Here is a 72,089-nt window from a genome sequence, read left to right as displayed (position 1 = left end):
GATAAACACTTAGAGAAACTGTGTGCAAGCACTTACCTCGCCTTTCAACCCTCTCCTTGAATTAGAGATCTACACCAGCTCTTAAACACAAACTCCTCTGGAAGAAGACATGATGAAGCCACAGTGACTCACTGAGAACAAGAAAGGATGAATATGTGCCCAGTCTTGGGAGATGTGTCTTTGAATTTTGCTTGGATGCAGAGGGTCTGTCGTGGTCTTTCCATCCACTTTTGAGAATAGCCTAAGCTGCTAAATAAAGCAGAAGGAGTGGGTGGGCTCCATTTTCCATTTTAAATCTGAAACCATACCAACGTCACTACGTGAAGTTGCATCTTTCCAATATGCTAGTAGTGCCTTTGGATTGGACTTCACACATTCTACCTGTGTGTACCTCTGTGGCTCCAAAACAGAAATATTCCTTGACTTCCATTCTGTCTCCTACCAGAGTGATGATTTATGGCAGAAATCTGAGGGCACATGATGCATAGCCTGAACAGAGTTATGAAGAGGATGTGGACATGCGTAAGGGTGCAAATCCTGCAGAGGCAGTGCTGAGGGAGACAGTGCTTTGTCTTGTGTGGGTTGGAGGTCTCTTCCAACCTAAATGATTCTGTGATTCTGTGAAATCTGGTGCAGTCTTGCCTGTAACACTGTTTGAGTGTGCAGACTGACATGGAAATGTATGCAGGCTTTGCCTGGTAGAGTGGTCCAAAGCAGAGGCAGGCAGCAAGCTACCAATAAAGCTGTGAGGGCTACACACAGCCATTCCTTCATTCTCTTAGCCAGAAGTGCAGACGTACCTCAGAAGATTTAACTGGCAAACACCAAGTTTCTAGATGCCAGTTAGGCATAAGCAGGAGCCAAGACTAAGTTCAAAATGGAGGTATATCACAGCCACAGAGACAGAAGCTGTATGTTTCCTGCAGAAACTTTCAAGGAAAGAATGTTGCTTGGATGTGATTAGTGCCTGCCAGGTCAGGTGGCAGCTTAATGGAGATTTCCAGCATTACATTTTGGCATGGAGACATATATTTTTTTTCTTAATTCCTGCTAGAGATTTTCCTAATTCCTACATGTCTTTCTGGATGTGGTCTTACATATCTAGAGAACATTATTAGCAGAAATTTGGGTGCCATGGGAAGAAAATTATCTTCCTCTGGTGTGAAACAGCAGCTCAGCTGGGGTTTTGAAGATCTACATTTTGGACTTAGATGTTTACAGTAGCTGTTAGACCTCTAATTCTTTTAGTGGATTTAGGCCATAACATGTAGGCAAAGCTTGGTAGAGTCAGCTGAATTTTTTCTTAGAAGTTTTGAGTTTCTTTGAAGCTGAAACTCACAATGGAACTAATTATAACTTAGCTGTAGTTGTCTGCCTAATGCCCTATAATATTCTTGTGTAAGAGATACAGTACAATTATTTTTATACTTTTAAAAATGTGGTATCATGTTCTATATATAAATTAAGAGTTTTTGTGATGAATATGAGTTCTAAATGTTGAATGACAGGTGCATTATAAAACTAGATTTTTTTTTTCCTGATGAAAAACTTGAATTTATGCTGTTCATTAAATAAATTAAAAAGCAAGCAACAAAACCAGCAACAGTGTTTCAATTAGTCCATGTTGGTCATAATGAATTTGTGAAACACATAAGTTAGTGAGTATAAATAGTGATGCAAAGTTCTGTACAGTAACCTTATTATCTTAGGAATCTGCTAAAGTCATAGGTTTCTGATCTAATCATTCAAAAACTGGGACCGAATTATATGTACATTTTAAGATCAGTTAGGAACTGGTACAATCATGCAGTCTGACCTTAGGTACCCAAATAGCCATCTGGCAGAAACTAAGGGAGATATTCCCATTTTATGACTGTACTTGCTATAAAAAGTGTGCATCCAAGAGATTGCAGGAGAACCACTTCATCAGAGAAAGCAACTTAAACATTAGCAGACTTCCAAGTTGCCCCTAATGATTATCCTAAAACCACTGTATTGCAATAAATGGGAAACTTCCTAACAAGATACAATATGATGGTAATGTGATATATGTAACACAGTATTAACCTTTATACTAATCCTCTTTTTCAAAAGACAATAAAAAAGTGAATCTACTGGTATAATATTAAGGAATTAATTGGGGCTGCCCCATTTCATAAGACTTGATTAAAAATAAAAAAGAATGGTGTGATGAGAAGCAAAGAAGATACAAAACAGGAGACCTCAGTAATAAGAAAATGAAACAAGGGCTTGAAAATACAAGTTCCAAAATCCCAAATCATCCAAAAAAGTAGTAAGTGAAATCCCCAAAATACAGGATCAAAAAAACATCAAAGCAAGCACGTATACACTGCTAACAATTAGAACAGTATTAATTAGCAACAATGTTCTTTAATCTATAAATAATAAAGTGATCAAACGGTCCCACAGAGAGGTGTATAACAATACATATAATTTTACAGTCGTAGGTCAAAAAGTCTATTTAAAATCCCTGTGGCTAATTCATATGTTCAGATTTAAAGCCCTGTTTATTGTTCAGTTGAGAGATCACTCTGAGGTGGAAGAGATATGTCAAAATCAGACCCAGATTCTCAGATAAGCTACAAAGTATACAATGAAGAAAATGCATTCAATCTCTGCTTCTTTCTAATGAAGGAAAAAAGGTAAAACAATACAATAAGAATGAACCTATATTTTAGAAGAAACTTAAAACAGACACTAAGTCAAGGAATTTACACTGCGTATCAGCAGTGAGCTACGCCATCAAACAGAGTTATGACAAGTGATCACAGAACAATAAAAATACATCATGTGTATATATACATACATGTATATATACTAGAGTGTATAGTAAGGCAAAATACTTAGCAAACTTCATGATCAAATTATGTCAAAAGATTTATGTAATTAAACCACATGATCTTCTGAAGACTTAAGCTAATGCTATCCCCATTTCATTAACGAGTGAACTGAAGTAGATAGATTAAAATAATAAGTTTAATTTTTGTCTTGTTGCATCTGGGAAACCATTTTAGAACCTGATTACACAAGTAGTTAGGATTCTTTTTAAGACTCAACCAAATTTTCTAAGGTTTATTATATCTAAACATCACATGATCATTAGTCTGTCCTTAGTTTTATATCACTTTTGACCACTTCAGGGTCATTTCTGGCAATATTATTAGCACCCACATGAATGAGCAGCATGTAACAGTACCAAGAAAGCTGTCTGGATGTCAGTGACTTTTCCATAATGCTGGGCATCACACAGGGAGTACTGTAGGTTCCCAGTATCTTGCTAAAATGTCTCTTTATCCTCTTCTTGAAAGAGATATCAGTCCATTGTTTTCTTTCTGGAGTAATCTCAAAATTCAGATCTGATGCAGCAAGGGGTTTCTACTTCTTTGCTACTGGAGTTTAGGTCTGCACTCATGGCCTGCCAACAGCCTTGTTGTGGACTCTGTGGTGTGGGGCAGCAACAGCACTATTTTAGAAGAAAATTGGAAGTGCTCCATGACTAACTACACACTCCACAGCACTTTTGGGCCAGGCATGCAAAGCTGTTCAGCATCTTCATTTTTATCCCCAAGCAGCCTATGGGGCACTTTGCTCATTTGGACAGGTCCAGGTCTGCCCTGCAGTAATGACTTTGGGTAAATCCTTTCTGTCTTTGCCTGGGATTTCCATCTCAGTGTCTGAAGCAGGACACTGATCCTACTCCTCCACTCTATTGAAACTGTGTGAGTCCTTGTATTGGGCTTACCTTGCAAGCTTTTGGTAGTGGGTAAACTGAAGGAGAGCTGCAAGAAGAGCCTAGCAACTACCCCATGTCAAACCAGAGGCAGCTCCAGTCAGCTTCAAAAGGGACCCGCTGCTGGCCAGCGCCAAGCCAATAACAATATTATTTGCACCTCTGTGAGAGCAGATTTAAGAAAAGGAAAAAACTGCTGCACAAGAGCAGCTGGGAGAGAAACTGTGAGACAAGCAGCCCTGCAGCCCCCAAGGTGAGTGCAGCAGGAGGGCAGGAGGTGCTCCAGGCAGGCAGCAGCAGTTCCCCTGCGGCCTGTGGAGAGGCCCCTGGTGGAGCAGGCTGTCCCCCTGCAGCCCACGGGTCCCACACGGAGCAGATCTCCACGCTGCAGCCCGTGGAGGAGCCCCCGGTGGAGCAGGTGGATGTGGCCTGGAGGAGGCTGCGGCCCATGGAGAGCCCCCGCAGGAGCAGGCCCCGGGCCGGAGCTGCAGCCCGTGGAGAGGAGCCCACGCAGGAGCAGGGGGTCTGGGGGGAGCTGCCGCCCGTGGGGGACCCGTGCTGGAGCAGTTTGCTCCTGGGGGATGGATGGACCCCATGGTACGGAGCCATGTGGGAGCAGTTCTGGAAGATCTGTGGGCAGCCCCCGCAGGCTCAGTTCGGGCAGGACGGCATCCCGTGGGAGGGACCCCACGTGGAGCAGGGGCAGGGAGTGGCCGTGAAGGAGCAGCGGAGACGAAACGTTAGACACTGACCGCAGCCCCCATTTCCCATTCCCCTGTGCCTCTCAGGGGGAGGATGTAGAAGAGGGTAGATAAGGGGGTGAAGGTGTTTTTCTCTCACTGCACTGTAGACTAAGCCCAGGATCCTTCAGTCTTTCGTCTCTCCCTGACACTGTGAAATGCTACTGAATTGCTGCTACATCGACTCCGCTTCTCTGCATTCCTTCCCTCATGTGATACCACTTTTTTACCACTTCTCTTCTGGGATATAAGCACAGGAGTAATGATCCAATGAGGCAAGGTTGATCTGAGTTACATTCCACTATCCTTGTTGTGGTTGTGACTGAGGAATTGTGTCCCATGGAACTTCTACAGGGGAGTCAGTGAGCACATGGGTAAAAAGAAGCCAGGCCAGGTGATGTATTTAATTTTCAGAAAGACTTCAATGAGGTTCCGTATTAAGATCATTAAAAAAACTGAGTTCCCTTGGGACTGCAAGAAAAGTTATTTTATAGACTGAAATCTCAACAAATGCCTAGACTTAATGGTCCTTTTTCAGGACTTAGAAATATTACTGGTAGGCTCCAATGGGGATCAGTGTTGGTGCTGATTTTATTCAACAAGGACCAAGGAGACTTCTCAAAGGTGAACAGTGGCTAAAAAGGGGACAGAGGAACTTCAGTATGTAAGGTATACTGTAGTAGTGAATTTGGAAACACTAATTTACTCTGTGCCTGCAGGTGCTGAACTCAGAGCTGGTAGTTATAGCTCAGGAAGGAGACCTTGGAATCATAGCTGGCTTATTTCTAAAGGCATCTTCTCTGTGCAGTGACAGACAAAAGAGCAACAGCACAGGGAATCATCAGAAAGAGCTCTAAAGCAAGGCAGATGACATCATTTGTCAGTGGTTAATTCATCTTTAACCATGATAATGAAGTTTAACATTCAATGACTTCATGCTAAGGCAATGTTTGTGACAGAGCTTTATCATCAATATCTTCTGGAAATTTTACCATTGTTTTACTGCTGGTTGCATGAATCCTTCAGCATCTACCTCCAAAACTCAAAAACACTTTAGCAACCCACTTTTTCTCTTCACATATTGCAGAGCAACTCATTCTGTATTCTGGTTTTATTGGTCATCAGGAGGCTCACAGAGCCTTCTACTCCTGAGCTTGCTTTCTCTGCTGAGCCCATACACATCCAAAAGATTGTAATTCTCTGTTGGGAATAACTTAAAGAGAAGAGAATTTATTATTATCTTTTTTTTTTTTTTTTTTTCAAGATAGACCTCTACCCTTGCACCCCTATTATTTGCAGTGCATGTCTCCTCAGCAAGGAGAACTTCAGACTCTGGCTTGTGAACAAATATTGCAATGTAGCAACTAAAAACTTTCTTCTCTTTACCCTTGTTTTTCTAGTATCTTTCCTTTTTTGTGATTTGCAGCATTGGAATATATATTGCATTTGTCATCATAGCTTCTTTCATTGTTTTGTTTGAACACCCAACAACAACAACAAAAACAACAAAAGGGTGATTTGATTGTTAGTCTTAGGTCAGAGGTTGGACTAGGTGATCTTGGAAGTCTCTTCCAACCTGGATGATTCTGTGTGATTGTGTGTGTGATTTTTTGGTTGATTTAAGCTCTGGGAATTCTCTTAGCTGTCTGTAACCAGAGAGAAGGGGCTCTTTTCCTATCCATTTCCTAAAAGCTTGTTTACCAGTGGAGTAGAGTGCAACAAATGAATCTCCTTGTACACAAAGATTTAATTTGCTTAGTTGTTAGGTATTTTGGGGATTTGTGGTTTTATGTTCTCAACTTTCTCAGCAGTAAACTGTATGCAAGCTGTAAGTCTTGCTGCTTAGCACCACTCACTTGTACTCAAAACTGCTAGATACTGCATCTGAACAGGGATTTCAGAATTAGGCAGACACACAAGAAAAAATAATTTAGCTATGCTTTAAGCTACAAATGTTTTAAGTTTGCCAGTACCATGCACTGGAAAGAGTACTAAGCATCTTTTAGCTATAGCCTTTTCTTTTTACATTGCCTACAACTCATCACTGAAGGTGAGTATAACTCCATCTTACTTGTGTCCTGGGCTGTTCTAGGCTGTTCTAGGCTAACAGCACATTGAAAAGGTACTTATATCTTTTCCTCTTGAAAAGCAGTATTTAAAGACAAATATATCTGGACTATATGATACATGTCCTTCCTTATGGTTAGCATTTAATTTCTGTAGAAGTGTTGGTGGTTCAGTGCTTGCAAAGAACATAATCATACGTGCTGATAGCTGTAAGTCCACAGGGTCTGCCAGCTTTTCATGAAACTGCAGGAGTTCTCTGTCACTGTTTGGTCTACAAATTTTAGCTCATGCAAAGGATATTTTTTGCATTTCTGAATTTTCCACCTGGGGACTAACTAATGATTATTTGGATCCTTTTCTGCTCTTTTTGTCTCACTGTCTGCCCCCTTCCTGAACTGTACAACTCTCTATAGCAAATCTGATATGATTCATGGTACATGAGCCAAAGAGAAAAATTATCCGTCCTCTTAAAGTGAGCAAAAAGTAGATTGTATACTGTACAGATAACACCAGAAAGATGATCAACACAAAAGTGTGTGTTTTCATTTTCTAATGACATTTAATATGAGGATATTTTCATGTCTTCATTTCAGTAAAATTTCCCATGACAATATCGTACTTGCACTGGGAGTGTCTCATAGTTAATTCCAATTTCAGAGAAGCTCATTGGCATGTTCCTCAATATTAATAGGTGAATAATCTAGGATTCTTTAAAAGTTTAAAATTAAGCATAGTTTAAAGATTGCTGCACTATGGAAACCATGGATCTACATTTTCAGATTCCTTCAAGAAAAGAAAATTCCATCCAGAAACTTGGATTTTGGATGCTTATATGAACATTGTAGAATGTCTTTGTTGGAAAATGATTCCCCTCATACTTTTCTAAGAAAGCAGGGCCAACATTTTAAAGTTATATATCAAATTGTACAAGGGTGAAATGGGATTATAATTCATTTTGCCACAGCTGGAAGTAAATCTTGAGAAGAGCACAAAAAATGCAGATGAAATTAAAAAAAAGCTTCCTGGCTGTTTTTCCTTTCTGTGGTGAAATTCTCTGTGGTGTCTTGGATCGCTGTTCACCCTCTGACTTATATAGGCTAGGCACTATCCACTTTTGAAAGGCTTTGTTTTATAATCCATAGTTCAGGTCTGCAGTAATCAAAAAAGCACAGCCTTCTGGGCTGGGGAAGGTTCAGTCAAGTCCATGCCTTTTTGTAGTCGTTCTTGGTGGTCATTCAGCAAATATATATACAGACAGGCTACAGAATATTTACAGAAGGAGAAACTGGTAATTGCAAGTATTTGCTTAAGTAAGCTGATTCTCATCTAGCCAGGACACAGGAATGTATATCACGCAACCCCAATTTCACACCTTAAAAATATATGAACACTGCATATTCTACATGCTGATCAAGAACTTTCAGAATAATGAATGCTTTTTTTTTTTTTAATAATAAATACATTTGACAAAGTCAGTTTGCTCAGAAACAATCTGTGAACAGATAGGTATGTTCAGTGAATATGATTTTTGTTATAAATTATTAACCTCTGACTAGTAATTAGCTTACAAACATGGAATTCTAACGTGAGCCTTTTGCAAGGAGTTCTGAGCGAATAGCCTCTACCTCCCAGATACTGGAAATGTCCATTAGCAGATCAGTCATTGCTGGCCAGGACTGGATTTAGTATAGGAAAATCATGATTTAATTGCAAAGGGAGCTTTGTGAAGTATTTTACATAAAGCACTTTTTACTCAGGCTACTTTCCTTTCACCCACTGTGAAATCAAGAATAACAGAGGAAGTTGGACAAGCTGATGATCAAAGTTTAAATGTTGCTCGCAGCATCTCATAGACCTCAATTTGAATTCTACCCAGTGTGATCTGTGACATTCCTATTGTCTTAAGGAAGCTTTGAAAGAAAAGGGAAAAAGAGAGCTCTTTTTATTTATTTATTTTTTTTTCAGGGGAAAAAAAAAAAGGTATTAAAATGTAAATTTTAAAAAGAAAAGAACTAAAGATTTTCTTCTTCTGCTCTGCTGCTGATTGCAACGATGTTGCTTGAAGATAAGCACTTGTATAGTTGTCCTCCTGAATTTAAGGTGTTCATGCAGTTGTTGATACTGCAGTACCTATGTGCGTCAACATTTTTCTCATAGGTATCCAGACAATTCCCCTTTGAGGTGAAGAAGTGTTATTATCTACTTTTTAGATACGAGGAACAAACAGTGAGGGAGGGAGAATTTTATGTGCCCACTAAGGTCTGAATTTATTTCACTTATTTTAGGTACTTAACTGAAGAACTGAAACTAATAATGCAACTGCCCTTCTGTAGAAATGTAAAGTTTTGGGTAGCCACTCCCCAGATGTCCCTGTGTACTTTAATTGCCTATGCTTAGGCAAAGTCACACAGACAAGCTGATGGAGCAAGGACCTTCTGAGTGTTTCTCCAGCTCTCATCTCTGATACTCCTTCCTCATTCGTCAAGTGTTTTCTTATTGTTATTTCAAAAAGGGGACTACGTGGTGGTGTTAGATGATTATGTGAGTGCACACAGACTGATATTCATTTAGACTGTGGGGTTACAACTAAAATTGCCATAACATTTCCTGTTATTGCAGGCAGCTGTGACTGAAAGGCTGTCAACCAAAGGGACAGGAAATAAATTTATTCCCCTACAGTTACTGTGTCGCACTTGTGGGCAATGTGGTGGAACGCGCATTGCTGCATCTGTATCACACCACCTCTGTGGACAGCAGGAGCACTCCGAGCACTCCCACTGCCAGACATCTCAATGCACATTTTTCTGGAGTACTCGGTTAGCTCAAACATTCCTGAAGGCACACAGTTTACACAGGAGCTGTTTTGCCTAGTTACAGCCCTCTGAGTTTTGATAATCTGTAAGATTTCATGTCTGAGCAACAAACCTTGCTCCCTGGGCTGAAATGAATAGCTCTGCTGACTTCAAGAAGAGTATTGGTTGCCATGAAGCAAGCAGAATTTGGCTCTTTCTGCTATCAGTGATAAAATATCACAGAAATTACTTAAATTTGCAGTTATATTGATGATATGTAGCTTCAATCATCCTTGAAATATTTTAATGCTAGCCCTCAGAGCACAATACAAGTATGTGTTGTTTTCCTTAAAAAAAAAAAAAGGAAAAGAAAAGAAAAGAAAAGCTCAAGCTCTCATGTTGTAAATATTGAATTATCATTAATATATTAGCACAGAGAACTTAAGCCCTAAGACCTTCAGTGTCTTTGCTGAAGTCAGCAGCTTCATCCAGAGCCTATCATTGGTGTCTCTTGTGTAAATCCTTTGAAGTTAGTACTGCTCTGAAGTGAGAAGAGAAACCAGGATTTTAAAGGGGAAAACAGTATCTATTCAACTGGCAGATGAGTTCTTCTGCTGGGAAGAGGTGGGAGCAGAATAGGTGCCTATATGGTAGACAGCACAGGACTACAGACTGCTGTCAAGGGCTGATCACCAGCTTGTATCACTGCATGCAGCTTCATGGGTGTCGGTGGAGCTACACAGGTTTCCACTGGCTGGGAGACTGCACCTTTCTAGCTCTGGTCTCATCTGAGCCACTCTCAGTACACCTTCACCAAAGATGCCAGCAATACAGAGATAAATATCTTAGTTCTCCTAACCGGGACAGAGGTGTCTGGAGCCTGGTTGTGGTCCCGGCTGGGAAGAGCCCTGTGTCTGAGAGAGGGCAGGAGAGGGGATGCATGCAAGGAGTGTTTATGTATGGCCCAAGTACCAAAAACGCGACTGCAGCTTCCAACACCACCTGCAAAAGTTCCTCCACACTGACAGTGCTAATAGCTTGAGCTGCAAGCATTGCCTTCATTGTTCATCTTCATAAAATTCTCAGTATTTTCCAAAGTAACATTGACCCAGGCTGAAAAAAAAGAAAAACAACCCTTCCCAAATAAAAATGCCAACCCAACCCAGCCAACCCCAACCCAAACAACAACAACAAACAGAAGAAACACAAACAAACAAACAAAACCAAGACAATACAAGTAATCTTACTTAATCAAGTAAGAATCCAGTGAGAAACATTCTCCTTATGAAACAATAAATAGCTCTTCACTTTTATGTACTAGTCTGGCAGTTGAAATTAGATGGTTTTTCTAGTGCTTGACGCAGATGAACATGGGAGTACGGGTAACCAGATTTCTTTCATGGATAGATTTTGCTTCTTAATCCTTCATATCCACTGTGGTTACAAAGCACAGAACAAATCTGGCATTTGAAGAGGATACCAAGGGAAATATTGTTCAGTACATTATATAAACAGACAGGATACACTAACATATTAAAGACTCTGGACAACTTACTGGAAAAAAACTCTACTCCTAATATCCTTTTCAATTTCTGTAAAAGAGACAGCAGTTTCAACTTCTTTTTCTTAAAAATTGGAGTAATTGGAATTAATATATTTTGTGCTGGCCAAAGAGTTACAAATGTCATCATTTTGCCTTTGTGTAAGTACAAATTAGGCAAATAGAGCTACAGATTTTCCTTTAAGAAATGTAGATAGTTGTGCAGCTGGAGGAAGCTATTTTGTTCCATCATCAGACTTCCTGACCTATAGTCACCTCAACTTTCTATAGGTTGTTTTGTCTAAATATCCCAAGAGTAACAGGTAGTTCACTAATGAGAGGGCTGTGGATGAAAACTAAGGTATCTGTGCATTTTTAATCTTTCTGCTTTTCAGATGTGATGGCTGTAGGATCTGGCACTGTAGCAATGGTAACACATGATCCTGCTGGTTTTATTCAGGTAAAACTGTAAATTGAGTCACTCAGTTGATCCCATGAAGAAACATGAATGAATCTCTTGCAGCCAGGGGTTCTCTTGAACCAGACTGGAAAAAAAGAGTACAGCAGACTAGACAAAACTTTTTGATGCCATTTCAGAAAGTATTATGATCAGCCAGGGATTCATTTTCATTGCTAGTTCAATTCTTTAAGCCTTGTCCAAACTATGGAAATGTACCACTCTAAGATGTGGTTGGCCCTCCTAACATGGTTGTAAAATACTTCATGTCTATGCCTATAGGCCTGGTTTGATTTGTGGAAGTGTGCAAAAAAACAAAAAATATCCCACTGGCAGGAGCCACAGGGTAGACAAGACGTCTATGAATGTAGCTATTTTTACCACCATTTTGCTTTGCTTTGCTTTTCCAATAGATTTAATGAAAACTGTGGTTGTGGCTCCCACTAGTTTTAACACATTCATCAGCACTGGAGTCAAAGCTGTGGAATTTTAACCAGTTGTAAATTTCCTCACTATTAACCAGAAATTCCTCAGTCTGTTTCCTGCCCCCCCCCCCCCCCCCCTTCCCATTTCTGTCTCCATCTCTCTGTCTCTCCTTTCTCTCTTTCCTTTCTTGGGTCTTCTGCCCCTCTTTCATTCTCCCTCACCCATCACTCTTTCCTTTCCCTTTCTCAGCTTCTTTCTTTATGTATCTATCTGTCTGTCTATCAATACAGCTTATACTACATTTGATTTGTGCTAATCAAACCATTACTGGAGACTTTAAAACTGTACGGTTTTAATGCCTGTGCAGACAGAAGTCAATCTTCACTTCATCCAGTGACTTGCCTGAAGTTTACTTCTGGCCTTTCACATACTTCAGAACTCACTGCAATGACTCAGAATTGTGAAGTGTATACAGAGAGTTACTGCCCTCGATGTAAACAGGCAGTGTGTGAGAACCATCAGTGAGATGGGTGGCAGCTTTGCTTTCCCTCTGAGGGATGTCAAATGCCTGTACAGACAGACCTGAGGGTCAGCCAAAGGGTCCTGGGAGATGTAGGGGGAGGAGCTGGGAGGTACATGGCAGTTGGTCAGTGATCTCAGAAGCAGGGCAACAGCAGAGGGTAAGACAGCTCCAGAGGTGGATCACTACCACAACGAGAACAGTCCATGCAGCCACATGAGTGTTGCTCTGCTTAAGTCATTCAGTATGCCTTGTTCAGCTAGCAATGGTCCCTTTTTCTAGTGTTTGCACATAGGGTGTTGAAAAGCTTTGTGTGGCTAAGTATTGGAGAATCAGTTTCTGGTGTAGCTCTACACTTTCCTCACATTACACAAATATTAGACACGATACCAAAGGGGATACATTTTTTAACCTTAACACTTCAATGATGGATAGTAGGACTGATAGCTATACTTTCTTTCTAAGAGTCTTTCATTTACATTTGGGGCTCTCAGATGACAGGTTACTATTCCACCCTACTTCAGCCCTCTTTCAATGAATGTTCACAATTGCAGCTTAGCTCCAAAAACAATTTTAAAGCTGAAAATAAATGTTTTCTTTTCTCTAGGAAGGAGAGAGAAATCCATATGTCTAAGAACCGCAGGCTGTGGCTGTCTCTTTAAATTTTCAAATCTTTACAACCAATTTACAAATGAGTACATTTCTATAACCCCTGTGAATAGCTATGTTTTTTTAATGCAAGAATCTGTTTTATTTGGACTATCTCTCTCTCTCTCTCTTTTCCCCCAAGAAAGTGCACCACATGAAGAAGAACGTGTGGGCGTTGTAAGAATGAATGATTTTCAAGCTGTAAGGATGTTATGGCCTCGTGTACCCTAGGAAATGTACTTGGTGCTGACGATTGGTGTCAACAGTGACTGCAGCTGAACAGCGCTGAAAACGTTTTAAGCCCTTCTGTCCCCCAGCTCACACAGTATTCAGCAATGTTTCAGGTAGTTTGATTAAAATCTGAAGAGGCACTGATTCCACTAGCCTGGTATTAACAGCAGAGTGAGCCCTAGTGTAGACAGCTGCCTGGCTCTAGAAGCCATCGGCAGTGCTCTGTGCACTCGATGTGTCCTGAAAATGGCTTCCGAGCCAGAAAGCTGTCTGCACTAAAGCACTCACTATTTGTGCTACCCCTTTTCTTGTGTTAGCATCAGAATGGGGCAAAAATTAATCAAGTGCACTTGAAAAATATAAGTATCCTTTTTGTTTGAATTTTCTCACCAAACAGTGATGCTCACATTTTTTAGCAAAGTTTTTTGGTGGTTTACTTTTTTCCTCATATTGTTTTCATGATAGTAAAAGGAAAGAAAGAAAGAGTGACTGAAAAGACAATAAAACAAATAATTTCCTTTTTTAAGATTTTCAAATAAAATAGATTTTCCAATAAAAATTGTTCTTAACAGGAATCTTTTTAATTCTTCCCAAAAGAAAACAACTTTTGAACTTGGTGTGCATCTATGAAAGGATAATATGCATTGCACTTTAATGTTATTTCCACAGGAAACAGCATGAATAATTCTCTGCTACCCAACATATACTTCTAAATGAAGCTGAAATGCAAAGCTAGCAGCTTTGGTCTCCAATAAAAACTATAGCAGTAGGTATCAGCACCTTGGTAAGAGAAGGACTTTTTAAGGGTCCTGCCCACCTACTGTATCTCAGCCCATAGACTGAGAAGGAGTGAAAAATCCCATGTTAGGAAACACACAGCAAGCTAAAACTTATTTCTTCTGAACAAAAAAATTGTGAAATTCTTTTGAAAAAATATTGAAAAAAGAATTAAAACTGAACATTTGGCATTGAACAAATGCATTGTGAGCAGAATCTAATTAATTTATATCTGCAGAATTTAACAGATTTAATTCTACTCACTGCAGAACAGATGCAGAAAAGGCGCCTGAAACATCCTAACTCCTAAAGCAGGCTACATTAGTTTATGTCATTTGGCAGAACATTGGTAAGGTTGAGAGCAGCCTATTATACACATGGAACAAGGGAGAAACTCACAGGGAGCCCCTTTGCTCATGGGAAAGCATTTTTGCTGTGAGGTGTCATACCAACCCCGAATGGACTCCAGTGCCAAATCAAGTCCATTCAGAGCAGCATGTTTAAGCTCTCACAGTGACAATTTCTGATTCCTTACTATGCATGGAGATGAGAGAGACCACTCATTTAAATTCAGTCACTGATGTGAGAGCAAATTTTTTCAGATTCCTTTACATACCTTTGCCCCTCTGGTGAAAACAAAAACAAATAAATACAGCAACAGGGGATTATATCTACTCATCTTAAAGCAAATGATGTAGCTGTTCATTATATTTTTGCATTCAGGTTCTGTAATCAGAAAACAATCACTCCCTTTTAGAGCATCCCATCAGATATAGAGTATCAAGCTTGATTCTTTGTGCAAAAGTTTTTTGTTTTTTTTTTTTTTTTGTTAGGAAGCTCTTGGAGGTCTTACTGTGCAGAGAATAGACTCCATACAGCATACTAAGCACTACACCTCTCTGTCTGGCTGAAATTGTGTGTGAACCAGGCGCAATTGAAAAGTATATGGATTGTATTCTAAAATGATGCTTCCCTTGTTCTGTTGGTTTACTGATAATCCCCCTTCACACGCATGAATATACTTGGTGCCCAACACTTCTCCTTTCACGTGTAATAAACTGAAAGGTCATTAGTGCTGTCAGTCAGCAGTACATCTTGTTCTCTAGACCTGTGAAGCACATTGGGCTTGCTGTCTGTTTCCCAGACTTGGGAGATTCAGGAAGGATAGGTTATGGAACACAACGGAAAATTTCCTTGCATTAGCTACTAGAAAAAAGACACCCTGAAGGCCTTGTCTTTTTTCATTAAATTCATAAAAAGCTGTATAATTACAAAGCTTGTGCAATGCTAATTTTCTACATAACTTTCACACTTTATCAGCCCTAAAATATATCTGAAGTGGCAGCACTGATGCACAGATCAGGTGCCAGCCAGCATATCCTGCCACAGATAATGTGACCAACAGAAGCAGAGTCTAGTCTGTAAAGAATTAGGAAGAAATACCTCTACTAAGAAGCAATGCTCTGGCCAGATTACTCAATGAGTGCTGACAGGAGAGGCATTAAACCTGGGCATTAACAGACTGCAAGCACTGCAGATTTGCCCCTGCTAGGCAGAAATGTGCCTTAATCATTAAATTAATGGTAAACAGAACCACCAAAAATCACATGCAACTATTAATAAACTATCTCACAAAATTACCTTTCATTAATAACCATAAACAAATCTATAAATGGTGCCCATTGGAAGGATAATGTTTTTCCCTCTCTCTGAGAACATGTGTTTGTAAACCATGTAACTGGGCCCCGAGTAATTTTGGAGTGAGTAATTTCCGAATGTGCAATTACAAATGGCTAAAGTGCAATAGCTCCCCGAAGCATCATCACAATTTCTGCAGTGAGTGTTTAATTGTAGCCAGACTTTGTAACCTTACCATGGCCTGTGTCCTTGCCATAACCCTAGGCCTAAGCTCCACTCTTCAACATATGGGAAAATTTTTCAAGCTGATTGCTCCAATCTGATTAGGGGAAGTTATGTAGCTGCCATTTATTCAGAGTCTTGTTACCACACTCTAACAGCTGCTTTGTAAAAGATTCCCATTAAGGCCATTTTCTGCCTACTCCAATTCCAGCATGCCTGTCAAAGTAATTGTGATTGCACTGATTGCTCTGATGGTGCCAGCAATGAAAAAATTAAAAACCTCTTTGATATCAGGTTGGCAAAAAGCAACTTCAAGATAATAGTAAATCGGTTAGGAGAAAGTACTTCCTGCCTTAGCCAACTTTCCTGCTCTGAACCCCTTGGTGTGTCACAGTAAATTCCTCCATGGGTGCAGGCACAGGTGATTCTGAGACCATCCGAGAGGAGGAACTTGCAGGTGACCACTAAAACAAAAACAAAAACAAAAAACAGTACAATTCCATCGTATGGCAAAAGTCTTTTTCTCAAGTTGTGGCTGTTGCAACCTAAAAATCTTTGTTGGGTTTTTCATTCCCAACTGTGTTAATGTTGAGATTGATGAGCTGTGCACAGCTGAAATGTCATGCCAGTACTGCAAAGCTAGCAGAGAATAGAGGGCTTTCCTTCATGATGATCTTTTCCAAATTGAAAGAAAATGGAAGGGGAGGGGAGGGGAGGGGAGGGAAGGGAAGGGAAGGGAAGGGAAGGGAAGGGAAGGGAAGGGAAGGGAAGGGAATGTTATCTGTTCTGACATGGGGGTGTCTAAAAGATGAGAAGGGACCCCAGAATTGTTGCCAGTGATTTAAACCTGTCTAGAAAGCCATCATCCATACTGGATAAAGGAATAAATTTTCTCTTATTTATTCAGATACTTTGTTAAGTTCAGATGTTTTAAATAAACACACGGAGGGAACTGATCTCATTTTCTGATATGAATATGAAAATGATTTGGTGAGTAAGACTTTTAAAAGTCCAGGCTTTTGGTTTGAAAGAGAACTTATGTAAGTTTTGAACTCCTTGGAGTTACTTACACTTAGTTGAACACAAATCCTTTTGTCCTTTTACATTTCAATAGTGTTTCTACACTTACTGAAGCCAATGAAGATCTTATCATAGCTTGATACTGAGATGCAAGATTATCAAATTTTTTACATTCTTTCTTCTAGCTAAATGGGAACGAACATTAACATGATTAATGTTTGTCATATGTTTCAGTGCTTGCTACTCCATGTAGAAACTATAAGATTCAAAAGCAAATGAAATAAAAAAAGACAACTCTTCTTTAGAGTCATACCAGCCTTAAGAAGCTTTTGGCTGATAATGGGCCATCATTAAAATTACTTTGTATTACATATAATCCATGGATTATGGATTTTGGAATTTTGGTTTATATTACACCACTGGTTATAATGGTTTGACTGAGATGGTTTTAACAGGTTTCTCCTAAAGTGAGAAAGTATTTTGGTCTTACTTTGTTTTGGACCAAAACTAAATGAATATAATGAATGAAAATTCTCCAATCTGAATTTTACCATCAGCAAAGTGTGTTTAAGATTGGAATAGGCTTATTGAGCACCTTTGCCTGGATTGTGCTAAACATTTAAAACTTAATCCCTTAATTCAATTTAGCTTAACCACAGTCTAAGCAGGTTAACTCTGCCCGCTATGTTAACTACATTGTTTTAAACCTAAGGTCCTCAGATTTTACAGGAGTTAAAACGAACCTCACATAACATTTCTCCCACAGGTGAGGAAGAAAGATTTGACTCCTGAGTTATTCTAGGCAGTGAAAACTTTTGAGAAATTGACAAGTGGAAAAGTTTCACTCTAAGTTGTGAAAACAGTGAAGGTAGGTGATTTTTTTCTGTCTAGGTGGTGAATCCAAATTCTGGGTATAGATCAGATGAATAGATAAGAGCTAAGACATCTGAATGTTTGGTCCTGTGTTAAGCTTCAAACCTAAACAAAATAACTAAAAAAACTCTAAGCGGGGTTTCTAAATCTTTACCCAGGACTTAGTCTACTGTAAAAGGCATCCTTGAACAAGAGAATTTTGCTCTTTGGTTAGTTATGAAAATTGTCTTCAGTATCCATGAGAAGGGATCACATATGTTCTCTATTACTTCTGGCTTTCCAGGGGTCAGCAGCACAGAAGTTTATTTGGTGAGTTGTCCATGTTCCATGTTCCATGACAACTTGTCTGAAGGGGTCATGTTCTTGGGCAGAGAGTATTATACTTTCAGACTATATTTGATTTGTTCCTGGTGGCTAATAAGACTTCTCAGATGTGGCTGATCCTCACTGTGTAACATAAAATGGTTAGTTATTCCAGCAATAGATGCTGGCAGGCTGAACACAGGATCTTTCTGACATCAGTGCAAATGAGTCGTGCTCTCCAGAATCCCATGTGTCTCATCAGCTTATCACAGCAGGTCTCTCACAGATTTACTTCTAGCTTCTTTTTGATGATGTATAATATAGAAAAGGACAGTTTGGCGTTGAAGAGGCAAGAGGAGAAGACAGGCAAAGAATTTAATGGCATTAATATTACCTCATGATCTCTTGGCAGAAAACACTTAAATGAAGTAATTTTTGGAGTTGAGGCAGAGTCTAAATATTTTTAGCTTGAAAATGGTAGTGGATAGATTTTTATTTCCATCCAGAGGCAGAAATAGTTTAACCAAGGCAACATGTTCAACATTTATGCCCACCAATAACCTAAGGGCTCAGTCCAAAGGACAGCTAGCTGTGTATATTCAGACATTAACTGTGAGAAATTTAAAGTTTGCAATTCAACTACTAAGCTTTAGATCACTGTATTGAAAGGTTTCTTTCTAAAGACATTGACATACCCCACTACTGCAACTCTTTTGAATTTTATAAGAATGTCTCCCTCAGTTTCTATGAAAATGTTAATTTTATGATGGCTTCTTGTAGGTCTCAGTGTTTATTTTGAGTCCATTTGAGTTAACTGTTGGTTAGACTTCCCTGGGCACCTTTGTTTTTCCTAGAATTCTGTTGATGGGATTTTTTCAAATACTTGCTTTTTCTGGGACAAGAGAGTGGGTGGCCAGGCTTCTCAATGGTGGTGAAGTAGTGGTGTAACACCTTCTGAGAGAGTGACAAAATTGTTCAAATCCCCACTGCTTTATAAGGATTAATTTAATGGGAGCTGTCAGTGAACATCGGAGGTGTGAGAGAAGACTAGGGTGTTACAAGTGCTCTTGAAACCATGCTCTGGCTGCATACCTGCCAACATTTCAAATGTTCAAAGTGGTAGACTTGGCAGATAGGCTGAGTCTGGTTCCTAAGGCTGCCTGCTGCTGCAGAGCCTCCTGCCCCCTCATTCCATGCTTCGATGTGGACAGAAGCTTCTTACTCTTACAGGCTGGCTTTTCTCCCTCTCTTCTCTCCTGGATCCAAACTGGGAGTCAGCCACACCCCATTTGGATCCTCCTTCTGCTGTTCAAAGAAGCAAGTCACCACTGATCCCCTGAGCCAGGGACCTTGCTTCAGTGACTGTGTGCCTGTCATTTTAGCAACAGCAGAAATTTTGCAATTACCAAAGAAGATGTTGGTAATGTATTTGTCCAAAGGTCTGGAGTTGGCAGGCATATTTCTAGGGCACCAACAGGTGCAATTTAGAGAAACACATCACAGCAGTGGTAAAAGGGATTACAGAGGGAATTAACTAACAAATCTATTATTAAGTTATTTAGCAAAGAGAAGCAGTGGATATGGTAGACATTGCATGAAAAGCTCTTCTAGGTATGCAACAGAGTAGGATAAAAGGCAGAATTGATTTCAGAGATGAGCTCTCAGATGGAGGAAGGTCTCATAAAAGAGTCCTGCTTTGTTTTAAGTAGATAGGTTTATCTCTGATGGACAGAGATTCTTGTGAATCTATAGATGCTGTATGAAATACAAAACTATTAGGCTTGTTCACTATGTCCAATTATCTAGTCAGGATTTATACATAAGTTTATATACAGAAATTCCAAGTACGTCCTGGATGCACCTGATTTCCTATGTTTTCATGTTAAATGTATCTCTGCATACTCAGTAAATTCACTGTATCCAGCATGAATGTGAAATGTTAAGCACTTTTACACAGGCACATGAACACTCGTCTGGGATTTGCAAATACCCAGAAACTCGGTAGATTCAGAAAACCTGAGCAAATGGCCAAATTCCTTCTTAGCCCCTAGAAGTTAACAGCAATGTGGGAAAGCAGAGGGGTGGTATATGACTCACAGAAATGAAAATCTATGGCCAGGAGTGTCAAAGTTGGCAGGCATAGGCTCTACTCAAAAATAAAAAAGTCATGGAGGCTACACCTGGCCTCTGTCTATTGTGGCTGTGGCAGAAGAAAGGAAATAAGAAAGCAGAGCTCCCAAACCCCTAACCTCCAAGTATCTGAATTTCCCTCAGCATTACTCTTATTTTGACCTCAAAAACGAATCTAATGTCCTACCACACAAACGTTGGCCAGACTAGTCAGCTAATACTCTCATCAGAGGCAGTGACATTGAGGACTGCTTCTCTGGTTACTGAAAGCTGAGCTTCTCTTCTTTCTGTCAGGTCTTGTTTTTTCCTCCTTGCACCATTGATCCGGTTAGCCCTTGGTGCTGTATATACCCTGCCCACACGCAGTGCATTTACTTCTAGTGAAGGGTGGGTGTATGAGGGGAAAGCAGTGGAACCTTCTGAGAACCAAGTACGGAATTATCCAACCTTTTTTTTTTTTTTCTGTCCTAAGAGGCTAGAAATGTAGACAGCAGAAGGAAAAAGAAGAGACATGGCATTGGAGCACAAAACAATTTTTAAAAAAATATCATTTTGGGCTTAAAAATCATAGCTGTTGCCCCCTTATGGAAGACTCCTACAAAGAGAACCCAAAGGAGCTTGCAACTGCAAGAGAAGGTGTAATTGCATTTAAACAGAAGCGTGCCTGGAGAGGGCATCATAGGAAGATGGGGAAAATTAGGTGGAGCTATGAAGGCTGAGAGCAGGAGAAAGACAAAGAATAACAGTGCTCTTCAAATCAGTCTTCAACAAAGTGGGTAGAGCACACCTTGCTATTCATATGAATTTGAATGCCTTTGGTTGAGATTTCAGCATGGGTCACCCATTACCTTACATTTTAAAGGAAGAAGGAGAGGCTGTGTTGAAAAAAAAAAAAAAGGCCTAGACATCAAGCTTTAAGAGGAGCTTCCAGGGTCTTAAATTATCATAGAATCATAGAATATCCCGAGTTGGAAGGGACCCATAAGGATCATCAAGTCCAACTCCTGGCACCGCACACGTCTGCCAAAAAGTTTAGACCATGTGACTAAGTACAATCAGTCCAATCTCTTCTTAAATTCAGACAGGCTTGGTGCAGTGACTACTTCACTGGGGAGCCTATTCCAGTGTGCAACCACCCTTTCAGTGAAGAACCTCTTCCTGATGCCTAGCCTAAACTTCTCAGCTTAATACCGTTCCCACGGGTCCTGTCACTGGTGATAACAGTGAATAGGTCACCTGCCTCTCCACTCCCACTCGCGAGGAAGCTGTAGACTCTGATGAGGTCCCCCCTCAGCCTCCTCTTCTCCAGGCTGAACAGGCCAAGTGACCTCAGCCGCTCCTCATGTCTTCCCCTCTAGGCCCTTCACCATCTTCGTCGCCCTCCTCTGGACACTCTCCAACAGTTTAATGTCCTTTTTGTACTGTGGTGCCCAGAACTGCACACAGGACTTGAGGTGAGGCTGCACCAGCGCAGAGTAGAGCGGGACAATCACTTCCCTCGACCGACTAGCGATGCCGTGCTTGATGCATCCCAGGATACGGTTGGCCCTCCTGGCTGCCAGGGCACACTGCTGGCTCTTATTCAACTTGCTGTCAACCACAGCCCCCAGATCCCTCTCTGCGGGGCTGCTCTCCAGCGTCTCGTCGCCCAGTCTGTACGTACAGCCACGGTTGCCCCGTCCCGGGTGCAGGACCCGGCACTTGCTTTTGTTAAACTTCATGTGGTTGGTGATTGCCCAGCTCTCCAATCTGTCCAGATCTCTCTGCAAGGCCTTTCCACCCTCATCCGAGTCCACAACTCCTCCAAGTTTGGTGTCGTCGGCAAATTTGCTCAAAATTCAGACCTAGATCTTCAGCATTGAGAAATTATGACAGTTAGCCAAATACCTGTTTATATTGCTTCCCTGATGGTTAATTCTGACATGATGAATAGGACTGAATTTTGGAGGCTCCACTCCTAACACAGGGTGTCTTAGACCCCTTTCTGTGACAAACTCTCTCCCCTCCCGTATAAAAGAAGGCCATAACCCCACAGAGGAAACTGCCCTCTGCTCTGACAGAAGTATGCCCATGTGCTAGGTGTTTCTAATGTTTCTAATGTTAATTATTATGGTTATATTTCTCAAGGCATCTTTGGTGGTTCAACATTTAGTGCTGGAAACATCACGCAGGCAGGAGCTATGTGTTACCTCCCTCCTTCCCAGCCAGTCAGACTTAGCATTTGGTCAGGACAGCTGCTGATCCTGCCTGATCTACGTCTTGATGCTTCCTCTAATTCTGTGGGAGGATGGGAAGGGGAGGAGCATACTTGCTTCTGTCCTCACCCAGATTTGGGGGTGCAGCAGAAGCATGCACTTGGTCCCAAGAGCCAGGCAGCACTGCTGGGCTCAGCAGCACAGGCATGGCCTTTGTGTTGGGCATGGCTGTGGCGAGCAAGGCGACTCCTGCAGCCAACCGCACTTCTTCCTTAATGGCAAGTGTTTGGCTTTGAAGCTCTAGTCTCCCCTGATCAGTTTACTCCATAAATTAACGTGTTAATTGTACACACAGTGCTGTCTATTAGGGAGGTGTGTGTTTGACAGCCTCCAGCTGCGTGTTTGCAGGGATCCTGTTGTAGAAATCATTACAGCGAGCAGTTTTCACAACCTTTTTAATGCTCTCTTAAAAGTAACAATTACAGGGGCTTTAACATTTGCAGCTGAAACATGTTTGGAGAATGGCTCATTCAGCTGCCTTAGTGTTAACTTGATGTTAGATCGGATTGCATGATGCCAAATTAGCCATACACCACATATCATCCCACTAACATTGTAAGAGCTTTTCTTTTCCTTAAAAGCAAATCAAAAAATGCCACCATTTTTAAAGCTCGTACTTCAGAAATTCTTTTGTAACAGGTTCCATCTGTTTTTAATTTCTTGCCTAAACAGGCAGGCTAGAAAGCAAACCCTTTACTCACATTGACTCCTTGTGAGAGTCACGGCTCACAAAAGTGTGCAGGCAGTCTGGCCTCGAGACAGAGGCAAGTGCGTGGTATATATTTGCAACAAATCTCTTTGACCTCTTAAATTCAGTGGGCATTGCCGTTAATATATTGAACCAGGTGAATCACACAGAGTCAGAACAGATGTGTATTTTTTTTTTTTTTTGGATTTGTCAGCCTTTTCTCTTTGTCCACTGATTCATACACCTGTAAAAACAAGTAAACAACATTTTGCTTCTTTCAATGATAGGAACTGAAGTCTAGCTGATGTTGGGTATAGAGGTCTACTGTCAGAAATGACCATTTCACAATCCATCATGTTAATATTGCTGGGGTTCTCCAAAGGGTTCAGACATCAGCGGGTTTAAGAGTGTCCAGAAAAGCATTCACAGCCACCCTTGAGGCATACAACCCAAACAACAGCTGATTAATTGCTTGTCACCTCTACAAGTAAATGTGTAGGTGCAAGGACAATGAACAGCTCATTGCATTGGTAAAAAACACCTGCACATTCAGCTGGACCTGTATTCCAGTAGCTGTGACTGGAAGAATTTTATGAGGAAAGCAGAAATGATACCTTTTTCTTTCCCATCTTAAGCTAATTTGCTGTCTCCAAACCTGGAAGTGCTGGGGCAAGGGGTGAGAGTGGGGAAGAAGCAAAGCATTGAAAGGTGAGAAAAAGATGCAGTAGAAGTTAAAGCAGCTTGACCCAAGGAGACACCGATCTGTGTAATGTAAATGGGAAAACTTGAAGAGAGAAATGGTTTGCAGACGAATAATTGGAGAAGGTTGACCCTGGTACTGAAAGGGGAGGGGAGGGAGAGAGGGAGCTAAAGAAGAGAGGAATGAAGACCTGTGTAATGTAAATTAAAAAGACTTCAGTATAAGCATTTACAGACCAGTTGGAGCCCAGAGAATGAAAACCTGTCCTCTAGCCAGAGAATGTTTCAATATGCAATTTTCTAAAGTAATCTAAAGTGCAGCTTGTTTAAAGAAAAATCAAAAACAAACAAAAAAACCACACACTTTACAAGGCTCTGCAATTTGCTATTTAAATTGCATTGAGGAGTTTCATGCAGTAGGTCACAGGTATGCTGCCCTACTTCACCAATGCTTTCCAACAGGCAGCATGCTTAATGCATACTGCTACCTATCAGAGTTTTCCTGAATTTACTGGAGACCTTCACTGATGTAATAATACAGTAAGTTCTAAAATGCTTGAAAAATAAAATGAAGATTAAGATTAAACAAAACATTTTTCTTGGTGATAAATTTAAGCAAATTGAATGTAATTGCTCAATTTTATTCAAAGCAAGAGTCTGTGCTGACCTTAGACTCAAATATTCTTCCTGAATTTTGCAAGCCTGGATACATGACATCATTTGGACAATTTGCACATATTTATACAATTTGTCATCATTCTGTCTTTACAGTCTGGAGAGTTACAGGATTTGCCTCTAGGCTTACTTTTTCCCCTGCATAAGATGCTTTATGAGAATCATATGCTTGCAATACTATTTTTAAAAACTGAAAAACTTAAGTAAACATTGGGAACCCACTTCATATTTAAAGCTGATATGAAGAAAATAACTTGTGAACAGAAGAACAGGGGCTGGAAATTTTTAAACCCAAGCACATATTGGAGGCACAAGTGTTTTTTTCCTTAGGCTACCTTTAACATGGGTATGAACAGCATGGGCCAGGATAGTATTTCAGTGATGGGGGAGGCATTAAATGATTTTTTTGTGCTTCTACCAGATGTAATTGACTCCTGTACTTCATTACCATATCAGTCAGTTGTGTGGATTATAAGAAAGATTAGGAAAGTGGCTATTTGGCATACACTCCAAAGTTAGATTCTTTTAAGATGAAGGAAGGGGAAAAGATTGGTACAGTAAAGAGGAGCAAAAGTTTACAATCTAAATGTTTATAGTTTATAGTTAAGTTCCTATTAGTAGTTACATGCGAATAAGTTGTCTGTTTTTTTTTTTTTTTTTTTTTTTTTTTTTCCCCAAGAGGATAAGTAAAACCATAGATGTTTCAAATTAAATTTGGCATTGATTTTTTGAAAATCTAAGCACTTATATATTGAGAGTTTTCTTAGGTCTGTTTTTTCCAACTAGATGCTTTTATATGTCTAAACTGATGTTACCTGCGAAGTTGTTTTAGATGTGTGGCTGTGTTTTCCTTCTTATCAGGGCAAGACCTGAGTAACACCTTTATTCCCTCCTACCTGCTCATTTCCTCCTGCATCCTAAAGTACAGATCAGAAATGATACATACAGCAGATTGTCTCAACCACCACTTGAGAATGGTAGTAAATATGAAATTGAGAAAATTCATTAGCTTTTTTCTATGTTCAGTACTTTTCTTAGTCCTACTAAAATGCTCTAGTATAATTTGTTTTGTTTTTCAAAAGGAAAGAAAAAAAGTGAATTTAAATGAAGCCCAAACTCTTAGTACATAAAGATCAAAAACGGCATTTTTGTTCCTAGGAAAGGAAAAAAATCCTAAAAGACAATTTTTTTTTTCTCCATTTTGAATCATCATTTTCTTTTGAATTTCACTTCCTTATAATTATTTGGGATTATAATTATCCCAAAACTAAACAAGGCTTTTCACCTCAGTTTGAATTAAGTATTCTGTTCAAATAACATTTTTTTTTTCACCATTGTGGCTTGATCATGGCATGAAGAAGAGCTGCAGCATGTGTAGCTAGTAAGACCTTTCTCTCACAGAAAGAAACAAGCTTGGTCATTGATTTCAGCTAGCATAAAACGAAGCCCAAATCGATTCACACCAACAGCTTTTAACTTTCAGAGGGGGCTTACATTTGAATGATAGACTGAAAGTGAGTGATCCATAAACCTGGTAAATAACACTTTATTGCTCTTGTAACTCAGTAGATGTGCATTGAGCTTTATAGACAAAAGCAAATCTTCTCTCTAAGTTATTATGAACAAATAGAGAGGAGACAAACAGCAGACTTGGAAAGGTGAGGATGGATGAAGATGGTAACCATCAATTGAAGTATATTTCCAGTGAGTAATTGGAAGCAAGGGTCAGATATTTTGGCTTCTTGAAACAATCGCTTTTTTAGGAGAGTTAGGGGGAGAAAGATGGAGAGTCTTAGTGAAAGCAGAAATGGATGAAAGCAGAAGGATAAACACAGAACCTAGCTTTGAGGGTATGCATTTTGGGTTCAGTGACAGATACAAGGAAGGAGGTATGGTATGTGTGTAAAAGAGCAGGACATCATAGATAAGGCTGAAGAGCTCTGTTCTGACCCTGTAACTGACAACAAATGTCAAGAGAGACTTTAAAAGATCCTTGTGGCTGAAGTCACACCATGATTTTACAGAAAGGTTTAGTTAATTCAAGTCTGCAAAAGACAACAGCATTACTAACTCATTAATGGCCCTGTAGGTTAACAGGCTCTTAACATAGCATATGCAGACCCTGTGCCACTTGCCTGCCATTTGTGACAGCAGATATTGCAGGCAGTGATGAGGCAAGTTTTTTGCCCGTGCTTACCTTTTTGCACGACCACTAAATCTTTGCACAATCAGGGCCTAAACATCTGTCAATAAGTCTTGACCACACAGGCACATTGACTTACAATCTGACTTCTATTCAGTATGCGCACAGGTTATCGATGCACATATTTGGTACCCTTCATTAGTTTAGTGTGCAATCTTTAGAGGAAAGTCAATGGCCTGCCCATCTCAATGGATACCCTAGAATAAATTTGTGAACTAACTACAAAAGAGTACATAAAACCAGATGAGGCATGACAGAATTAAAGTCTTTGAGTCAGAGGCTCAGCTGTGGCAAGCAGCCAGCTGTGCCACTGCCAGTTAGGCCATGCGTATTACCATTACAATTATATCGAAGGGAAATGACTTCATGTGCAGGGTATGGCTTGAATATTAAAAATTCCTTGAGCGAAATGAAAGAAGCATTACAGTATGATAGAAAAAGAGTGCAAACATGTTTCATTTTATTTCAACACTATGCTCCAGCAGATGCACTGGTAAGCAAAGGAAATTGCTAGGTCTCAGTTTCATGTTCCAGGGCTTTACTGATTGGAGGACAGATTTACAGCACATGTAAGAAACAATTAGAATAGGGACTCCACCAACAACAAAGCGAGGGTATAAATTCCGATAATGAGACGGGAAAAGTACAAGGTAGAAATGATCTATGTGCTTGCATTCAGGGTATAAAATGTCAAAAAGCCCTGTGTCAGCATGAATTGCACTAGGCAACAGATGGTGTACAGATTACGCTCTCTCTCCTTCTCTCTCTCTCTCTGCATTTCTTTCTTTTATAGGTTTCTTTCCAAAAAACCTACAGATTTCCCCCAAACACTTTGCTATTTATTGGCTGTCAACTGAATAACCATAAATGTTTGGTTGGGAAACTGTCAGGGAAAGAAAGGAGGGAGGCAACAGACAAGAAAAACTTCAAAGTTTTCCCAGTCACGTTGCATAGACTAGAGATCTACTCTTTGCATTCTGAATTGTTGCTTTTGGTTAAATTTTCTAGGCCAAAAGTTTTTATTTATTTATTTATTTATTTATTTTTATTTTTCCAGCCTGGAGACAGTAACTAAGTGTCATGTGGAAAAGGAAGTGCAAGGATGCTTGTGGAGTAAGGACTAAGCAATGTGAAATAGTGTCTTACATCACAGCACTGAAATACAGCTCAAAGAAACTTGTTGCTCCTCTTAGCATCTATTTACATTATACAGGCAGAGTGCCTGAATCATGCAAACATCTCATTTTGTGAAAAAAAGTCATGAGTCATGGAGAGATCTGAAATTTGTGACCTACTTTTGCCTTGGTGAAACATCGAACGCTACACTGTGTCCCTGCAAAACAACCAACATTGCAGGAGCCATACAGGTAGGAATTGATGCTTCTGTCCTCCCAATGAAGCCACTTTGTGTGTGAAACTATGATATTTAATATTTGTGATATTATACACAACAATTTAGAACAAGAGGTGAAGGAAGTACTAGTTCTAAAAAAAATATATTTGAAACATAAACAAGACAATCACCAAATGAGAATTCACTTGCAAAACTGAATTTATGCCATCCCAATGAAAAACAGAACATACAAATGTCAATCGTATTAGGCATTTTAAAATCAGAAGCAGAAGAAACTTGAGATTTTACATTAGTTGTTGCATTTCTAGAACGGTACCACATCTTCTGTTGTTTATAACTGTATTGTTTTATTTTCACAGAGGTTAAATGTTCTGCAGGAATAAGATAAAAACAGTCCTTTGTATGACATTTGTCTGGTTTTCAACTTCTAAATTTGAAAACTTTGATGCCATTTGTTTAGAATGCAACTAATAATCTTTTAGTTATTTATTTTATTTTATTTACTTCTGTCTATGCATTTTCTGGGCAAAAAAAAAAATACAAATAAAACAAATAGATGGATCTTGGACAATCAAAGTGGACAAAATTATTTTAAAGTTCAAAAGTCAATTGTATGATTTCTATGCTGTGCCTTGCACTTTCCACCCAGACCAATAAAGCCCACCCAAAGCCAGACCACTTTCTACCTTGCTTGATCACAAAGATGCTAGAGGTGCAGATTTACCAAAGCAGCAAGGGAGGGTTTTAACCAGAAGTTACGACCTCTACATGGCCCATTTACACCTTCTGGGGTGGCACACATTTTCCCACTTTATGGCATGGCTGCAGCTATGTGCTAGCTTTGCCCATCATACCCTTGTCACTGCCCCAGTTGGGAAAAGAACTGCCCCTGCTCCTGCTGCTATGTCCTACTAGCCCCATCTGGCAGTAACAGGCCATGCTCAGAGGTATTACATGGAGAGGGGATGAGGGATTCTATAAGGGGATACTGTTCCTGAGATACTGTGACTGGTACTTCACTAATACCATGGCAAGGAAACAGAAGAACACCCACAGCATTGCTTCACAGTTAGGGTAGTTACAGGAATAACTTCACTCTGAAATGTGAGTTTCAGTGGCACATTTAGGGTGGAGGCAGTGAAACGAATGTACGATTTGTCTAACTGTGGATATTGCAAGTAGCACCCCAGGCTGAAGCTTTCCAAACCCAGCTGTTTGTGGATGGCCACGTTGGTATTTCCCTGAACACATAATGTAGACACGTACTTTTAGTTTTCAGGTACAAACCACCTGATTTACTTCACCTTTGAGAAGTGTGAGAACTGTCATGCTGGCTCTGGCTGAAAACCTCCTGGATGAGTCCCACGTCTAAGGACTGTCATTTACCCTTACCACGCTCTTAGTGGTTCAGAGAGGCTTTCTCTTTAGGTTTTCCTGAATGCCCTGCTTCTGAGGGAACTTGTCCTCTCAGGAGGAAGATGCAGCAGATTTGATCTACCTATACCTCATCAAGAACACGCGGAAGTGATGTTTTCACTTCCAAAACTTCACCACTTATAAAACAGGAGGATGTTTGCTGTTCATTGTGTGTCTCATAGAAGGATCAGAGAAGGAGGAATAGCAGCTATTTTCCCACCCTCTCCAATCTCTTAGGGCCTTTTGGTTTTGTACTTAAAGGATTCTCAGGAGGCTGACAGTATTAAAACTTGAGGACCTTCTCATTTTAATCCTTTTCTCTCTAGAGATGAGTGTCCCAGGATGCATATGCATGCCCCAAATGCATACTTATGTAAGTCTTGACCATGCTTGAAGCAGAACAAAATTTCTAAAAACATCAGTGGAAATTATAAAACACACATATATATATGCGTTAACAACAAAAAAATAAGGTTTGCCAAGATGGAAAGGATGGTGAGCAATTAGAGGGAGATGTACAAGAGGCTCACAGAAACAATCCTGGTAAGGAATAACATCGAAGACTGAGACTACTGGACATCACATTATAGAATATGAGCAAAGCGAGGTTCATATACACAAAAAAAATTTCACATTTCACCAATGCTAAAGAGAAGCATACAGCTCCAGATCATGTTGTTGGGAGTCAAAAGTTCTAGATTTTCAAATGGTAGAAATGGCTACAGTTTCACGGTCTACAGCCAGAGGCTCCAGCGCACAGGGGGATGTTTTTTCTTTCCATTCCACCCATCTTGAAATGGCAAATTAATTTCTAGAACTTAATTAAAACTTCAGAACACCTCTGTAGTATAGATATCCTAATCACTTTCCCCATTATACGGATTGTGAACAGAAAGTGAATGAGTTTTTAAAAAATACTTAGCATTAGGCTAATTGATTCGTTTGAAATCAGTAGGAATATTACAAGCATGAAAGCCAACAGAGTTAAGCCAGCTCTAAGTGCCAGATTTTCAGAGATCTTATTAGAACTGATTAAAAAAAGGAAAGATTTCCCTTTGCTTAGGAAACTCTAAAGTTTGTTTTTCATACCAAATTGGACTGAAAATTTCCCCTCAAACTAAAATTTCATCTTGGAACACCAGAATATTCAATTTTCAGTTAATTTTTGTAATATTATGACATAAATATGCTTTCCGTCTATTTTTTTATGTTACTGAATATGTAACAAATTGTCGAAATAAAACATGAGAAAAAAGTTGCACTTTTTACTTTATTTCAATGAAATATTGGCTACTATAGAGGGATAAGAGCAACCCAATCTGGTTTGTCTTTTAATTTTAGAAAATGTCATAACACTCTGGCACATCTCTGTGAAATGCTTTAAATCTGGAAAAAAAAAAAATGCCTTTTCAGAAGGTAAACTGTTCTACCTAACATCTTAATGTGTTTAACCATTTCTAACACTTAGGCCCTCAAAGATGAACATTAGTTTATCCTAGGAAGATTTTGATAAGTACCTGAATTGGCAAGGTATGTGTATTTTATTGAACTCTATGTCTTTTTACATCTTCAGGTTTCTAAATAACTTTATAAAATATAGCTCTAATATGCTTGAAAATCCTACTGAGGCTGTTTGGCTACCTTGCTCCAGGTCATTGAGCAAGTTGGTGTTGCAGCCAAGGAAACATGATTCAAAAGCCTACAGTCTTAACCATAAAAACAAGTTTAGCTGTCTTTCCTTTTACAGTAATAAAAAGGAAATAATAAGAAATTTGTGTGGGAGAGAGGTACAAACTAGACTGAAAAGAGAGCCAGACATACTACTTCCATCTTGATTGTACAACCTTTCGGTTGGCAGTGGTCAAGGTAATATGTCCTTCCTATGATAGGAAGCTTCATTTCTCTTACTGCTTTTGTGTTACAGCAATACTGTTTCATTTCATTTGCACTGACCTAGATAATATGTTATTGTGCCAGGAACTCCTGAACTAAAATTTCTACTGGAGCATTGCTTTCCTCTTTTATTTATTTATTTTTTTTTTCTGGGTTAAGTCTTGTAAACTCCTCTCCTTCTGCTGCCTCACTTTCTCTAATAATAAGGTACACACCTTGTAGAGAAGTTGTGAATACAAATTAATGAATAACAATTAACATACAGTGCAGAGGAAACCCTTATTAATTAGTATCTTATTGTTCAGGTTTTCTTTTTGGATTCCTATCCATTTTTAATCTCAGTTTGTTTTAGAATCCCTATGAGAGTCACTTTGTTTTTCAGTTCTCAAAACACTTATACATATACATATTAATTATCAATTAGTATGGCATTGTGTATTTGCAACTTACTTCCTATAGTAAGTTCAAATTTTCTTTGAAGAAAAATAGAATGTTGTGCTTTTGGTCTTTTTTCAGGCTGAATCCATGAATTTGAAATTCCAAAGGAGGGCCAGTTATGGACAAAAAACATGTATATGTATATGCATACGTATATGTATACATTTCTTGTGAAGCTTATGATTGAATTGATGTTTAAATACATATAGTCACATGTTGTTCAAACTAAAATTTCTGGCACTGAGGTGAATATGAATGCTCTAAGAAGGAGACATCTTAGAAAGATCTGTATTGTTAAGGACAGAATGATCATCAACTTGCGGTATTAAACTTATTTATCAGAAAAGGAGCTCAATAGAGAATAGTCCTATTCTAAGAAATAGGCAAAATTAAAAGCAAATTTTCAGATCAAAGGGAAAAAAAAAAAAGCTAAAACTGTCAGTTTCAAGCTGTGAAGAAGTTAATGCCAAAACTGTCATCTGCATCACCAGTTTTTGCAAGGATTTTTTTTCTATGCTTTCTACATTTAAAACTGATCAAATTTAAATGTAGCAGGAAGTTGGGAGTTAATTTGAGAAGACTGCAAAAGTTACTAAGAGTTTTAATTCTACAATGTTTTTTCCATACTCCATTTTGCCACGTGGTTACCAACAAAACAAAACAAAACAAAACAAAAACAAAATCACCACCACCACCAAAACAAACAAACAATCAGTAAGCAGGAAAGATTTTTAGAAAAACTTTTTCACTGATTCCACCAAGAAAATTTATATATTTACCTAGACCATGTATCTTGTCTTCTGTAAATTCCATCCTTCTATTCACAACATCAATGCTTAAATCAGTCAATTACAATATTAGCAAAGCAATATTAATTCCAGAATGCAGAAGAAATAATGCTATTAAAGGTTTTCTATTCTTTACCATTTTTTTTTATTTATTCAACAGTGATAGTTAAGTGTATTGGGAACCAGACTTTAACTCTCTGTAGTTGTTTCTTCTCTGAAACAGATCAAACATAGTTATTCATTTTTTCTGATGTAGTAAATAATACCTCTATTATTTATGGATCATGACAGCTGATGTGTGATGTTTGGGCTGCAGTCTATCTTGATGAATCAATGGTAGTTCTGATGGTGTTGCAGCTTCTCCTTTCACTTAAGAAACCTGTCTTTTCAAAATGTTTTACTAAGAGCATAAATGTTGGGTCTTGTTGGGTCTAGCTGTGTGAAGTAAGCCTGAATTTAAATCATTAGCAATCTACCTTTTTTAGTGGTGGACATTGTCTAATTTTGATGTCAAAAAAGCTCCTTTTGAATTTCTGACATGAAATTCACTCAGCCTGATGCAGTCAAATATGGGAAACCTGCGTGATACCCTCCCTGCCAGAGCTGTCCCTGGCACCTCTGATGCTGAGCTCACTGTGTACCAGGTCTGCATAAGCCAGAAACAGGGCACATGAGGAGGTGAAATAGGTGAAATCCCAACCATTGATCAGGAGAGGAGGATGCAGCACAGGATGCTTGCTCCCCTCTGCTGGCTCCCCATGATTATTCCTCTGGGCTGGAAGAGTTATTAAAAATTCTTTGTAATGCTCCATGGGAAACAGTATAATACTTATATAAATATGAATGTGTACATGCTTTTCTCTTTTGTCATCACCCTTCACCTGCTCCTACTAAGAGCTATGTTACTGAGTATGTTAAGTCAACTAGAGACCCTGCAGCTGATGGCTGCAGTGCCATTATTTCCATGAAGGTATACATTAGAGGTAAACCTCCTCAACACAGTTATACAATAATGATTACATGTAGCCTTGAACATGCTCTGAATCAGTGGCTTTTTCAGGATTCACTGAAAAGTTCCACAAAAATGAGTTTTTTTTTTTTAAGGTTACCTTCCATTTTAAGTGTCCAAGACCATTAAAACAAGAAAGCACATATTTCAACATTGTAATAAGAAAAAAGCTTGAGATACACAATCTAATTCCACTCTACAGATACTAACGCCAGTTGTAGATTCACATTCTGACTGAGTTTTGCACTGAGTTTGTTCAAAGCAGTAGACAATAAAAGACATTAGAAGGCAGGTGATCTTCTACTAAGGGAAATATTTCTGGGGAAAAAAAAACACTCCTACATTTGTTAGCACACTCACACATACAGATGGGGTATAGCATTATGCCATATGGAAGGTAACCTAAAATATTAAAATACATTAATTCTCTTGCCCTGAAGGCCTGCTGGTTGATTACAGACAACTCACTGGGGGTTTACGCTCCAGTAAATTCACTTAGTTTCATAACGTAGGTATTTGCTGGTGCTGAGATACACTGTAGGGCAATGAGCCTATTGATCCACTGTTATTAGATGTGTTAAGGCTCTGAACCATATTTAAGAAATAAAATAACCGAATTCTGAAAATTTTCAAAAAGTTGAATACTATAAAGCAGCAAGAGAACAGCAGAAAGTTTCGCACAATGCTGTTTCATTTCTGTAGCAATTGGTCTGAATTTCCTTGCAGACCAGAGTGCTTTTTGTTTCATCCTTTGTTTTCTATTGCACCCATATGTTTGTGTACAACATCATTACAGAATCATGACTTCAGAAGGGAATATGAGGTCTTTTCCAAGCAGCTTCCAGCCCTTCTAGCTGCCTCCCACTTGTGACTGAAACTTAGATTTGTTGGACTGGTACTTAACAGTGGTCAGAGGAAGCTGTAAATCCTGCCATGGTGATGACGTTCCTTTACTCATTGCTGGTCTGATGCAGTCGTATGAGTTTTGGTTCCCTTGAGGTGTACCAACCTTCAAACAGGATAAGATAGCTGAGTCCTTTCCATAGCAGGGAGAGACCATTCAAAAAGGACAATAAATCAGTAAATCAGCATTTTTAAGGAGAAAATATGAAACAAATGATAAACAGCATGTTAACATGAAGAGAAACACTCAGTTGGATGAAGCTACCAATGTTGGAATGTCTAACTATAGTTAGAACATAAACACACTAGAGAATGAAATATCAGCTGACATGTATATGTTGATAAAACAGGAAGCAGAGGGACTGCAGTCACCACTGCCCTACAGATACTGTGGGCCAACACTTTAACTTCTGTAACTTGATTTAATTTGACTAATTATTCTGTAACTGTAACACTTCAACCTAGAAAACCTCTGGCCTTTTGAAATCTCACTTCAGGTCTTTTCTATATTCACATATAATAAGGGGTATCTGTAAATTGTGATGGAACCTGTTCTTCATTCACCATTTTTAAAAGGAAAGCCAATCAGCTTTTTCTTGCTGTTAGTCTTTGGTTCTATAGTGGATAGCCATGACACTTGTTATCACAGAAAATTGATTTCTTCCATGCACCACCTCATTTCTCAACTGCTTGGGCCTGATCCAATTTCTACTGAAGTCAGTAGAAAGGCCTAGCTTCAGTGGGAGCTATCTGAGGCAGTTATAGCTAATTTTCCTGCTTTGGGGAAAAAAGCACACCAAAGAGAAATACTGTTTTGAATGACCCTATGTTAGGGTCTCTTCCCTGCCTGGTGGGGGAGCACCAGATGGGCAGAGAACCCTGGGGTCCCTGTGCTGGGGCCTGTCTCCTGCCTGGTGGCTCTGACAGCTGCCTACCTCTTCACAGCAGCTAGGTGTATTTCTCTGTTCTCATTAATAGCACCACTGCAATGAATTGTGGGATAAACTTTGTATTCTTGGAGACACAAGGGTACAACCATCCTTGGAGGAGGGCCTTCTAGGCCTGCTAAAAAATTCAGCAGAAGAGATCAAGGGGATGGTTCTAGTTACCTATCTATTTTTGACCATGTGGTTCTTTCAATTTCACCTTTTTTTTTTTTTTTTTCTTGATGAGTGTCTTTTAACTGATTGCATTGACTAATACACAGAAGGCCACAGTCAAGGTACACCATTGCATTTGTCACTCCTGCATTTACATGTTATTTATTCCTTACTTTCAATTTCTTTATTTACAAAAGTAAAAAAAAAAATAAAATCTTCAAAACCTTTTGATATAAAATTTCCTAACCAGCCATATATAATCATTACCTGTTACTTTATTATTTTCCACATTTAACACATGACCTTGCCTTGGTAACCATCTCATTTCTAACGACTGAATTTCCTTTCTACATCTGATCCTATTAAAAAGTGCCATTAGCTGATTATAGTGCTAACTACTGCAGCATTTTTATACACAGACAGTCATAGTAATATGCAAGTCCACATTACACAAGTCAAATATCCACTGGCATAAATGTAAGGTAGGATCTACTGGCAAGTTTTGAAGGACTGGGGTTTCTCATATAAAGGCTACAGTCCATCCACACACTGTAAAGAAAACTACTCTTTTTTTAGATGGCAAAGCACACAGCCAGCTAAATTCCAATTAAAACAGGGTATTAAAAAATCCTCAAACTTCTACAACAGCCTAATAAGTAAGGACAGGTGATTTTCAATGTTTGGTAGTAAAAATTTTCCCAGCCTCTCACATACAGCATTTCTGGTTTCATCACAAACCTTTTCCTGAGCACAGTGTCATTTGCAATATGGTTCTAGATCCACACCAGTGAATGTTAAGATCCAACTGGTGAGCTGTTTTTCCTACAGCTGATTTGACATGGTGTGATTAATACAAGCTGTGATTTTATTTTTTTCATTTTACTCATAAAAGAGTTGATCTTCCCCAGAACTCCTAAATTTATCCTGTAAATCAAATACTTTGATTTTTTTTTTCAAGGAAAAAAAAAAAACACTAAAATTTTACTGGAAGTAATTTTTTTTTCATAAAAAAAAGGAAAAAAAAAAGAGAGATTTATCCACTAAAATATGTGGGAAAGTATTTTAGCCACTGTTTTCCAATTTCTAACCTCAAGGCCACATCAGACCACAGTGAAGTTCTGCTGTATAGCCTAAATGTGTTTGAGGAAAACTGGATGAAGATCAATGTGCCTTTGACTTAAATTTTTAAAAATCCATTGAACGAAAGACTTCTATATCCTAACGTGCCAACATTTAATGCCAACATTTTAACTAAACATTTAACTAAATATTTCCATTGTCTTCTGCACTTCAGATAATTTAAGACTTTTAAAATTAAATGTTACTCCTTTGTGAGGGTTATTATTTTTTCACTTGTGTGAAGAAAGACAACTGCAGAGTCCCTGGACTGAGTTCTGTCAGCCCTTCTGACACTGCATAGTACCTAGTAGAGTGTCATCCGACAACCCTTTCTAGGGATAGATATAACATATGTTAGAAAGCAGCATCCTACATGATGAATATTGATCTTGAGGCAAAAAGCCATTTAAAGTTGTCCTCAGTTTTCTTACTGCATTTCATCCTTGGGACAGGATATGGCTATTGCATCTTGTAGTTTGACCTTCTACCCTCTCTTTGTCCCACATTTCTAGCTTTTTTTTTTTTTTTTTAAAAACACAATTTAAACATATTATTTAGCATCCTCCTAGCAAGAAGGACTGGGCAAAAATCCTTTTGAAGGCTTCTACCTCCTCCCTTAATCATGTGAGGCGTGGTTGGTAAGTGATGTAAGGCATACCTGCCCCCCTGGGACTGAGCACTCAAAGCTCCTGATTGCTTGGGGAAAAAGAGAGCCAGAAGGGATCCTAAATCAAACCCCGTCTCTCATTCATGGATACACCAACTCTTGAAATGGCTTGCTTTCATTAGGTACATTTTCTTCAATTAAGGCAGTCATTGTCAAGTGTTCTACCTTTAGAGCATTTAATCTGTTGTTTCATAGTGGCAGAATTTGTAATGCCACCTCAGAGTCCGTGGCATCTTCTTGGACAATATATTGTCTACTTCTGTGCTATGACATATCACCATAAAACACAGGGCAGTAAGAACCTATAATAATTTATGAGAGTACATTAGGTACCCATCTATAATTTATCAAATGGGCATTATGAAGGCTGACTATGCCTGACTGACTAAGGTTACCTCTGTACAAGTGTCTAGTATAACCACAACAGGGAAGAATCCAATAGCCAACATTCACTGAATTATAAAAAAGAATATCTTAGTCCACAACATTGTCATTCCAAAAAAGTGAAGACAAAGAGCATGAAAATAATACTTTAATGTTTGGACTCCAAGTTGATATTCTCCAAAAGATTCATATATGGGTTTCAACACATAGAAAAACTGGAGAAATCTAAGTTTTTAAGGGGAAAGTGGTATAAAGCTAGGGTCTGGACTGGATTTAGAAGAAAAAAAATATAAGCACAGTCAAAATTTATTCACAGTAAAAGTAAGAAAAAAAAAAAGCTAAGATTTTCCCCTCATCTCAGGATGTCATTGAATAGACCAATGAACATCTTTCTCAAGCCATTGCTCTCTCTGTTCCCATAAACTTTGAAAAAATGAAACAGATATTTCAACAGATTAATGTTGCCCTTTGGTAAACCCCAGGACTCAAACAGCACAATAACTCACACCTGCTCAGCATAAAATTGATTATTCTTTCTTATTAGTAATACATTTTAGATACCCTTGAATTCTCTTTTACCTGTTGAACCTTTGAGATTCCCATTTTCTAGGACCTGCTAGGCTTACCACAGCAGCGGAAGCACAACTTTGCCTAGATTTAGGGACTGAGTACTCTTCAGCTCACTTCTGCTTCCATTGAACTGAATGTGAATTGACTGTGGAAACCTCAGACATCCCAGGGGTTGATTCAAGATAAAGGTCTGAATCTTATTCATGCCCAATTTTTGTTTGCTAGACTGAGAAGTCTGAATATAGCCCTTAACAAAGCCTCTACTGCATGGCACTGCACATTTGACTATGGGGCAATGCAATATTCTTCAGAACAAACTGGCTAGACTCTAGGTCAAGGCAGGAAATTATGCTTCTTTTCCTTGTTCCTCTTGCCCTCCAGGTTTTGAACAATGTCACATTATTGTCACCAAATATACTTCTATATACCTAGCAATGCATAGACATGCTATGATCTGAGTCCTCCATGATAACATCATGTTTATATTCCAGATCTCTTTGAGGCAAGCAAGTCCTCTTATCTTCATTTTCTTGAAGGGAAGATGAGACAGAAGTCTAGGATCTCAAACTCATTCGGATACCCTAACTCAGGGTAAGAATGACTGAATCACCAAACCATATTTTAAAGTGTGCTTAGGTGTGTAGAAAGGAGAGAAAATCCTAAAACATTGATTTCTATTTTCTATTTTTTTTTTTTTTGGGGGGGGGGGGTTGTGCCCATCTTGAATGAAAAGCAAAATGGTCTGGCAACACATATATCTCTCCAGAACTGAAATCCCACTTCTTCTGCATTTAACCAATGACATATCTGTTGCAATACATACCATAGTGAGTCTAGCCTCAAAAGAATACAAATAATTAATATGAATAATACACGGAAATTTTCCTATTTATTTAGTACTAGCTGTGCTGTGTGGCCTACAAATGCAGAAAGTGATCCTGACCTTGTTCCAGCTGGTTTGTATGGCAACACCAAGTCATGAGTTCAAACATGTAATGTTGATTGGTGTTACATTCTCCAGGAATAGCAGTATACTTTTGAAAGGAGTTTTGAGGTTCTTGCTGGAATGCTTTAGGAAAGAAGTGAGTTTTTAAAGATAATGTAAATCAGTAAACTGAAGACAAATAGCCTGGTATGGGAAGATGCAAGTTGCGTGGGGTATACATGTGACACACTTCCATGCTATAAGTGAGATGTATCTTAAGACATCGCAAAAAGCAACTAGCATTTTTTTATTATTTAGAAGGAAAAAAAAAAATAAAAAGAAAAGAAAAGAGGCCTGCATGATGTTATCTAGAAGTATGTACACTTGTTTGTTTTCACAAGTTGGTCGAAGGCTTACAGGGAACAGCAGGGTAATGGAATATTCATGAAGCAAATGCCCTTCACTTAGTGGAGGGCAAAGGAAAGCAGATTGCTAAACCCCCTCAAACTTCCTGTGCAAGAAGCTTGAGCTACAGAATAATGAAGCCTGTGTTTGCCCCTCTGTAGAGCAGTCAGAACCTGGCACTGCTCTCCTCTTTCACCTCTATCTTCCCTTTTGACTCCTCCTCCTATTTTTAAGTGTGGATCTCCATTGCTGTCACACACTGCCCCTTTGGCCACAGACTTGTTTTGCCCAGGAGCCAGCTTGGGAGGATGAAAACCACCAAGTTACTGCTGCGAGTGCGGTCCCCAACTGCCCACAGCTGAGCACACCAAGAGGCAGCGAGTACCCAACACCAGCAACTGGGTCGAATTCATTTTGTGTGCTTTTTTTAATGAACACAGGGACAACCTCAAGAAAATTGTACTTCCGTGACCACGGGATACTGACAGACTTCAGGGCTCAAGCACAATAAGGCACCAAACACTTTCACCCCCATCACTGAGCAGCACCTTGAGCCGTGAAAAAAAAAACAACAGAAAAACCAGCTACCCCAGCAGCCCAGAGCCCCACAGGGGACTGTGCCCCCTGCAGCCGGGCCTCCCAGGCCTGCCATTTGTCCCCAGCCCGCCAGATCATCCTCAGCTACCCATGGCCACAGGCCTTGCTCCCCCAGGGTGCCGCTGAGGGAGCAGGGCCACGGCGCAAAGGCAGGCGGCACGGAGCAGCAGGTGGCCCCCATGGAGGCAATCAGGGTCGCATTCAGCCGGGGAGCCGGCTCAATTTTCAGTCCCGTGTCTGCCAAGGGGCCTGAAGCTGCCTTGTTAATGCTGCAGGGAACACGTGGGACGCATTGACTGCATTAATTGTCCCCACTCATTCAGCGGTGGATGAATTATAATGTTACCACTCCAGGGTAAAGCAAACACCTATCATAACAATCATGTCATTAGTGTGCAGATGCCGGCTGCTCTGCTTAACCTTTTGTATCTTTTTTTTTTTATGGCATGCAATAAGAGTTTTTTTATTGTTTTTCATATAATTGATTTTTAGGTTGCAAGCGTTGGCTAAACCCTTGAAACAAGCGCAGCCACATTACTCCACAGCTAGGAATAGGCGCGCAGAGTGGCAAAACACAGATTAAAGTTCCTTTAGAGAGAAACAGCAAGGCTTTAAAAGTTTACACTTACAGTTTGGTTTACCCTTTGCGGTGTGACTGACACGTTTGCTACGCACACAATGTGAGCTCCAAAAAGACTTAAAAATGTAACAGTCTTAGAAATGCTTTTAATTTGCTTACAGCTACCAGTGACCAGAGATTATACATGCACACACAGACAAATGCCACATTCTAGTTTAAAAATCTTTTTAAATACTTTTTCTGTGATGTACATATACAAACACATATGGAGACACAAATAAAATTTCCCTTTTAAAAAAACATATATATACAGATGTGCATACACATGCATGCATGTATGTAGATATTCCTTTTTATCTGTGAAACTTGACATTAAAAACTAATGTTACTAAGTATATTAATAATTTACATGTAAAAATGCATCAGCTTCAAGTTATTCATTATTTACACATGCACCACAAGTCTTCTCTGAGTGTTGCAACATTATTATGCTGCAATTAATGATGCTGAGTTTGTGCCATGTTCTTATTTCTCTTTAGCTGAACTCTATTCTGTGTTCCATGGTTATTCTTAAATGGCACCCATGGTGGGCTTGGAACTTCTCACTGTGTGTTCCTCATGAATTTAAGCGCTCTTGAAGGTGTTACCCATAATCCCGTTCCCTGTGAGTTTTGAAAGCAGAGAGCCCACTTTCACCAGCACTTGTACATGCCATTAACATTTGCTTATCTAAACATTCTGACAAGCAAAACTCTCAGGGTATGAAAGGGGTGGATATGGTCCTGCATGACTCTGCACTGATGTCTGTTAAAAAATGCAGACATCATATTTGCATGTTTGCAAGACTCTTATGCAGATGTAGACCACTGCTGTAGCCAGTGGTCTTGTTCACTTTTGGTTAAAGCTATGGTATTGCAATCACATCTAGACCTTAACTGTTCATGAGCTTTCACAGGTGAACTCTAGCATGCATTCGTGGAGTTGGCAAGAAGATGCTCTCCCATCTCCACTCTGCTCCCAGTTTCTACCTCTTCATGCCCCTTTTGTTAGGAAACAAACTGAAGTCCCAGTCTTGCAGAGACTTCTCTGCCACATCCTTAAAGTTTCCTGCTGCAGGTAAGCTCAGGTGTTCAATGGAAACAGCCATACTGAGTAAAGTCAAGCTAGCAAACAAATCTTTGAGTAATCCATGCCTAAAACATTAGTGCAAGAGGTGGGAGATGTACTTAAGGAATTTTGGTGCACAGCTCGTAGACATACAGATATAGAATTGTATCATTCACTGTTTGACAATATTATTGTTAGTAGGGTTTGGAATGAAATCTAATAGTAGACATAGAGTAATAAAACAAGAACAGGATGATACAGTACTATCAGTGCAATTATTTATACTAAATACACGTAAATCCATAGCAAGAGTAAGTGCCTGGCAGGATGAGGTTAAGGATGAAGTTTAAGTTTTATGGTTATTGTTTTGATGTTTTTAAAATCATTAGATGCCTTAGCTGACTAATTTTGTGTAGGTGCTTGCGGTTTGTGAAATGGAGAAGCCATTTAAAATGGTTTAGTCACGTTTTAGCCTTTAAACGAGTATTTAATTTTTACATATGCATGTAAAACCATGTTGTTTATTGGTATTTCCAGTGAAAATTACTGTGATTCAGCTCTTTTGGATGCATTTCAAAAGTGTAAAGTAAATTTATGTTCCATAATCAGTAGAAGGTGTACTTCCCTGAAAACAAAAAAAGTCCTTTTTTATTATGATGTTGGATTCATCTGAGAAAATAATATTATTTTCTGGTATGTTATATTTCTGTAAAAGCAGAATACATTCTTGCATAGCCCTTATAATGCTATATACAAATATATTAAACAGCATAATCTTTTTTCCATACTTTCCGTTTAGATTGTTTGTGAATGGGAGAATTCATCTTTCAGATTTTCATTTGCTTTATGTGTGCAAGTACATACTGTCAAACTAAAAACTCTGCAGTTTCTGAAAAGTGTTTTTATGAACAAAATAAAAACCTGCAATTGTATTGTCTGATTTTTTTTTCTTTTTTTTTTCTTTTTTTTTTTTTTCCCCTCAGAATAATATTTATGGTATGTTTTCTTAAACACACTTATTTGGTTGATCAAAACCAAACAATGTTATTCAGTGGCAGTTGGGTGTCTATGCATGTGTTTTTCTCCACAAGTAACCTAGGCTAAAATCAACTTTATCCAGACGTTTTTCCCCTAGTCTCCAAAAAAATTACAGTAAAAATGAACCCATATGAAAATGAGCTCTTGTATGTAAAATATTTTCCCACACATTGCTACTGCTGAATGTTTTTACTTAGCTTGCTGAAAATGGTATGTCTGCACAAATAATGAATGTGTGCTGCTGTCACATCCATTCTCACATTTTCCTACTTGAAAAATATGTGTACAGTATGGACAAGCCATAGATTGTGAAATGTCCTCTCTTTTTGATTATCAAACATTCAACTGCAAATTAGTAAAATGTTTGCTGATAATTTGATACACTGCAACATACTGGAATTTGATTAACAACTTTTAAACCTGTAAATATATGTTATTTGTTAGCATATGTGCAAAAATCTATAAACATTAAAAAACTTGATATTTAGATTTTTTACTTGTACATGATAGTAATTAATAGATATTTAGACATATTTATCACTTACGATATATTTTTACTAATCTCTTGATGACAACAACAAAACATTAAAAATCTAACCTAATGATGTCTTGTGTTACAGTTTGCTATAACAGTTGCCACAGAAATATTATTCAGACTTGTAAACCAATTTTTTTTCTTTTTTCTTTCTTTTTTTTTTTCTGAGTAGTTATGGATTGTTTCATACACAAGCTACTGGATAGCTAAAATATCTTATAGTTCCCCATATTCATTACTATATTAACAGCACTGCTGTAATGATTTAAGAAACATAGCATTAAATTCAGGGCTGTTTTCTTAAACCATTCATAAATATTTTAGAAGTTAATTAGGGGACTACAGGTATGAATAGACCAAGATTTATTCATAATTAAGAATTAGATATTACATGTCACCTCTTCTGATAGAGAAAAACCTGTAATTGCCTGTAATTAGTCAATTGTCCCTGTAGTTTGCTGAAGTAGATTGAATTGGAATGCACTTGGTAGAAAGACATGCTTGTGGTAATAAGCTAAGTTTCTTGTTTTTTCTTTGTTCAGTTGCCTTTTTTTACATGTTGGTACAGAATACAGTAGGAGTAGTAAAATATGCATATCTTACTTACTGATACGTTAAATCACAGGAAATACCTTTCTGTATAATTTGATATAATTTGGCATCTGACCTTTATCTAATGCCTCATAACTTTTCATGCCAATTATTTTGTCTTCCTTTACCAAAACATGAAGAAAAAAATGAATTCATGAATGACAATATATTCATTCAGTTAACCTAAGATATATTTTTCCAATGTTGAAATTAGCATTCCACTTTTTACAATGTAGAAATGAAGCAAAGAAAAATAGATTTTCCAGAGCCCAAATTCTTGGGGGAAATTACTGATCAAAACAAACACCAGAAACATTGTTGCTTAGGTATCTGACCCTGAAATATAGTGTATTATATGTACGCATGGTCTTGATCAGTTTCCAGAAGGTATAAAGCTGGCTAAAATTTTAAAATTTGACATAGGTCAGACATTTGCATATAAGCATCTAAACATAAATGGGTTAATTTCCTGCAGTATGAACATCCACGTGTTTTGCCAAACTCAGTAAGGACTACATGTGCTGTTTGATTGTTAAGACAGTTTTAGCTAAGTTTCTAAGTCCTGTAAAATTTTGCAAACATGCTTTACCTGGCATATTGACTGTGCCTTTGAAGTCATAGGAACTTCTCACAGAGTGCAAAATAAAGTCAGCAGAAGTTATTGCTGTGTTCAAGCCAAGGGGTGGACTCTGGAATATTCTTGCCTGTATGTTTACTGTATGTCTTTGTAATCAATTTGATGATATTTCATTTTGACTAGAAATTTCCATTTATGAACATAACTGGACTTGACCCACCTTGTATCATTAGGCATCCAGCTCTCAGCTCACAGCCCCACCAAGCTACGTCCTCCTTTAACTTGGTGTCCTGGTTTCAGTTAGGACAGAGTTAATTTTCCTCCTAGTAGCTGGTAGGATGCTATGTTTTGGATTAGGATGAGAAGAGCGCTGATAACATGCTGATGTTTTAATTGTTGCAGAGCAGTGTTTACACCAGGCCAAGGACTTTTCAGCTTCTCGCTCTGTCCTGCCAGCGAGCAGGCTGGGGGTGCAGCAGGAGCTGGGAGGGGACAGACCCAGGACAGCTGACCCAAACTGGCCAAAGGGGTATTCCATACCATCTGACGTCATGCTAAACAATATATAGGGGTGGCTAGCCAGGGTGGGGGGCCGGCTGCTCGGGGATAGGCTGGGCATCGGTCAGCGGGTGGTGAGCAATTGCATTGTGCATCACTTGTTTCGTACACATTATTAGTAGTAATACTATTATCATTATTATTATTATTGTTATTATTTTCCCGTCTTAATAAACTTTCTTTATTTCAGCTCACAGGCTTCACTTTCCTATTTCTCTCCCCCATCCCAGAGAGGGGGGGGGAAGGAGAGCGAACGGCTGTGTGGTGTTTAGCTGCCGTCCGGGTTAAACCACAACACTTGGCCATGGTTTACCAAATTGTGGCCCAGTAAGTTGATGTGTCCTCAAAATGCAGTGATAACGCAAAGTATTAGTTAATTAGAACAAAAATATTTCAAGGTATTTCATATCCTTCAGTTAATCAGAATTTTCTGTTCAAGTTCAAGTCAGACATTAGGCTTCCTCTGGACTCCCTCCTCCTTTCTCACATATAGATATATGCATCTATATGCATTTATATAAGTACACTGTTGCCTATACAGCTTCTGTCCCTCTCCTTTCTTCTCCTTTCTTCTGTCCCTCCTAATTACTCTTTAGCTATGTACTTTCATTTGGCATCCAGAGTTTATCATCAAGGCTATTGACAATGCCTTTGATTTGTCTTCTGTATTTTTTTTTTCCTCTGTGGCCCTTATGGCTTTGGTTTTTTTGTACTACGGATCTTTAACATTTGTTGTTTAGCATTGGCAAGTACTTGAAATTAGGACAGACCAGTGCATATAGTTGCTAGCAGTGTCAAAGGACTGTATTGAATACCATCAGTCATTTCTAGTCCTGCATTTTTAAGTCTCTGTTTTCTTCACTCTGGAGACAGGAATCTTGAAGCCTGCAGCTCACCTGTCTGTATTAGCAGTGTGTGCCACAATGTCTTTGCCTTTATTTGTCATGTTGTCTTCCAACTGGCATTTCAGCCTTCGGCAATACAGGAATACTAAAAATCCTGTTAAGGGGCAGTTGCTAAATGGCAATGCTGCCTTCCAGCTGTGGCTTTCTTAAGTTGTTCAGAAAATCAATTATTACATCTCAATATTTCAATTATTTAGTTTATCTGTATCTGTTATTGGTATGTCTCAGAGAGAGAGAGAGAAACACATTAACAGGTTAATTTTTAATGTGTTTCCAGCCACCTTCCCTACTTCCTACTGCCCAGTCTTGGAGTTCCTTAAGACCAGTATCAGCAGAACTAGAGGTGCTTAGGCAGAGATTTCAGGATAGTGTATGTTAACTGTAAAGATGCATGTCATGATATTAATGAATTATTTTGCCTTGGCAACAAAACAGGCGGGATATGTCTCAGCCTAATTTTAGACATCTAACAGAGGGGCATACAAATTCAAGTAGTTATGTAGGCTCCATTTGTAGTCACTGCAGAGAGAGATGCACACATGTTGAAGGCAATTCATTCCAACCATTTTAGATACTTATTATTAGGATCAGTTGCCCTCTACAGGTTTGTTGCTCCTTGCAGTTACACCAGATACAATCTAGCTTTCCAGTTTAGAGTGGATGCTCAACTTTTATATGCCTAAAGGTATGTAAAATTAATCCAACTTTAGCTTTGTTGCCTTTATAGAAGTGAAATAATTTTATTGACAGTCTATTAGATAATGATCTGAACTAAAGTACAGGGTTAGATTCTGCATTTCTCATTGCAGTTAAGCAACTGTGGGCAAAATTTAGGTCCAAATTTAAAACTAAGATTTTTAATTAGTCCTTCCAATAAATATTTGAAATACAGATAGAGCAAGTTACCACAACTAGATAATAGAAAGAGGCATTGTACAAAACAAACCAAAGAAATTTGAGACAAGGCTCAAATGTATGTACTCATGTACATATACTATATACATATATACATGAACACATGTTCTTATACAAAGATGTGATGTGCAGACATAAACTCACACACACACATACACACAAATTCACGCAGAGTGCCCAGTTCTGCAGACAGTGTCATAGGTTAAATGTGTGTGTGCATGGCAAAGTAAAAGCATATATCTGGAGAGCTTAGTGAAAAGAAATAAGAGCCATGAAGCCATTAAACTTTACAGATCAAAACCTAATTTGCTTTAAATCTAAGAATACCATCAAGGGTTGTCCAACAGAACCTAATATTCTGTACTTCACAACATAATACAGTCATAGAACACCTGTAAAGAGTTAGTCTGGTCATGAATAATTTGCCAGTGTTTTATGAACGAGATTGATCAATGGTTAGACATTAAACCTTGAAAAAACATTTAAAGGCAGACTGACAAAAATCTGAGGATTAATTCACAATTTACATATCTGATGTAGGACATCTTCATTCTACTGCACCTCAAGTAGCATGGAGGTGAGGAAATAATGAAAATTGGAATCACAGAATCACAGAATGGCTGAGGTTGAAAGGGACCTCTGGAGATCATCTGGTCCCTGCTCAAGCAGGGTCCCCTAGAGCACGTTACCCAGGATTGTGTCCAGAAGGCTTTTGAATATCTCCAGAGAAGGAGACTCTACAATCTCTCTGGGCAACCTGTTCCAGTGCTCAGTCACCCTCACAGTAAAGAACTTTTTTCTCATATTCAGGTGGAACTTCTTGTGTTGTGTTGCTCTCATCCTGTCACTGGGCACCACTGAGAAGAGTCTGGTCCCATCCTCTGGACACCCTCCCTTCAGATGCTTATATGCATTGATCAGATCACCCCGAGCCTTCTCTTCTTCAGGCTGAACATGCCCAGCTCCCTCAGCCTTTCCTCATATGAGAGATGCTCCAGTCCCTTAATCATTTTAGTAGCCCTTCACTGGACTCGCTTGAGGAGCCCTGTGTCACTCTTGTACCAGGGAGCCCAGAACTGGACACAGTATGCCAGGTGAGGCCTTAGCAGAACTTAGTAGAAGGGGAAGATTACCTCCTTTGACTTGCCGCCAATGTTCTTCCTAATGCAGCCCAGCACACCACTGGCCTTCTTGGCCACAAGGGCACATTGCTGGCTCATGGTCAACTTGTTGCTCATCAGGAACCTCAAGTCCTTCTCCACAGAGCTAATTTCCAGCAGGTTAGCCCACAGCCTATACTGGTGCACAGGGTTGTTCTTCTCCAAATGCAGGACCCTGTACTTACCTTTGCTGAATTTCAAGAGGTTCATCTCTGCCCATCTCTAAAGCACTCAAGAGCCTTCTCAATAGCAGCACAGCCTTCTGGTATATCAGCCACTCTTCCCAGTTTTCTATCATCAGCAAACTTTCTGAGGAGGTACTCTATCCCTTCATCCAAATCACTGATGAGTAAGTTAAACAAAACTGGAGCCAGTATTGACCCCTGGGGGACACCACTAGCTACAGGCATCCAGCTAGACTCTGCCACTGATCGCAAGCCACTAAGACCTGCCGTTCAGCCAGTTCTCAATCCACCTCATCATCTACTCATCCATCCCACATTTTCTGAGCTTGCCTATGAGCATATCATTGGAGACAGTGTCAAAAGTCTTGCTGAAGTCCAAGCAGACAACATCCACTGCTCTCCCCTCATCTATCCAGCCAGTTGTCCATAGAAAGCAATCAGGTAGGTTAAGCATGATTTCTCTTTGGTCAATCTATGATGACTACTGATCATATTCTTGTCTTCCACATGCTTAGAGATGACCTCCAGGATGAGCTGCTCCATCACCTTTCCAGGGATTGAGGTGAGTAATTTCCTGGGTACTCCTACTTGCCCTTTTTGAAGACTAGGGTGACCTTTTCTTTCTTCCAGACCTCAGGCGCCTCTCCTGAATGCCATGGCCTTTCAAAGATGATCAAGAATGGCCTAGCAATCATGTCTGCTAGCTACCTCAGAATTCATGGGTGCATTGCATCAGGGCGCATGGACTTGTGGATGTCAGGTTTGCCTATATGTTCTCTAACCCGATCCTCCTTAACCAAGGGAAAGTCTTCATTTCTCCAGACTTTCTCCTTGGTTTCTTGGGTCAGGGATTCCTGAGGATTGGCCTTGGCAGTGAAGACTGAAGCAAAGAAGGCATTCAATATCTCTGCCTTCTCTAATTCTCTGTTGCCAGGGTCCCCACCCCATTTATTAGTGGGCCTACATCTTCCCTAGTTTCCTTTTGTTACTGATGCATTTGAAGAAGCCCTTCTTGCTGTCCTTAACATCTCTAGCCAGATTTAATTACAAATGGGCCTTGACCTTCCTCATGAGATTTCTGCCTACTCTCTGTTTTTATATTAATCTCACTTTGCCTGTTCTTGCTTCCTCCTCCTGTACATCTCCTGCTTATGTTTCTTTTTTTTTTTTTTTTTTCAGGTATTCATGGCCCATCCATGCAGATATCCTGCTCTCTTTATTTCATTTATTGCCCAAAGGGATGCACTGTTTTTGAGCCTGGAGGAAGTGATCTTTGAATAGAAAACAGTTCTCTTGGACCCCTCTTCCTTCTTGGGCCTGTTCCCATGGAATTCTTCCAAGAAGGTCCCTGAAGAAGCCAAGGTTAGCTCTCCTTAAGTCCAGGGTTGTGATATTAGCTATTGCCCTGTTTTCTCCTCACAGGACACTGAACTCCAAGATCTCGTGGTCATGGTAGACAAGGCTACATTTCCAACCAGTTCTTCTTTGTTTATTAGTACAAGGTCCAGCAGAACACCTTTCCTCATTGGCTCCTCCATCACCTGTGTCAGAAAGTTATCATCAGTGTTTTCCAGGAACCTACTGGATTGTTTGTGCCTAGCTGTGTTTTCCTCCAGCAGGATGTCAGAGTGGTTGAAAACCCCAAAAGAACCGAAGCCTGTGACTGTGAGGCTACATCAAGATTTCTGTAAAAGGCCTCATCTATTTCCTCCTCCTGATCAGGTGGCCTGTAGCAAGCACTCACAGTAGTATCATCCTAGTTAGTCTGTCCTTTAATCCTTTCCCATTAGCTCTTGACTTGCTCATCATCCACCCTGAGGCAAAGGTCTATACTTTCCAGGCGTTCCCTCACATAAAGTGCAACTCCACCACTTCACCTTCCTGGCCTGTCTTTCCTAAAACACATGTAGCCATTCATGACAACATTCCAGTCATGCAAGCTATTCCACAATGTCTCTGTAATTGCAATGAGATCAAAGCCCTGCAACTGCACACGGATCTCTAATTCTTCCTATTTGTTCCCTGTGCTACGTGCATTGGTGTAGATGTGTTTCAGAGAAGTATTTGAGTGTGCCAATTTCCTAGGAATAGGAATTTATTTAGGAAAAAGGAAAGACAACAAGGAAGTTTTGAATGGAAAGCTCTTTTGAAACTCAGACCACTGTCTACGTCAGATAGGAGTTATAGCTGTTTATGTTACTGTTAAGCTTAGGTAGCATTTTAAGGGACTTAGTCAGAAGTAGAAATCACCAACCAAGCTTATAAGCACCATATTCAATGTTACTATAACCTACCAGCTGGAGTGTGTCAGGCCCTGTTTGCTCAGGCCCATCCAAACATACCCCTAAGGTGTGCTTTGTCCCTTAAACATGCCCAGAGACAGTGCTGACTGGATACTCGCAGGCTGCGAGCTGTTGGCAGGTTTGCCTTTTGTGGACAGGTGAACAGAAACACACCTTTGAGTGTGCTAGAGAGACAGCCTCATGGTCTGTACTTGTCAGCCTTCTGCATAATGCAACAGTCAATGTGGTGGCATCAACAGGAAAAACAGTGGCCCACAGGTGAGCCCCAAATCTCAGCCAAAAGATGAGGTCCTGAAAGGTTTTCTGGGCACGTGACTTTGTCCTTCAGGTCCTCCCTGCACAGCCTCACCTCAGCCTCCTTGAATGCAGTGTAAATCATCTGTTGTTCACGAGCAGGAAGGTGAAGTCTGTGTCCACCCGAACTAAACTGTGAAAGGGAGTTTCTGGGGCACACACAACTTCCTCCCAGATTGTACTTCAGCAGTGTTAAACTGTTTGAGGTTTAGCATTGTTAAGGCTAATGATGATGCTGAAATTCCAGAGAAGGCAGATATATTTTTGGTACACTTTTTGCTTTATGAAAACCTGACTCAGATAATTTGGACCCTATTTCTGGAGATATTTCATAGAATAATGGAATCATAAAAATGTTTGGGTCGGAAGGGACCTTAAAAATCATCTAGTTCCAACCCCCTGCCATGGGCAAGGACACCTCCCACTAGATCAGGTTGCTCAAAGCTCCATCCAGCCTGGTCTTAAACATTTCCAGGGATGGGAATTATACCTGACATCCACAACTTCTCTAGGCAACCTGTTCCAGGGCCTCATCACCCTTCCTAATGTCTAATCTAGATCTAATATCTTTCAATTTAAAATCATTATCCCTTGTTCTATCACTACATGCCCCTGTACAAAGTTACTCCCAGCTTTCCTGTAGGCCCCCTTTAGGTACTGGAAGGCCACAATAAGGTCTCACTGGAGCCTCCTTTTCTCCAGGTGGAACAACCCCAGCTCCCTCAGCCTGTCTTCATAGGAGAGGTGTACCACCCATGCACAAACTCATACTGCTTTTGCACACAGTATTCATAGATACAAATGAAGTAAAACTCCCCATACAAAGAGGAAGGTATTGTATTTTATATTCCAATGATTTCAGTTATATATAATAGATTTAAGTGTAAAAGAATGACTTTTTCAATGCCCATCTGTTATGCTGTATTTCTTCATATGAGCCATATTCTTAATGAGAAGATTTCTAGGCTATGATCACCCATAATATCTCTTTCATTAATGTGATCTTTATAGAAGTACATCATATAACACATACTGGTGCAGTATTTGTTTTTCCATCCTCTCCAACAAAAGCGTACAGTCACTTTGCACAGTGTTTTTAAATGAGGACAGAAATATGGTGAAAGTCTTTAAGTCATGATTCTTTGTTTTATCCAAAGACAAGATATGAAAGGGTAATCCAGCTTTCAAGAAGATTCTGCAATCTGTAAGACGGTATAAAAAAGACAGTGATAGTAATTAGCTTTTTAAAATAATTCCTCATATCCCTAAGCACATTATGGAAATTTATGGTACACATCAGATGTCTGTGTGTGTGAAAGGGGGGATGTGCATGTACGTGCATGTATGAGTATGTGAGGGAGTGAAAGGGAAGTTTCCAGCCATCTTTGCATGGATGCATTTGTAGCTGAACTGAAATGATGAAGCAATTTGTAGTAGTGTCAGCAGCTCCTCAGGGGATGCTCACTGAATGCATGTCATTAGGTGCCACACAATTTGCCTGTCTTTTTGCTCCCTCTGTGACACCAGTTCATGGTATATTCTTAAAGATTATAACATTCTGCTCTTTAATTTTAGACATATTAATGTTTGGTTAATCTCAATCCAAAATATTTCACCACTCTCACCCTACCCCTGGCTGCACATCAATAAAAAATCCCTTTTAGCTGCTTGCCAGACTGTTCTTACTGCTCTGTTGACATGATTATATTAAGCGGTAACAAGTACCACAGGGGAATAAGGTGGTGGGTAAGGTTCATTGCCCACTTAAGTACTTCGAACATTTCACCACAAAAAAGAGTATAAATAGTATGAGGAGACCAGGGGACTGTGTTGCCAGACTTTCTGTGCATATAGTCAGATGCTTGTCTAGCACTTTTGGTCACCTGGACACCTGATCCAGGAAGTCAGCTGTGCAAAATGGGATATAGGGAGTCCTGGTGGATAAGAGGAACCTAAGTCATCAATGTGAACATAAGTCAATCAATGAAGACCACAGGCATCCTCAGCTGTATTAACTATGTTACCTAGCTGGCAGGTGGACAGGATGATCTTTTGCCTCTATCTAGCACTTGAGAGACCACATCTGAAATACTGTGCCCAGTTTTGGGCTCCCCAGTACTCATAGCCATTCCCATGAATGGCCACTAAGCTGATTAGGGGCTGAAGAACATGCCGGCTGAGGAGAGGCTGAGAAAGCTGAGTCTGTTCAGCCTGCAGAAGAGAAGGATTTGGTGGAATCTAATTGCTGTGTACAGTTACATAACAAGAGAAAACCAAGCCAAACTCATCCCAGAGTTGTGGAAGACTAGGACAAGAGGCAACAGACAACGTTTGATACACAGGTAAATCTGTTGAGTGGAATGTGGGTCAAGAGAGGTCTTGAGGTCCTTTCCAACTTACATGGTTGTGTGATGGCCTGATTCAATAACCAAGTCCCTTCTTCCCCATGTCCCTCATGGACTTGCATCACTGTATGGAGATGCAGTTCCATACAATATGCTTCAGTTGAGAAAATGAGCCTAACATATGGCAGAAGTAGCTATGGACCGGGAGTTAGGCTATACATTACATTCTCACAAGCAGTGTGGAATGCAGGTCTCCTGTGCCCTATATGGTACTTTAACTACTGGTCTCTTGGTTAAAAGGAGGGAAACATCTCCCTCCTTCTGGGATCTGGCTCTTTGCTTCATTTGCTTTTATATGCAGTGCCTCTAAATGAAGTGTTCTGTTCTCGATTGACCCAAACACTTTATTCTTTTTTTTTTTCCCTTCATTTTTCAAGAAGAAACAAAACCTGTTTAATTTAGTTCAGGCTGAGCCAACTTTTCTAAAAAAAGTGCTTTGGTTTGGCAGCTGCATTCGAATGATTCTCACTGCCCTAAGAAGGAATACAAAGTTCGGTGGCTTCCTTCCCAATTTATGGGCCAAGACAGTGGCCAGGAAGGATTGTTTTACAGCTTTAGACTCTGGCCCAGAGGCTGAATTTCCTTCCAGTTTATCCTCTGTTTCATGCTCACGTTACGTTCAATCTTTACAATCTTTTTTATAGGACAAAAACATCCAGAAATATTTTAAAAGATTAAGGTACAAATCACTATTGGCAGCCTACTTAGCACTTAAATGGCAATCTCCCTGCTTTGATTGTTTTATGCACTAAAAAAGCAAATACAGAATAAATAAGGCACCATTTCTAAGTGAATTCTAGCCTTCCAGTTGTCATTATTCAGAAGTTTTCCAAGAACCATCTAGAAAATTCTAATTTATTATTTATTTATTTTTTGTAGAATTATAGAAATGTCATTTCCAACATGAATATACACCAGTACTCAAAAGAGCAGCAGCCAACACTAGTCTTTCTTCCAACTTGCTTCTATTCAAAAAATAACTTTTTGTTATAGGTTATATATGTGAGAAGGAGCTCTAATATGGCCCATTATAGTAATAATAAAAAATAATAAATCTTAAAAAAAAAATAGAATTAGGGGTTGAATTAGAGCAGCATAAAAAGAGTATCTGTCTCCTGTGACCTCCGCTGCCACAAAAGAAAGCCAAGCAACTCCGTGCTCAACTTCCAGCATTTAAAGACCATTAACTTTACTTTAAAAATGCAGTAAGGATGCAGTGAACAGATGTCCTTTGGGGGAAGATACCAAATAGAATTGTATGACAGTATGTGGCTTCTCTCCTTTCATATGTGTAGTGAGCTTGAAGTGCATCTTCACAGCTTCCAAATTGACCTTTAGACCTGGTAGAGTGGCACCTAACCTAGCAGTAATGGGGAAAATAAAGGCTCCAAGCCTGACACTGTGAGAGTCCAATTCAGTGTAGAGCGAACTGCATGATGGCTGAGGAAGGAACAAGCAGGGAGAATGGTTCAGTTGTGAGGATGCCAAAATATCTTGACACAGCTGTGTATCAAGGTATCTTGAGGTATTTGCATACATAACTACTTTGAACTTCTTGGTTAGTCCTAGACACAAATGAATCAGGGGGCATGATTCAATAATTTGGGGGCAGGATTCAGTAATGCAAACTGAAGCAAACCTTCTTATGAAGCTGATTGCAATAGCAACGAAAGTGCATCCTGCCAATATCTCCTTGGACGGGTAAGCAATTTTTCATAAGTTTCTACAGCTATAAAACACAAATAATGATACTTACCTCCCTTGCAAGAGTTTTTGAGGTTTGTGTGTGACAATAATTTCATATGTGTGGGTGTTGCATTCCATAATACTGTCTTTATGGCTGCAGAAGGATGTTTGACTACTCTGGTAGATTTTGGTATTATGTTTAATACCAAAAACATAAAATATGTGCTTGATAAACAGGACCTAGAATTAAAAATAAATAAATAAATAAATAAATAAATGGAAAAAAATCTCTTCCTTCTATTTATTCATTTTTATTTTAAGCATTTATGGTATAATAACAAATTACCGCCATTTTCTTACAAGAGAAAACCAACTGAATCTTCTGACTTCATGGAGTGCCAGAGCCATTTTAACTGGAATATTTTTAGTATAAATTTTTCCAGCTGTGTCATAAGCTTTCTTTTATTCTATTTCTTCTAAATATGCTATAGGTATACAGGCCTTCCATGGGAAACTACTGGGTTCTTTCCAATTCCTGCCACATATCAGACTTGAGAATACAAAGCAAAATGCATTTTTGTCTCTTTGCATCTGTTCATGCCACCACAAAAGAGGCCATGATATGAAACTTAACTAATATGAAGTATTTCATTTATAATTATCAGTATTAAAAATCTTTTTCTAAATTTTGTGTTTATAGTGATTAATTATTGCAACAGGTCTGAACATTTATTTAAATGTGTTTAACCCTTTAAAGTACTGAGCATTGTGCTAAGAATATAACCAGAGTTTGAGAAATGGCAGAGGTCTAGCTGAAGAGCACTTTTGTATATGACTAACTTTAAGTATGTAAGTTGAACTTCTGTGCTTGGCCAGGTCATGCCAGTGCTCAGCACTTTGCTAGATCAAGGCTTCAAGCAGCAGAGATTATCACAGAATTCCTTCCTACCTGAGGACACCATGTCCCAGATATAGCTGTACAGCACACTCTGCCTGGCCAAGCCTGGCCTGCTAAACAACTTCAGGATGTGAAGATACTTGGCTGAACAAAAGAAAGTTCACACCTGCTTTTCCTCATGGCCGTAATGTGCTTTTGTGCTGCCACTCTGGCGCCAGGGCTTCCTGCAGCCTATCTATCTGTCTTTGCATTTTCTCACTTTGGGGAAGGTGTGAACCAGACCCTGCAAGAGCGGCAGTGGGCTGCAAACCCTGGTGCAGCCCAAGCTGGGCTAGAGGAGGCTGGGCTGCCAATCAGCCCCGTCTTTAAGCTGCACAGCCCTTGTTCAATCGAGGTAATGGGTCCAGTGGGCAAGTAATAGGTCCAGTGGGTATATTACACATTTTTATTGAAAAGCAAAATAAATAGCCCCGTAAAACTCACACACTGCCCCAGGGCTGCAATAATTTATTCACCTTCTTACACCTTCTTTTTCTTTCTTTTTCTCTTTGCCTTTTCAGAGTTGCTCAAGTGAACTTTTCCAGCATGTCAGGTAAGAGCTTTTGTAAGTGTATCACTAATGGTTTGAGTAAGGCAATATTTGAAAATACTGTAAGTTGGTATGTGGAGAACTGTGGCAAGCCTTTACTACTTGATTATACACATGTGTAGTACCAAAGGAGATCAGATTTTACTCAGCCAAACTTGTTTAATAGAAACGGCATAAAAATCAAAATATGTATACTATCAGGTTTGCTTTCCAGAGAGAATGTTTTTCCACAAAACTAAGGAAAAGGTAATTTACCACTCAAACAAGCTGGGAAAAGGGAGAGCATTCTTTCCTAAACAGCAACAACTATGCATTTGGCAGGCAGTAGTAAAAGAAATTCTGCTTCCCTTCTTAACCCATAGCAAATCTGTACCTGGGACTGATTAGAGAACAACTGGAGAGGTGCTGTTTTTCTTTTAAAGGTCTACCAATGAGGTGTTTTTTTGTTTGTTTGGTTGGCTTTTTGTTGTTGTTGTTCTGAACATGTTTTACCAATACAGTTTAGACTGTTGCATCTTCTTTGTGGTAGGCTCACACTCATTCTTTATTTGTACAAATACAGTTTTCTTGTGAGTGGGGGAGATAAGAAACCCCAATGTTGTTGGAAAATCAGGATGATGAATTAAAGGGAAAATATAGGAAAATGAATTAAAGGGAAAATAAAAGAAATCACCCTGATGAGAATCCCTTGAAACCTGCAGGAATTCATGGGTTTCTTTGATTATCATAAGAGCAGTATTTTGTATTGTGCTTTGTCTTTTCCTAGCAAGATCCAGAAGGTGCAGCAGGGTGAGAAAATGCTTCTTATTAAACACCTTTAAACCCTAAACCCAGATTTGGACAAAATCTAAGTAAGGTAAGTGTAGCCTTACCACACCAGACAAAACGTCTCAGTACTCTGCTGCTCTGTCACTGGAACCTATTGCTTCCCAAGAAATATTGCTGTTTTAAGCATCTTTGGAATGATATATCTTTGTAGGGAGGAAAAAAAATCTTAACTTCTATTAGTTAGTGGGTAGCATATGCACAAGGACAAGAGAACTGATATATTTTCTAAAACTCTTAGTTGCTTTTCACCCTTGTTGTTAACTGTTTGGATAGTCTCATTACCAGGTGGCTGTTGTGGAGGATGATTTTATCTAAAGCAGCAGATTTTTTATTTTTTTTCTTAAGTCATGAGACCAAAACAAGAAGGAAAAAAATCAATTTAAAATAAATAAATAATATTAAAAAAAACTTTCTAAATTCAATAGAATACTTTTGGCAGAGCACTTGAGACAGATGTTGAAGAAAGAAGAAAACACAATCTCTTTATTTCTCCTTCCCCTCCCCCACAATTCTCATTAACACCTAAAAATTGTGAAACAATAACAATTATCTCAGACCATGAAATGGTGAATAAAACTTTATAGAAAAGATCCTGGAAGGATTAGTGTTCAGCTGGAAACTGAGACTGCCACATGGAGAATACCAGGGAATAGCAAGGATGAGTAAGGCACCAATGGTGAAATTAAACAGAAATCCAGCATGCAGGAAACAACAGAGAGCCCTGGGACTGCATCAGGTTAAGTTGTCTTGTTTGCTGTATTTGGCTACTGCTTAAGCAGAAATAGTTTGGAAGAGAGCTAACAGTGCAGAGCAGAATAGTAGGCTATTAAAACAGGCAGTGTTGAAAGCTGATTACTTGATGTGAAACCAGAAGACAAAGATTAATAAAGCATGAAGGAAATCTTTTTTTACAGTGTTATTTTTTTCTGAAGTGTTTCTTCTTCATTTTTCATGTTGTGCCAGTGAAAGCTGCCAAGTCAAGAGTTCTGAAAGTCAAAGTGCCTTTTATCTGCAGAGCAGTGAGAAGGCGACTTGTAGTGAGCTGGCTTCCTTACCAGACTCAGCCCAAAAGAATGGCCCTGAGGGATGAGAAAGGGTACACATTGCTTTCAGCAGTCCTAAATTCTGTCCCTGTCCCTTTTCCTAATATTTCCTTCCTCTAGGCAACCACCTTGTTCAGGACCTTTCTCTGACTAAATGACCAGGAACCTCAGAGGCACCTTGCTTCTACCATGGTGGACCTTGCTGGGATCCAGGTGCTTTAAAGCCAGCCCTGTGTCTCTACACTCATTCCGCTCAGGGAGTCTTGGCGGAGACAGTGGTGAGACATGGGCATTGATCTGCTAGGGCCCAGCTTTGGACTGTCAGTACATGTGACTGCATGGCCACAGAGTAAGCAACCTGATTACATATAGTGATTTTTACAGGTCAGATTTCCTTCTGTATGGAATAATGACTGTGCACCACTATTTGAGGAACAGTAATGAAATTTAAGCAATAGTGGTGCTATAGACAGGTAGAAGGAAATCCCCTAAGAACAGAGAACTTACAGATGGACTGGAAATTTTCAGGTCTAATGTCTGGATTTAATTTAATTTTTATGCTGTTGTTAGAGACAGCCTGGAGATTCTCTAAAGAATAAGTAAAGATATTGTCCTTTTACACTCCCAAGAGCGTAATCTTAAAAAATGTCTTCACTGTTTTTCCAGTGGCTACAGCCTCCCATCACATTGTGTTACCCTGTAAAGTGAGGACATCTGGGGGGTTTCAACCCTCTGGCTCCAAGTGAAATTGGTACTGGTTGTCTCTCGCCTTCCAGTCTTAAAAACACTTGACAATTTGACATTCTCACTGCTAAGTGGAACTGACAGAGGCTCATCAACAATAGGACATTGTTATCAGCCCTGGCAGAAATCATACCAACAGCCTTATGCGAAGTGATGACTTGCATTTACTTCCAGCAGGATGAATGCAGTTGGGTGTCAAGTGTTCCCAGTGTAGGACTAGGGAACAGTGAGGAAGTTACTTAAAGAACTTGTGTTCTTCCTGCTTCCATCTCAGTCATCTTGGAAGTAGATTGCAAATTGTTTAAACCTTAAAATACCGCAGAATAAATGTCTTGTTATTACACTGTAGTTTGATATGGCTTGGAAAAAAAACTAATATGCTCCAATGATTGTTTTCAGATGTTGGTCTTTGTCAGGCCCAAGATGCTGGGCAAAAGATGAAGGCAAATTGTTAGTATCAGTGTGCTTGCCAATAATTTTTTCTTTTTTTCTTTCTTTCTTCCTTTCTTTCTTCCTTCCTTTCTTCCCTTTCTATCCCTCCCCCTCCCCCCCCCCATTTATTTATTTTTGAATTCTGTTATATTAGTGAGGCTGGTTGTGTAATGAACACTGCACTGACCTTCGAGATTTAGGACAGGCATACAAATCCAGCCTTTGCCAGAGTGATGGAAAGCAATTTGGATCTGAAGGCTATAAAAGGCAAAGCTGAAATGAATTCTGACAAGTCGTAGCTGAATTCTTCTTGCACAGAAACAGCCATTCCTTTCCCCCTACCTCCGCCGCCTTTCTCTTTTTAAATGGTCCAGAATTGGCTGTTTAATATCTGAGAGCTCCAGAGCCAGAGACTGTCGGAAATGGAAGGATTTTATTGATGCCAGCTGAAGGCGCTCTCATCAGGTGAATGGAGGTGTGCTGACAGCCTGTGAGTGTGCAAGTGAGTGACATTCAAGCCCTGCATCGAACGGTGACCTTGGAAAAAAGTCTATGAAGAAATTAACGGAAGAATTTCAAAAGGGTTAGGTTTCCATCCCTGTCATCTTATTTCATGATACTCACTTAATAAATAAAGAGATAGATTAAATATTTTCCTCGTGTTGCCCTGTCGTTTTGCAGACCTGTTGACAAAAATGAGTAATGTGACATGTGACTGAAAAACGCTGAATGAAAGTGGGACTCGATGTACTTAAAAAGGATCATAATTACGCTGAATAAAATAAAATGCTGCAAAAACCTTAACTTAGCTAGGGAAGGATTTACTTCTTCCTCTTTCTTAGCAGGAGGTTTTGTTGTTTCTGCTTTTAACTCCTCATTTATGATGCATTTCTTAAATAAGGGTAGATTAGAGGACATCTCACTAAGACGAAAATAAGATCCAAAAAGACTCTCCTGAGGAAGAAGACATCCACTCATAGCTTTTTTTTTTTCTTTCTTGTTTTTTTTTTTTTTTTTTTTCCTGAATATACACACAGCAGCCAAAGGCATGGATAGGAAAGAAGGGAAGAAGCCTCCACATTTGCTTTCTTGCTATAGCTATACCTCTCATTAGAGTCCAGAGGGTTGTGGATCTGCTCCAGCTTACTCTGCCCCAGTCCTGGCAGACTTAGAAATGCAGAACCACTAGGTTCTTCCTTATTTCCTCAGCTTCTACTGGGAGAAGCTCAGGCTATGCAAACCCAAATAAACAGCTGAGAGAGAACCTGTTACCCATATTATCCTTTATTTTCTCTCTTTATTTATTTATTTATTTATTTATTTATTTATTTATTTATTTTGGCTGTATGGTGCTGTAGGAAACACCTGCACAGGGCTCTGGTCTCTTTCTGCCCAGCTGACTTTTTTCAGCCGTGCACTGGCTTGGGGTCAGCCCTTGCAAGCAGGTGTTTTCCCTCAGAATAGCTTTCTTGTCTGCATCCGAGTGGATCACAAGGGCCGAACTTCACTGCAGGAGGTCACAGGTCAAACACGGCAGCACAGGGTCCCCTGGGTACTGTGCTTACCAGGTGTTTAATATTATCAGAGGTTATTTGTTGAAACCGTGATAGAGTGTTCTCAGCGATTCAAAATAAATTTAACGAGAACAGTTTTAAAAGCCCCCACATTAGAGGATGTCTGTTCAATGGACAGAGAGGTTAAAGTTAATTCGATCAGGCATGTGTACTTTCTCCAAAAAGGAACATATGCACTCAGCGGCTTGGCCCCATTTGTTGCAATTTTGGGTCTCATTTCCATTTGCAAGAAAGATAACTACTTGCATATGGAAGCAATAAATAAGAGAAGTCATTAAAATTTCTCTAATTTAGGAAAAAAAAAGTCTTAACGAAGTAATATCTTTGCCAGAGCAGACAGAAATGTAAATTAGAGATTGGAAGGAAACCTATTAAAGGAATTGCTATGTTACTAGTCTTTTTTAATCTAATGAATTTATGAATTGCCACTTGTTAGGTCACAGACTTTGTTAATTTCCTATGTGTTTATTTAAATGGAGAAAGTGTGGGGCAGGAGGAGCATGGAGTGAAAGTAAAATACTTGTGAACAATGAACCTGAACAAATATTTTTGCACAATGTGTTAAGGCTATTAAGTTCAAAATATTTGAATAAAACCAGCTATGTTTAGAAATTTTGAGAAAGATTGTGTACCTACTAAACAGGTTAATATACATTTCTAAAACTTCTGTATTTGTCTTTTTCACTTCCATAAACATTCTTTAAAGATGTAAAGAGGTAAAAGTTTATAAAATTTACTGAACAATTTTATTAAAAACAAGACAAAAATTAAGAAAACAGTACCAGTTTACAGTGCCAATTTACTAGTCATATGTCCATTGGCGATACTGTCTTACAGCTAATCTGATACATTTTGGGCTTTCTTTGGCCTAAAGCCTAAAGAAGAATTTTCATTCTCTTTTTCTATAAATCACAGAAATGATGCTGCATCTTGGTTCCTCTTTTCTTGCTGGTTAGGATCCAAGTTGCTGCTGAAGTGGACCAGCAAACGTTCATCTGCAATTTCACTGATGAATGACAAAGTGGGATTCTCAAGTGTCTCAGTATCCAAAATTGGGATTTATTTTCTGAAAAGCTAGCCATTATTACTTAAGATGTAACAGAAGAAAATAAACAACCAAAATAAAAGAGTAAGCAAAATAAAATAAAAACCTGTTATCTTTCATACAGGTATTCAACTATCATAAGCCAATTAATGTTCTGTGCAGAAACAACATTTTTTCAATCCCGTGGTACCAAATACATTGGAAAGGTAATGAACTGGTCCTACTTCTATCACTCAGTGCAGGCCTAGCCATGTTATGCTATCCTGACACGCAAACAACAAAGGAATGATACCAATTCACTGTCTTTGACTGAAAGACAGCAATAAGAACTGCATCAGCAATTGTTCAGTAAAAGTTCATCAGTATCGCCTCCCAGACACGCATACGAGTGGTATATTGAACCTGCCTATGTCAGCCCTAGATAGCCATTATTTGCCTTGGTTTGTAGAGGCAACCAGATTTTGAAAGTAATTTCTGAATGTGTTAGATTCTTTTTGGTCAATGAAAAATGTTCAAAGAGTTATGAATTTATCTGTTTTTTATATGGGGATGGGTTGTGGTGGAATTAACTGCAACAGTACCCCTCTGAACGGTCAAGTGAGTATAGATTGAAAAATTAGTTATGTGCATATGTGGGCATTCACATACACACACAAACACAGACTCACAAATTGAAACCAAACCTTTATGAGTTCTGATAAGATCCCCACTGCACTTTGCTTCAGTGTAAATCTGTGCTCCTGTGCAATGCTTCTGGCTCTACTTAGAACTTTTTCTCTCTATCAAACAAACAAAAACCTACACCGTCACCACCAAAACAAAACAAAACAAAACAACAACCGACAAACAAAAAACAACAAAAAACAACAACAAAAAACACAAACAAACCAAAGGCCAGTTGCATTTCTAGCATAAAAGGAAACAGAAATGAATGGAAATTTAACTAAAATGTCTGTTCTCAGGAGGCCTATGTCTGCATTCTTGAGGGTTCAGATCGTTTGGATAAACTCTGTATAAGCATCTGAACTTTTTGGTAGGTCTCCAAATTGAACCTCTGAACCTTCAGAAGCTCACAGGCGGCTAGCCACTTTTGTGTTGCTGTGAGGTTGGACTCTGCTTGCTCAGGCCCTTGATACTGAAAATATTTACCAGGTAGTAAGTAGAATACAGTTAGAGAAGTCATAAGCCTGTCTTTTGGGTCTCACTGGCCGATATAAGGGGAGAAGTGTTTGCTAATGAATTAGTCATCGAAGGGTGAAATACGAGTCGTTTTGTGGTTCAGATACAAGTCTAGGGCTAAGAAGGTCTAGACTCTGTTCCAAGTCCTGCTACTGACTTCCTGTGTGATTTAAACAAGCCCCTCTGAAACTCAGTGCTGTGGCTGCTGAAGGGAGATGTCTGTGTTACAAGAATAAGCTTGTTATTTGTCAGATAGCATGGAAATGAGCACATCAGAAAGCCTAGAAACATACTAAGTAATTCCATACTAAGTAATTCCAGAAGGATGAGTAGACTAGTGTGGTTTTAGTTGGCTAGTCCCAGGTAAAATCTAAGAAGGAAATTCTGAGGAAGCCTAATGGACTTCAGTTACTAATTTGTTTGGTGCTCAGTAATATTTAAAACAGCTTGGATTTTAAACCACATGAAAAATATGCCACCCTGCTGTTCCCACAGGCGTGAGCCAACAACTCAAGAAACTACATCTACCTCCTGTGCCAGTAATAGATTTATTATTTATGTTTTCAATTACATTTCCATACCAACCACCATGTGTAAAACTGAAAAATTTAAGCATACCCCCCCAAAGAATTATACGTGTTTTTCTTACAGCAGGCACTGAATTTTTGAAGAGGACATCATTCCCCTTCACCTAAGTGGCATAATTCCCACTGAAATTTTTGCGAGCCAGTGTTAGATCTGGGAGTCCTTTTCCCCTTCTCATAATGAACATGCTGCAGAAAAAGCTTCTGAAGCTGTATGAAGTCAGATGCTCAGCTGGTGCTGCAGTGGTTATTGAGCAGCTTGGGGTAGATGACTATTAACACTAGCACAGGAGCCAGGGCAAGGCCCTGGAAATGAACTAAATCTTACTGTGTTTAAACAAGAAAGGAAATGGGTCTTATCTTAGGGACATTTATGAAAAATGTCCTGGGCTTTGATAACACTGAGAGATTGCAATGACCAAATACTGAAAACTTGGTGTCCAGTTCATTCACACAAGTTAGAAAACACCACACAAAACATCTAAACCGAAAGCCTTACCTTCAATGTACTACATGAACTTACATCAGATGATTTCTAAGAAAGATGGGCCAAAGGCAGAACTGACAAAACTTTATGGTCTTCTATATGATGTCCTAAAATATTTGTGGAGCATTATGACAGCTATCAGAATCTTTTCAGATTTTTCTTTTCTTTTTTTTTCTCATTTGGACCTTGGGATCTGTAAGCCTCCAGTATTTTAGTTTTAAAGGTCAAATCTGCCCACTGTAAGTAAGCAGCATTTTGATATATTAGTAAGATTTCAGGCACTGAACTCAGCAAAACCCACTCTTCATCACCTATTCTCCTACTCTGAATGTAACTTATTTTCCAATATTCAATATAAGAAAACATCTGTTGCACATATGCTAAAATATGTGATATTATGCAGATGCATTTAAAATATTGTAAGATTACTTTGCTTTTCTGTTATGTTTTAAAGTATTCCATAGTACAATGCAGATTATAAAACATAAGAACATATCACAATCCTAGTGTCATGGTGCATGTTTTAAGTAACAGGAACACTGATGACTTTTGTAGGAAGTTGTGTGCATTCTAACTGATCATGTGCTTTTTTTTTTTTTCTTCTTCTTTTTTTTTTTTTTTTCCATTTGTTGCCTCTCAAGTACCAGACAAAAGATATGAGTAATAAAATATATATTTTTTTCCCATATTGATGAGTCCTAATCTAATACCAAGTTTCTGTGACATGATGCATTAACACTGAAAAATAGTCTCAGTATAGGAAGGAAAAACCAAAAACACTGGAATAGTACAAATATATAGGGAAAAGGATAAATTCCTTCTCACCTTTTTCTGGAATAGGAGTAAATGATAAATGATAATTTCTTTGGAGGATTGCTTGAATCTGTACTGTTTACAGAGCTCTAGGCATTTGCTATCTGTTTGATTTCTGACAAATAGAGGCATTGTACAGTCACAGGATTACAAGAACCAGTTAAGATAATTTAAAAAGCTGTTAAAATAATTTAAAAATCCCTACTTGCTGAGATGAATTACAGTGTTTTGGCAAATGACTTTAGTGAAAAGGAATTTGTACTCATTGCAGATTTGAGACACACACTTTCAACAGCAGACAGCTACTGTTAATGAAATTGGTCCTAACTTCTTTTAAGACATCATCTTGAAATTACTCTTTCTGAAACAAAATTCAACACAAGATCCAAACTACACCCACTAATTATTTGAGGTGAACTGAGCTGCCCAATTGTGGACTAATGTGAGGAATTCAATCTCTGATCCAAATCCAATTCTCCAAAAGAGAACATTTGTGCTTATTGCTGCTTACAGCTCCATGTATTATGCCTTTTGTTTCCTATCATTGGTCTTCACTGGTTCAATTGACTAAATATAAGTGCTCGGTGCTATTTGCAGTATATGCAAAAAAAATCCACACGGTTGGCAGATGTATCACAGGAACTTTTGGAGACCTGTGCACCCTGGAGCTGCAGATGGAGGCCAGGTGTGGTAAGATAGGGCATTTCAAGGGACAATGGAAAGAAATCTGTGTTTGACAACTGAAACAAACCCACTCTGAAAGGACGGAGGCCTTCCAAACCCCCTGTGTCATATCTGCAAATTCCAAGCAGACGTCTTGAATACCCTAGGGTGCGTCATATGGTGGCCAGCAACAACATTTGGGCACCCATATCTTGTCCTCTGGAAATGTTCCAAGGATTAGTGGTGTTAAATTTATTAAAAGTAAAAGTAAAGTTTGGCCTTCCAGAAGGGAACTTCTTTTGAAACTCACTGATGCAGTACTGGGACTCACTCTAAAGCAGACTCCTATTTTTCATCAATTGAAAAGCCCTCTAGATTTATTTGACCTAAAATTAGGTGTTTTGTGCCACCTAAGATGCCTTCTAGTATTTGAAGTATCTACGTAAATCTGGCACAGGTAGCACAGGACCACTAGGAGACCCATGTGCTACTGGGGTGGCAACTACTGTGTGTATCAGGAGGGATACCCTATAGGGGTTGACAACAACCCTGTCAAAGGGGATTGGAGATCAATGTATTGAGAACCACTGATTGTATTGATAATCCCCTTTGACTGCAATGTGAGTACCAACATTGCTTAGGGAAGCCTGCATTTAAATACCTATTGTTTCAAATGGACTCCTGCACCCATTTCCCTCTGCTGTCAGCGGGTTCTTCCCAGACACAAGAATTTGCTGGTCTTCATACTGCTGCAGAAGTTTGTCTAAGAGGTTCCATTCAGAAAAATATTGGTACTCTGACCATGATTACAAGGATAATTTAATTATGGAGTTAGCTTTAAGTGTTACTAGTATTGTTCATCACCTTGGCTGAATTAGCCTATAAAACCATTTTCGCTTTCTTCCATTTACAAAGTGCTAGGCCTGTTTCTGATATCATGTAGATGTGACAGAAGAAAAGTAATCTTTTTGCATTGGCTGAGCTGGTTCAGTGACTAAGAAGAGCTGGGGCTTGATCTGAGAAATCTTATTTTCCAAGTGTAGTAACCAAAGGAGGAGTTTACTAAATTTCACCCAACACACTAAAAAGCATGACTCAGTTGTTCGTTTCCTTATACATACAACTTCTAGTGCTATTTCACGCTTCAGTGGTACATAACAACATTAATAGCCTCCTCTGTGGGTTTGTGTTCTCCTCTTTGGTCACTCATTAGCGACTGTCCTCCATACAGATTGTTCTATAGTATTTATGTATCTTTTCCTGAACCCATTTACTGTCAATTGTTTTCACATTCAGACTACGTGTAATGACTCACTTATTAGCTCTAAAGTCTCCTTGTTTGCATGGGCTACTTGTATCAATATCATTAGCCTTGAACAACCCCAACAATCCTGTGCATGGCCATGAGATTTTAAGTTATAAGATCAGTTCTTCTCAATGTTCAGCTGTCAAGTTTTCAGTCAGTTCTAATTAGAGTCTCAGGTTAAAATAAATAAATAAATAAAGGTAATAACAAAAAAGCAAAAAACAAAAAAACAAAAACAATAGTGACACATTCTTAGTGGCCACAGTTTCTTTGTCACACACTCAGAAGAACATTTTGGTGTCATTGGTAGTTGAGCTTTTTATAATGCCTGAAATGCTTCTAAATATGAATTACATATCTGAAAATTATTAATGACATTCTTGGCATTCCATTAATGTTATTTATTATTTATCGTGTGTGAGACGGAACTGCCTAGAGGCCTTTGCAAAGGATCAAGGGCCCCTAGTGCTAATCTCTTGCTAGGCATATCAATCCAGATGGATGAGCAAATGCAGGAGCACATGGCAAACAGCAAAACCTGTTTGTCAGCTCAGAATTCCAGTCTGTAAAATACAGCCCTAGAACAGAGTTGGTGGCATAGTCAATACTAACTGGCACCTTGGGCACTTTGGGCAGCTGTCACAGATGAAATGACACGGACTGAACAAAATCAGTCTGTTTTTAGGCTTGTTTACTATGAACTGCTTCATCTGTTCTTTGGCCTAAATGATCATGCTTTCTAAAGCAGGCTCCAAAGGTATGCGGGTGTGTTTGGATCATTTCTGAACCCATGATACGGCATCAGTGTGGTTGAGGAGCACATCCAGACTGTGAAAGAGGAAAGTAATCCTTCATAGCATATTATTGTGATAGTTTTACACTGAGGGACAGCTGAACTCTGCCACAACTGCTCTCTCACTCCTCCTATAAATGGGGGGGGGGGAGGGGGATGGGAAGGGAATGATGGGAAAGGAAAAGGTTCACAGGTTGAGATAAGGATAATTTAATTAAAGGGAAAAGCAATGGGAAAAAACAAAACAAAACAAAACAAACAAAAAAACAAGCAAAGGCCACATGGAAGCAAAAAGAGAGAGAAAGCAATTCTCTGCTTTCCGAGTGATGTCTGGCCACATCCTGGGAAGCAGGGCCCCAATCCACATAGCAGTTGTTCAGGAGGACAGATGTTTTCACAAGAAACCTCCTTCCCCTTCCCCTTTCCCACCTTTTATTGCTGAGTGTGACATCATAGGGTATGGAATATCCCTTTGGTCGGTTTAGGTCAGCTGCCCTGGTGATGTTCGCTCCCCACCACTTGCCCACCCTCAGCCTACTGTCTTTTTGGGGTTTGAAGAGGGTCTTGATGATGTGCCAGCACTACTCAAACAAAGAGCAAGAGACAGCAAGAGGCAAAACATCGGTGAGATACCAATGCTCTTCTAGCTACAAGTGCAGAGCATAACCCTATACGGGCTGCTGTGGGGAAAGTTTGGTCCATTCCAGCCAGACTCAGTGCAATTATTAAGCATCATCTCTTTAACTCTGGTAAATGAAAAGCGAATCCTCCTACTGTTGTGCTCATTTTGTAATGATAATGATACTTATACATGTAGCCCATCATTGAGGGGAAGAATTCTGTTCAAGAATCTTTGGTTAATGTTTTAGGGACCTAAATGTTTGCTCTGTAAAATGACCCTTTAAAAAAGACCATACACTCCCACTACAAAACCGGGTATATTTTGAGTATGTTAATGTTCATTCATTTTTTTTAAGCTTTAGGGTGACTGCCCTTAAAAGAAGGTATATTTTGAAAAGACAAAACTGATCTCCCACGGATGTTACACCTCTGCGTATGCATGACATTAACATTGTGAGAAGGCCTGGCATTTATGGGAGAGAAGTTTGTCTGCTGCCCTTTGCTCTCCTCCTTCTCCTTAGTGGTGGTTCTGAAGTACGCCATCACTTCTGTCTCTTCAAGGCTCATGTCTACATCCCATTTGTAAGAGCCCTGTGTCTCTTTAGCACTTCATACTAGGAAATGGGATTGCCATCATCAAGCTTCAAACAAGAACTTACTTTTTTAACAGGAATTACTATATTATAATTATATTGTTATTATATTGAATAACAAATTCTCTATGAAATAAGCGACATTAAAATAACTCTTAAGATCTCTACCATTACAAACTCCTTGCACCTCCAACAGTAATGTATTCACTGATATTTCTACTTCCTAACCCTCCTTCTCTACCTCGCTGTCTTTGCACTATCATGAAGAAAAGGACCTAATGGTTAGGGCCTACTCAGTGACAGGGAAGAGATGGGGTTGATTTGTTCTGCTGCAGGTTTCCACTGTGAGCCTGCATGGGCTTTCTCAGATTTTTTTTCCCCTGTGTATTTTAAGGAGGATGATGTGGCCTTCCTGTGGGGTTGTGAGATTTCATGAACTTGTTATTGATAATGGTCTCTGCCTTTCATCACCCGATCTCCCACAACAATTTTTGGCTACCTTTGCTAGGAGGAAGAATGCCATGAGGAAGAAGGATGGGGAGGCTGGTGATGAAAGACACCAGGAGCTCAAGGGTGCAAGCAGGGCTGCTGTATGAGGCTCATGTTAACTGCCACAGCGCTTGATTAACCATAACAGTTTCTCTCTTTAGATTGCTGATGCTTAAAGGACTCTGAAACCAGCCCAGAAAATACAACTGAAATCAGGAAATTTCCAAACGGCAGCAAGGTCCAATAGCCAAATAAAATAAATGAGCTGGCCTAGGAAATCCTTGTAACTTGCCACCCAACAACAATAAACCAACCGTACAGCACACAAACTAGAAAGGAAACAAAGAAGCCTTTTAATTATTTACAGTAGGCTTATTGTGGATAAGTAAACATTGGCCAAGGACTTATAAAGTTAGCCTCAGTGAAGTGGGCTTATGCAGTAGTATATTGCCTGCACATTTCACACACTGTTTTTTTAACTAGTTCCAGCCTAGTGTGAATAAAATGATTCTCCCAGCAGTAGGGCTGTTAACCTGGGACATGGTTTTCCACTTACCAGTTTCAGGGACTGCAGTCATTTTATAATTAGCTAAACTCCTTATCAGCTGTTGTCTTAATGTGGGTAAGCTTTACAACCAGGGAATACTGTGCTGACAGAAGAAACGCTCCTAGGGAAGGGACAAGGTAGTTGCACTGCACCAATGTAGTTAGAAGAAACCTCTGGTTCTCTCTGGTCTGTGGCCAGAAATGGCTACTTGTACCCCCTGGGCACATTTTTGAGTCTCCACCTCCACCTGGGAAAGTCTCAGGTAACATGTCCCACTCCTGGGATGAGGGTGTGGGTCCTCATGGCTCTGGCATGCTGCGAAGGCAAGCAAGGCAGAGCACAACGGGTCTGGTGGGGCTGGGCAGGAGGGAGGTGGTTCCCCTGGCCCCCAGGGCAGGAGGGCAGAGCCACCTGCTTGGGCTGCTTCTCCTATGTGGTTTCTGAGTGAGACAAGCCCAAGTTGATCCCGCAGTCTTGCCCACAGTGTGTATCAAGCACACCGGCTGCTCTAAACAAGTAAATGTAGCAAATAGGAATAGCTCCCTCCTGCCTTCCTGGTGCCAGCTCAGTCCAAGGGTGCTACAGATCCTTACACCTGCCAATTATCCCATGACAAGAGACACCATATAACATATAGAAGTTGAGTTCCCATTAATGACTTTCATTCAGTGATGCATAATTTAGCTCTCTCTCCTTTACCCAGTCCCCATATCTCATGAGATTTTGCCATGTTTGAGACCTTAATTGCTTCTTGAATTTGGCTGAATTTGACTAAAAATATGAAAGGCATTAAAAGGAGACTAGCAGACAGTGAGGCATAAACTTTTAGGAAATCAGGTTGCAACTAGAAGGAAGCTCACAAATAAAATATATGCACTCTCTAAATAACTGCAGGCCTCCTCCAGTGACCCTCAGTGTGATGTATAAACAAATGTTTACCCAGTGTTCGATTCAGCTATCTTTCTCTTGAAGAACATGAGCTTCTGCAGACCTGTTCCAGATTTCCCATCTCTTAGGTTGAAAGTTATGGTCTGCAATATAACAGGGTGACAACAGCAATGTGTGTTTCCTCTCTCCTGAGCCTAACAGATAAAAAACTATGAAAAATAAAAGCAAAATTAAGAAGTGTTGCTTCACCTTGGCTGCCTATGGCTTTCATAGATATCATCTGTCCCATTAAGCAGACTGAGTTATCACAGGAGACAGGGCATAATGCATTGCAAATCAGGAACTCGACATTATGTAACAATCTAAAAACTATGCAAGTATGGTTTGAATGAAATACAACTGCTGGGTTACCAAACAGATAGGAAGCCAAGAAAGTAATTACAAATACAGATAGAAAGGAAAGAAGAGACATGAGGGAAATGTCTTACAATATTTTCTGGTAATCAGTCAGTAGTTTGTTGTCCTTAACATGGATCAAAAAATAATAATAATAATAAAAAAAAATCCTACAGGTTAAATTCTGTTGGGCTTTATGTTATTTTTTAATAATAAAAAAATGATTTATACAGAACCCCACAGGAAAAAAGCCAACAATGTAGCTACCTTTCAATATATTCAACTGATAATTGGTATTTGCAGCATAGGATATGACAGATGGTATCACTTCAGTAGTTTATCTATTTTCTAGTAACAGCCTATATAAGATGCTGATTATAGAGAGTTTTCTGAACACCCAGCAGAGAGTTTATCATAAACACTCTTAGCTCTCTTAATAACCTTTCTCTTAACTGAAGTGTCATTTTCATTGGGTTTATTTAGCACAGCTATTGCTTTGGTAAGGAGAGGAGCAG

General features: G+C 39.3%; 1 protein-coding gene across 17 annotated transcripts; it reads left to right on the top strand.

Annotated features, from left to right (window-relative positions):
• Window positions 1-45,218: 45,218 nt before the first annotated feature.
• Window positions 45,219-66,467, top strand: LOC310880104 (uncharacterized protein). 17 transcript variants are annotated; one of them, XR_014571378.1, is made up of 8 exons: window positions 45,231-45,283; window positions 48,890-48,936; window positions 49,005-49,134; window positions 49,554-49,736; window positions 56,521-56,552; window positions 57,316-57,405; window positions 58,541-58,769; window positions 59,751-66,453. XR_014571378.1 is itself a non-coding variant. In XM_083795419.1 (4 exons), exons 1-3 carry the CDS (start codon window positions 56,139-56,141, stop codon window positions 57,368-57,370), a joined length of 303 nt encoding a protein of 100 aa, XP_083651545.1. In that variant the 5' UTR covers window positions 55,122-56,138; the 3' UTR covers window positions 57,371-57,405; window positions 59,971-66,467. The 17 variants fall into 17 exon arrangements, 2 of the variants coding, with proteins under 2 accessions (XP_083651545.1, XP_083651544.1); XR_014571379.1 differs by lacking the exon at window positions 45,231-45,283 and adding an exon at window positions 45,290-45,536; XR_014571380.1 differs by lacking the exon at window positions 45,231-45,283 and having other exon boundaries at window positions 45,290-49,134; window positions 57,320-57,405.
• Window positions 66,468-72,089: the final 5,622 nt, after the last annotated feature.

This window comes from Anser anser (genome assembly GCF_964211835.1).
Source record: "Anser anser genome assembly, chromosome: 1".
Classification (NCBI taxonomy): Eukaryota; Metazoa; Chordata; class Aves; order Anseriformes; family Anatidae; genus Anser; species Anser anser.
Note: the sequence above shows the minus strand (reverse complement) of the source record. Positions and strands in the feature narration are given on the sequence as shown.

What these genes read in the sequence shown, in the direction of transcription:
- LOC310880104 (XM_083795419.1), top strand. Translation starts at nt 56,139, where the DNA reads ATGGCCGTAATGTGCTTTTGTGCTGCCACTCTGGCGCCAGGGCTTCCT. An exon ending in ACAGCCCTTGTTCAATCGAG is followed by an intron (nt 56,355 to 56,520) that starts GTAATGGGTCCA and finishes TTGCCTTTTCAG; the next exon opens with AGTTGCTCAAGTGAACTTTT. An exon ending in GAACTTTTCCAGCATGTCAG is followed by an intron (nt 56,553 to 57,315) that starts GTAAGAGCTTTT and finishes GTCTTTTCCTAG; the next exon opens with CAAGATCCAGAAGGTGCAGC.